Source organism: Ochotona princeps, chromosome 26 (assembly GCF_030435755.1).
Source record: "Ochotona princeps isolate mOchPri1 chromosome 26, mOchPri1.hap1, whole genome shotgun sequence".
Taxonomy (NCBI): Eukaryota; Metazoa; Chordata; class Mammalia; order Lagomorpha; family Ochotonidae; genus Ochotona; species Ochotona princeps.
Genome location: NC_080857.1, coordinates 6,229,982 through 6,295,258, shown reverse-complemented (window position 1 = coordinate 6,295,258; position 65,277 = coordinate 6,229,982). Strand labels below are relative to the sequence as shown.

General features: G+C 57.0%; 3 protein-coding genes across 4 annotated transcripts in view; 2 read left to right on the top strand and 1 right to left on the bottom strand.

The window, feature by feature from the left end:
- The first annotated feature begins 4,708 nt into the window (after positions 1–4,708).
- FAM181A (family with sequence similarity 181 member A) lies at positions 4,709–13,685 on the top strand. The gene is made up of 2 exons (XM_058655317.1): positions 4,709–4,814; positions 12,704–13,685. Exon 2 carries the CDS (start codon positions 12,804–12,806, stop codon positions 13,683–13,685), a length of 882 nt encoding a protein of 293 aa, XP_058511300.1. The 5' UTR covers positions 4,709–4,814; positions 12,704–12,803.
- Positions 13,686–15,895: 2,210 nt separating this feature from the next.
- ASB2 (ankyrin repeat and SOCS box containing 2) lies at positions 15,896–45,435 on the bottom strand. Of its 2 annotated transcripts, XM_004584316.3 has the most exons (10): positions 45,141–45,435; positions 35,818–36,094; positions 30,063–30,167; positions 28,318–28,484; positions 27,513–27,668; positions 26,682–26,927; positions 24,877–25,048; positions 20,251–20,815; positions 19,149–19,302; positions 15,896–16,476 (listed from the first exon to the last, which is right to left on the bottom strand). In XM_004584316.3, exons 2-10 carry the CDS (start codon positions 36,021–36,023, stop codon positions 16,340–16,342), a joined length of 1,908 nt encoding a protein of 635 aa, XP_004584373.2. In that variant the 5' UTR covers positions 36,024–36,094; positions 45,141–45,435; the 3' UTR covers positions 15,896–16,339. The 2 variants fall into 2 exon arrangements, with proteins under 2 accessions (XP_004584373.2, XP_058511308.1); XM_058655325.1 differs by lacking the exons at positions 35,818–36,094; positions 45,141–45,435 and having other exon boundaries at positions 19,153–19,302; positions 30,063–30,314.
- Positions 45,436–61,558: 16,123 nt separating this feature from the next.
- Positions 61,559–65,277, top strand: part of CCDC197 (coiled-coil domain containing 197) — a 7,350-nt gene continuing 3,631 nt past the window's right edge. The window contains exons 1-3 of the mRNA XM_036496360.2: positions 61,559–61,795; positions 63,124–63,206; positions 65,155–65,277. The exon at positions 65,155–65,277 is cut by the window's right edge and continues 56 nt beyond it. Of these exons, the coding sequence (XP_036352253.2) occupies positions 61,713–61,795; positions 63,124–63,206; positions 65,155–65,277 (289 nt within the window). The 5' untranslated portion in view covers positions 61,559–61,712. The remainder of the gene's footprint in view (positions 61,796–63,123; positions 63,207–65,154) is intronic.

The following is a 65,277-nucleotide window of genomic DNA, read 5'->3' as shown; positions in this document are numbered from 1 at the left end:
GGAAATGGATTCCAGCATCGCATGGGGACAGCCTACTGAGTCACAGCCCTGGTCACTTGGACCTAGCTCTTGGCATAGGTTACTCTAACGATACCTCTGAACATTCTAGAAAGCCTGTCTCGTGAGCAAGAATGATGATTGTACAGGAATAACCAGAAGGCTTCTGTCTGAGGGAGCGGGGCCCAGCACCACTGAGTAATTAGCTATGCCCTCTCTCTTACAGCAGAGCCCGAATGAGAGCCAGTCTTCCAGTCGTGGCTGGAAACAGGTGCCTCGCTGTCTCTCTCCAGATTCCTGCGCCCTGCGTGCCCGGCCACCGCTGTCCACACCCCCATTGTCCCCACACCCCACTGCTGTCCCCCCCCCACTGTGCAAAGCACACGTACAAGGTGTGCCAGGGTTGCTTCTGCCCTGCTGTGGATACAGCAGCGGAGGTGCGTAGATGGCTCCAAATCAGGCTCTGAGCATCTCGTGTGCTTTCCTCCTGTCCTTGCTGCCCCAGCTGTCCAACCCCAAGTCCCCACGGGGCTCTGGACCCAGCATTTCCACAGGCTTCACAACCCCTCCCTCCTGGTTCCTGTGCGACTGTCACCTGTTCATGGGTAAGCATGGGGTGGGTGTGTCAGAGGTGTAGGGAGATCTGCTGTCCAAGGCTGCAGTTAAGTTCATGGCATCTAGGAAGACACATACAGGGTTGTTTCTGACCCTGAGCCCCTGGTTACTGCAGGCGAGAGATGGAGAATGAGCGCCCAGTTCTCATTGTACCTTGGAAGGGGAGATTTGCACCATGAAGCCGGAGATGATGCCACGTTCGCCACCTGGTGGCTTTTTTGTGAACTGTAGCAGGTGCCCAGGCGGCTGTAGCAAGTTTGCAGGGCATCCCAACTGGAGCTTGGTGCTGAGGCAAGGCGTATCCATTATTAACCCAGTCGGCTCTGATGAGGCACCGACGCCCGTCTGGGGAGTGGGCGCCTTTGGATCTGGAATTAGACATCTGAAGGCTCTAAGACAGTCCTGGGCAGAGATTTTCTGTCTGCCAGTTCACTCTTCGGATAGTCGTGGCAGCTGGGGCTGGGTCAAGCCCTGAGGTCATCCAAGCCTGAAGAGGAGCAACTCCTGAAGGCAGGCCTTTCTGCTCTCTGACTTTCCCTTCCCCTCCCCGTCCCCAAGGCCTCCGGAGGTCCCGCCCTGACTGCTCCAGGTGTCCTGGGGCCTTTGGAAGGTGTGATCAATACAGGGACACCCTACCAGGAGAACGGCCACATTCTCTTGTGTCTCTGCCCCCCTGGATTGGTGACATTGAATGCTGGGGATCTGGGTGTGTATCATTAGGTGGCCATTCTTGCCTCCACCCTGTTCTTTGTCCTTTAAAAGAAAAGTTACTTTCCTCTTTACTTCTGTTGCACACTCCTGCAGAGAGACCCAGCTTTCAGTACCTGTTCCCATTCCAGAACCCGCTCACACTGGTTCCCAGGTGTTGCAGAGGCGGCAGCGCCCCCTGCTGGCCCTGGCTGGATCTCTGCAGCTCAGCTGAGTGAGGCCAGCCCAAGTGCTCCCTTCCCACCTGTCACCCTTGGCTTTCTGCTGAGGGTCTGTTCTGCGCAAGATCCTCAACTCTGGGACCTGGTGCGATAGAGTAGCAGCTAAAGTCCTCGCCTTGAACGTGCCAGGGATCCCACATAGGCGCCAGTTCTTATCCCAGCAGCCCCGCTTTCCATCCACCTCCCTGCTTGTGGCCTGGGAAAGCAGTCGAGGTTGGCTCAAAGCCTGGGGATCCTGCACCTGCATGGGAGACCCATAAGAAGCTCCTGGCTATGGATTGGCTCATCCATTCTGATTGCTTCTATCAACACACTGAAATCTGTGCTGGTATTTTGTGTTAGAACTATGTCATCTCCCTGCATGGACCATGCATGCCATGAAGGTAGGGGCCAAGTCGGATGGAGGGGTCCTCGACTTCCCTTCCTACTTCCTTCACCTGTTTGGCTCGGCCTCTCCACCCAGCAGGTGCTAAGGAGGAACGAATGGATGAGTGCCAAGGAATGACCAAACCATGCCGCTGTGATCCTGAAGCCAAAAAATTAGGTGCAAGCACTTGCAAACTCATTTTGCAAATGAGACCTACTTGCTTGGCAACAGTGTGGAATTTGTGGGGATGCCAGGTGGACAACAGAGGATCCTGGCATGGGAAAGTAGAGAACAGAGCTGGAGAATGGGCAGGGGCTTGGGACAGAGCTCTCAAAACTTCAGAGTGAGGCCAGCACTTGGCGGGCAGGCAGGAAGTTTCCTTGGCCCAGCAGGACACAGACCCTGAGCAATTCCAAGGGTGCCCTCTTGTGGCCGCGGAGGCTCAGGCTGCGTTCAGAGGAGAACCCTGCCTCTTTTGAGCCAGAAGTGCAGAGGATGTGCTCAGCAGATGGAACACTCGGCGGTCTTGGAGTTGGAGTTCTGGCCTTGACCATGCCGTTAACTCACAGCCTTGCTTTGGGCAAGCTACCGGACCGCTCGGCTTCCTCATCAGATTGGTAAGAGAATCGCGTGGAATGAATGATTGTCACAATTGCAAGTGCTGGCTGTGGGCCAGCCTTGGGTGGAGCACCCTGCACTTGTTACCTGAGAGGGCCTCCTCCCAGGCCGTGCAGCCAGCTGATCCGTCATGGAAACAGCCGCTGAGGCTCAGAGAGGCTGAGTGACTTCTCCGGGGCCACGCAGGGCCTTCACGGATAGGACAGTCACCAGAGCCCTGAGCTCTGGCAGGCAGAGAAGACGGGCCTCAGGAAGACAGAAGCCTCAGGTACAAAATGCTTAGCCTCTGCAGGAGAAGGAATTCTGGCCACAGCTCGGTTAGCCGTGGAAGAAGGTTCTGTGGGTCAGCCATCCAGAAGAAAGAATGACGCAAGCCGTGAGTGTCTGACAACATGCTGACTAGAAACACGGAGATGTTTGTCAACCTTGGACCTGCCCATCCTAAGCTGGCTGCTCCTGAGCAGCTCAGCAGTTCTGGAAAATGTAACCATCCACTCATCCACCCATCCTTACATGCACACATATATACATACATTTATCTATATAAATAGGCATACACAAAGCCATACGTTTAGGTATCCATCCATACATATATATACCCATACATACAGCCACATACCCATATCTATACACATACACTTATCTATACATCCATCCATCCACCCATACATATATCCATACGTTTATCTATCCATCTATGCACACATACCATGCATACATTCATCTATACACATATGCATTTATCTGGGTACATACATTTATTTACATACCTACCCATCCACACACACACATCTATTTATCTATACATCATTCATCCATTTTCCACCTTTTTATTCTCCATAAATCCATCCAAGCGAGACCCACGAGTTCTCACTTCATTACGGTGATCACCACAGCTTATCACAGGGCCAGACATCTTTGAACTTGGAGTTGGCTGAGGTCAAGTCCCTGAGCACTGATTGGAGGCACCCTTGTCCACTTTCACAGCCCTTGGACCAAACTTAGTGGACCCCACTCATTCCTTTAGGGCCATTTTTATGGTCCCAGGAAGCCCAGCAAAGCTGACTAGCATCACCCCAGCTTACAGATGAGAAAACGGGGCTCTGGAAGGTAGAATCACTTGCCAAGGGCAGAGGCAGGAATGGAATGCAGCCATGCTACCCCTAAGAAGTGTGTCTTCCCTTTGTGGGTGACAGGGCTGCCCCAGGGGGACCACTGTGTGCCAGGCACTGGAGCACCATCCACGGGGTCAGGCGAGCCTTAGGCTGAGGCCCCTGGCATTAGGGGTAATTTGTCTTTGTGTGCCCAGCGTACCTGACCAGAACCCTGTCCACCAGCCAAGGGGCAAATGCCCAAGGCAGGCCAGGATGGCCTGTTCACCAGTTACAGAAATGTTCCCTTCCCATAGCAAAATATGAGAGATTGTCAAAAGTGTGTTATGGGCTGGGTTACAGACAGGCTTATAATCGGAGTCTGGGGCCTCAATGTTGTCTGTCAAACAGAAGCCTCCTGCACGTTCCGCAAGAGCTGCAGGTGCTCCCGGCAGTCGGGGCCGGGCGGGGCTGGAGGTGTGAGAACACAGGCTCACCGCCCACTCCCGGCCCACCTGCTCTGAAGGCCGCTGTGGTGTGGGGACAGACTGAGTCCAAACCCCAGTGCCACTGTCACCCGGCTCATCTGGTTGCCACTCCCGGCAAGCCCTGAGGTTGTACCTGCTGTATGCCAACTGTCTGGAGAGAATTCAGGAAACTAAGCCCTTTTACTCCCTATTCTGGTTCATTTGCTCTGTCAGGCATCAAGCATTTATTATGCACCCACTGGGTCTGTCTCTCTTTGCTGCTCCTTCGGAGCCTGTTTCCTCATCTGCCAAGTGGGTCTATCCCAGAGGGTTGTTGTGGGAGGTTAAAAAAAAAAAGGAGATGTGTAAGCCATCTGCTCGAATCTGGCCTGGGGCTTACACTCAATGAGCAATGGCTGCTGAACTGTTCTGTTGAACTTCTCCCATGCAAATTGCAACAATGTAGTTCCCCAAACACCTGGCTTTGCACCTGCAGCCTGCTGTCCTGGCCCACAGCCAGCCTCATTTCCACCCACCTCAGGGCAGACATTACTAGATGATCACAGCACTCTAACTGCTGAGAGCCTTGGAATCTTCCCAGGGAGCACCTGCCAGCCTTCATCAATCAAATACGAGTTGGCAGTTGAGACTAAACGGACTTTTCACTCCCGGCCAGCACTCTCTGCTGGAGTGAAGGGACACCAGGAAGGTGCAGGAGAACTCAGCGAAGGTGATGGACCTGTGTGTGGGGGGCAGGGGAAGATGAGGAACGCAGGGGTGTGCATGAGGGGGAGTGGTCCCTTTGGCAGAAGGGCAGGACGGCTGTACTATTTCTATCCTACCTGCCCCTCATCCTGGGGCGGTGCGCCCAGGCAGCTCACTTGGGTAGCCTTTACGCCCAGCCCTGTGGAGTTAGGGCAGGCACCATGTGTGGAACTGGCAGTGTGCCCATTGCTTTCTCACGGATGGTCTCCAAGCCCCACGTCCACCCTGCTGGAAGGGAGAGAAATTCAGCTCACGGACCACGAGCCCCAGTCAGCTTGGGCCGCCCTCCAGCTTCGCCCCTGCTGGCTGTGGTGTCTTGGCCGGGTCCCTTTCCTAGCTGTGCTCTGCATCCGCATCAGCCGAGGAGGGAGAATAGCCTCCCTCTGGGGCAGGAGTTAGCACAGACCCTCACCTTGGACGTGGGCAGAGGCCGAGACCCTGTGTGTTCCAAGCTGCTAGGGTTTCAGGAGCCCTGGTGCCTGAGAGAAGGTCCTGCACACAGTAGGTGTTTTCAGAGGCTTTGGAACCAAACCGCTGAGCTCTCTGCTTGTCCTGTGGGGCTCAGCAGAGGGGACTGCAGCTCAATGAGGTTGGGTGACCTGGTCCAAGTTGCAAGTTGGCAGGTTTCAGCCGTCCCTGAGGGCACCTGTGCCCTTAGCCGCCTCCTGCTCCCTGCCTCCCTGGGTGGTGGTGGGGTGGCGGGGGCCACGTGTCGCATTTCCTTTACAGTGCCTGGTCTCGAGGGCTTAGCCCCTGAGTGAAGGGTGTGGAGTGCAAACAACAGGAGCTAACTGGAAGGAGACACAGACACACTCAGTCATGGCAGAGGATTCGAGCAGCCACAAGACAGTCTCAGGAAGGATGTGGACCTGGATAGCGCTCACACACTGAGCACGTGCAAACCCCCTGGGCCACGCTTCTGCTTTCCAAAGTGCCCCTGGGTGATAAGACAAACCTCTGCAAGTGTAAGAGAATTTAACTTCTGATGGTAATAAAAACCAGACTAGAGATTGCTATCAGGAAAGTGGCCCAAGAGTTCCCAAGACTTTGAATTTTAATATCACGCAGAGGAAGGCATTTGGTTTGGGAGTTAGGACTCTACTTGGGATGCCATCATCCCACATCCAAATGCCTAAGGTTCACGTTCCGGCTCCGTTTCCATTTCCACCCTCCTGCTAATGTGGTACCTGGGGTGTCTGCTGTCGATGTGAGCCATCTGGATGGGTTCAGCTCCTGCCTTCAGCCTGGCCCAGGCCTGACCATTGCAACCATTCAGATAATGAGCCAAAGGATAAAAGAGCTCTATTTGTATCTCTGCCTTTTAAATAATTTTTTTTTTAATCAGCAACAGATTTTTCAACAGTCTGGGTCAAAGGGCCTGTCTCCAGGCGCATAATAAAGCCATACCAAGCTGAGCGAAAGAGCCAGCGCATCTAATCCAAGCTCACGAGATGCAGCCAAAGCTGTGCTGAAAGGAAATGTCATAGCGTCAGCATGCCACTGTGAAACAGGTTGCAATCAATAATCTAAATTTCTGGCTAAAGAAGTGAGAAAAGTGGAACAGACACAAAGCAAGGAGAGAAAGGCAGTCATAGAGATCAGAATATAAAGCAACGAGACAGAAAGCAGGAAACGCAAGGAAGGGACATCAATGCAAGAAAGGGGCTGATTCTCTGAAAACAGCAATAAAACAGACATGCTTCCAGCAAGACTGACGAAACAGAGGGAGGAGACAGACTTCTCTCTCGGACCTGAGGCGCCTCAGTGCTGTACCCCTGGCACACCAGGAGAACACCATGACTCCACCTGCACACATTTGGCAACAAAGACAAGATGGATGCATTCCCTGAAGACCACCAACTGTCAAAACCCACCCAATGCAAAACAATGTGAGTGGGGATGGGTTGCAGCTAATATTGCTTTTTTCCATTTGATTTTATACTTTGAATCCTCCCAATACAGGAATCCACAGCCCAAGTGGCTCGGTTGGAGGACTCCACCAAACATTGCAAGGAAAGCAGCACCAATTCTGTAACACTTTCTCCCAGGAAAAGAAAAGGAAATGTTTCCCAGTGAGTTTGATGAAGTCAGTATTAGCCCAAGAATAGACAATGATACAAAGCCACCGATTGATATCATCAGAAACACAGCAAAACTCTTCACACAATATTAGTGAACTGGATTTAGAAGTACATGACAAGAGCCAAGTGGAGCTTATTCCAGGAATGCAAGGCTGGATCGTGGAATCAGCTGTGTGAGCAGGCTAAACAGAACTAAACAGCCTGCTGTCCAGATGAGTGGTTACACATGAAATGCTAAATGCGCACAGCGGAATAGTATGCAGCCTTGAAGAAGCAGGGCATCCTCACACAGGCTATGCCATGGATTATCAGGGGACACGATGCTGAGCAAAACAAGCCAGGCACAAAAGACAAACATTGTCCGATGTTGCCCTCGTGGGTGCCTCAGCTGCACTCAGAGGATAGGACGATGCGAGTCAGGGCTGGTAACAGGCACTTGGGCTGTCAGTGTTGCCTGGGCACCAAGTCTGAGTTTGGGAAGGTGGAAATGTCCTGGGGTGGAGAGTGGGGATGGCAGCGAAGGGGTCAGAAATGAACAACACGTGCATCTTGGCACAGGGAGTTATAAATAGGCCCTCCAGGAAACACCACATGAGGCCAGACACTGACTCATGAGGAAATGGTTGTAGGAAATATTCCCAGCAAACCAGGGGGGACCCCCACAAACCCCGCTACAGCTCACATCATGCATGGGGCAGCACACCGAGCACTGAGCACTGCCTTCTTTGATCAGGAATCGGGCAAGGAGGCTGCTCCCCATCCCCACTGGCTTGATATCTGCTCAGGTGACGTGAAATTCCTGCCAAGCCCCTCCCTGTTGAGACCGACCAGCACTGACCCGACTCAATCACAGCCCGCTCCAAGGAAGCCCTGACAGGCCCGGTGGATGGGTTTGCCTGGTGTTGCAATGCTGAACCTGCTGCAGTGCATGCTAGGACCTTCTGGAAAATCACACCAAGATTCGTGATGTGTGTCCCAGCATGCAACGTGGATGCCACGTGCTGCTGGTATAGTCCAACGGGGACATTGAGGCCCAGGGAAAACAAGTGGCCCCAGGCAGGGGTGGAGCTCAAAGCCAACTGCCCAGGGGGACCCGACCATCTGCTCCAGCCAGCAGGGATGGGTGAGTGGGCTGTGACTTCCAGTGGTGAGGGGGGTATCAGGGGACCTCCTGCTTGCTGAGGGCCCAGCTAGTGCTCAGCCTGGCTTGGGTGACCAGTGGCATCTACTTTGAGCCAGTACAACCGATGCCAGCAGGCCAAGGAGCTGACCTGCAGTGAGCCCGGGTGACAGTAAGCCTCAGGCCGTCATGTAAGAGGGTTACATAAAGGTCTCCATGTCCACACAGGCGCTGGTTGGGCTGCTGGGGAATGCCCATCATCCCTAGGGTGCACGAAGCGGGGGGCAGGGGTCAAGACCACCGAGCAGCACTCCTCAATGATCACGACCGGGGGCCTGAACCCAGGAGGCCACGGGCAGGTTTCCCAGTCGATGTCCGCCTTCGTTTCCCGCTCCGTGGGAGAAGAGCCAGTGTGGCCACAGAGACACGCTCTGTTCTCCAGGCGGTGTCAGGGGGCAGTGATCGACAGAGCTCCTGGCTGGGCATGCTTTGCCCCTCTCTGCGATGAGCCAGCACCCCTCTAGGGCTGAGTTCTCTGCATGAATGAGAAGGTCTTACGTTTATGTCTGACTCTTCAAAATCTGGTACCCCATGAGCTGGACTAACACCCCGACCACTCCCTTGGCTACACAGCAGCTGAGCCACACACAAGGTGCCAAGGCAGCTCTTCTGGGGCCAAAGAGGTGAGCTTCCCTAGTTGACTCCCTTCAGGGAGAAAGAAAATAACCATTTCAGCTACTTATCTCTGAAAATCCAGATGTTTCTAAATGTTCTGCTACCAGGGAAAAAAAATAAAAATAAGAAGAGGAAGAAGAGGGAGAAGCGGCTGATGGGGGACTGTGATCTTTTAAACCTTGTTTCGAAGTTTCAGCTCATCTACACAGCCTTGTCTGCAACTACAGTAGAAGGGCTGTGATGGGTTGTGGAAATTCGTACTCAGAGCACACGGTGCCAGTGTTGGACGTCTCTGTGATGTAGACACAGATTGTTTTCATTGGCGAGCCAGAAGGAGAGACAGACTGATCCATAGAGCTCCCACCTGTGGGTTTGCTTCCCAAATGCCCACAGGGACAGGGGCTGGGCCGGAGCCACAGCCAGGCAGTTCTCCTGTGTGGGTGCTGGGGACCCCTGCCTGGGCCCTCGCTGCTGCCTCCCAAGGTCTGCACCCTTCCCAGACAGCGGGCAGTGACCCCTCCAGCTGATGGCTTATGACTGGCATGCCTTGCCCGTTCCTCCAAACAGCACTCTGCCCGGGCCTGCGTGCAACTGCTCTGTCCATCAGCCCCACTCGAGGCAGCTCCTTGAGGGGAACCAGGGCCTGGAACTGCAGCCTAGCCCACAGGCCCAAAGCCAGCCCCACACTGAGCACTTTGGAGGAGGTGTCTCTGCTGCCAAGCAACGTGCCCAGCTGCTGCCTCGGGTGACCTCCTCTGAAGGACCCCAGCCTGGGCCTGAGCTTGCCCTGCCACCGCCCTCTTGGCAATGATGTGTCCAGGCCACACGTACGCTGGGGACTGGGTCTGATGGTGCCCGGAGCATGCAGGGGCTGCTCTTGGGAGAATGTTGGGATACATGTTGGCTTCTGGTCACGGAGACGAGGTAGGGACTGCATTCGACGGGGCTGATAGCCCTGAATAAGCATGACGCCAGGTTAGCACCATGGAAGGGGCCGAGAAGCATACTGATCGATAGCCAGGGAAGTAAGGCCGGAGGCGCCCACTGCAGCGGGGTGGGTGCCCACCGGTGCAGCCCCCTTGGCCTCTAACAGAGTGCACGCACAGCCCTGGCGCAGAGCTCTCCAGCATCACAGCCTGTGGCCGCAGCTTGTCATCTAGCAGAAGCAAGGCAGCCTTGAGTGTCCCTCACAGAGGCCAAGGCCGAGGTAGGCACTGGGCAGGGTCTGAGGCGAATGCCAGCCAGTCAGACAGGGATGCTGCCTGCTTCCCACCCTTCTGTGGAATGGGCATGCTGTCCTGGGCCAGGCCCTGCAGCTGAGCCCGGGATGCCAAGAGCAACAACTTGGCCAAGGCGAAGCTGTGGGAAGCAGGCACCCTCTGAATCCTCACAGAGAAACAGTGCAGGGGCTGGAGAATGGCAGCAGCAGGGTTCCCTGTCTGGAGGGCACATCCTTGCTCGCTTGGCTGGGTCTGGTCCCTCACACAAGCCCGGGGGGAGACTTCCACGCTCCCCTAGTTCATTCTAGGTCAGAAGCCGAATCAGGTTTTGATCCTGGAAAAGCAGGGCTGGACTCAGGACCCAGGAGAAGGCCCGTGCTCGGACAGCTGTGCTCAGCAGTCAGCCCAGTCAGTCCGCGGGCACTGCTGACCCACTCCAGGGCTGCCCTGACAGCAGAAGGGGTAGGGGCCCGGCCGGCCTTATGCAGTGGAGTGATGGCTCGTCTCTCCCCGCCACAACCTCCAAGCACTTCATTTGGGCCGCAGAGACCTTCAAATCAGAAGAGGGAGTGATTTGGAAGCAGGCCACTGTGGGCAGGTGCCCCTTTCCCCACCGCAGCTGTCTTATTGGCTAGAGGAAGGGGTGGGACCATCTCTCCTGATGGGCCCACAGATGTGGGAGACGGGTTGCATGGGGTGCAGGGGCTGTCATCCACCTGGCTGACCAGGCAGAGAATGACCCAACGGGAAGGAGAGGAGGCAGAACAGACAGGGAGCAGGCAGAAGGCGTAAGAGGGGCCCCGGAGCGGGCCTTGCCCCTGAGCGCTGTCCAGGCCATCTCCCTTGAGAACCGGCCTCACCCTCCTGGGCCAGTGTTGGCCCCGGACTCCCTTGCTCGCTCGTAGCAGCCCTGTTTGCAGCCCTGCCGGCGTTGGCACGGTGACAGTAGCCAAGTGTGCAAACTTGTGCCATTGTCCCCAGGCCAGGGGGAGCCATGGAGACTGGCTAATATGACACAGGAAAATGTTTGCTGATGGCAATTCTATGGGCTTTGTCCACCTCTTTCTCCATCATGACGACTCGATTTAAGTCCCTAACTGTTTGACTACAAATGCAAGGGGACCGTGCAACGCCACCCTTTTGTCCAGCCGTGCTGAATGGGCAATTCAGGCTTTGTGCAGCTCAATTGAGGAAGCAAACATAAAGACAAGATTCCTGAGGGCTCCGGCTCCCTTCCCATGGATATCCTGGGACTTTGTCAGGGAGCCCTGCCCCGCTACCTTCCCCGCCATTGGGGAACCTCCCAGGCTCGTGGGCGCTCTGGCACCCCAGCCCTGATGGGATCCCGACAGGTTATGGGGTTGCCAGGGTGGCATGGAGAGAGAGAGAGAGAGACAGGGGCAGAGACAGACACTCAACACTCAAGGACAGCGGGGAGAGCCGCCCGCCTGGCTTACCCCGTCCGATTGTCCCTCTGCAGTGGAGCATGGCAGCTGCAGGCCTGGGGTCTTGTGGGGGAGGCCTGCGGGTCCGTCTGCAGCGAGCCTGGCCCCTCCTCGCTCCTGGACATTTTACACACGCACACACACGCATGCATGCACACACTCTCCTACCCCTTCAAGGAACCAGGAAAGTGAGGTCAAGAGGAGGAGGGGCGTGGGGGCCTGGCAGAGTGAGGCTGAAGGGTAGAACTTTACCGGGGAAATGATTGCATTGGGGAGCTGGCTTTTTTGTGACGGTCCCCATGGTGACAATTTGTGTCGGCAAAGAATGTGGGAACGGGGCACCGCCGCCTGATTGGGATGCTTTGTGTCTGGAGAGGCGCTCCTGATTGGCCTGAGGGGGCCCCCCAGCTCCGGGGAGTCGTCCTCCATTCAACCCACTCCAGGGCCGCACAACTGCCCGCGGCCCCACGGAGCTCCGGCGCCGCCCGCGCCGCCGGGCCGGCCCCAGGTCTGCGGTGGGGAACCTGCCGGGGCACGTTGGCGGGGGCCCGGCGCCCGCACCTCCTGGTCAGTGTGGAGGCCCCCAAGCTGCGGCCCGGCTGGGTTGGGGGGCGGGGAGGAGAGGAGCAGGGTGGGAGCATGGGGCAGGCCGGGGGCGGGAGGGGCGAGGTGCTGCGGGTGGTGGCCGAGGAGGCATGAAATTGCCGCAGATGCTGCAATGGGGGAATCCCTACTGCCCCACAGCCTGCCATCAGCCCGTGAGGCAAGGCTCTCGGTGGAGTGCCAGACAAGGGTCTTGCCTCTGGTCCTGCGTGTTAGAGTTGGGGGTGGAGCGTGGGGACTAGGAAGGGGGGTGGTGGGGTTGGAGGGTGGGCGCTGCTGCTGGCAGGGCTGGGGAGGGGTGTGGTGAGAGAAGGCCACCACCAAGGAAAAGGGGGTTTGGCTTTCTCTACAGCGCAGCCTGTGGGACCTCACACGCAAAAAATGCCTTCCTGGCAGAGCCGTGCACACTGGCAGGGCGGCATGTGGGAGACATGGCAGGCTGGTGGGACCGAGCCCCGGCAATGCCACCTGTGGCTGGGACACCTTGGGCCAGCCGCTCGACCTCTCTGAGCCTCGACCGCCAGAAACATGTGACATGTTTGGGAGGTTGAGCCAGGCCATGAATGCCTGTCCCAACTCGGCTGTTCAGAAATGCTGTTTAGCAGCCGCAGGTGCTGTGGCGACACTGTTTGCTGCCAGGTGGCATGACCTATGGGCAGGGCAAGCTTTGGCTGCTCAGAGGGACCCCAACAGCCTATTGTGTCCCGCAGGTCAGCTCCGTGCCCCTCCCTGGGGCTGCCAGCCGCTGCCCACTGAGCTCCCCTACCCACCCCCGCTTCATGGACAGCCCCATGCAGTGGGCCCCTGGTGATGGCATCCGACAGTGACGTGAAGATGCTGCTCAACTTTGTGAACCTGGCGTCCAGTGACATCAAGGCCGCCCTGGACAAGTCAGCACCTTGCCGCCGCTCCGTGGACCACCGCAAGTACCTGCAGAAGCAACTCAAGCGCTTTTCCCAGAAGTATTCCCGGCTCCCCCGGGGCCTGCCAGGCAGAGCAGCCGCCGAGCCCCACCTGAGAAGGGGGTCAGAAGATCGCCCAGGGAGGCTGCTCCTCGACTCGTGTCCTGACTCCAGCCCCAGCGGAGGTGGGAGCTGCAAGGAGAAGGGCCTGGGGAATGCTGTCCCCCGGGAATGCCTCTTGCAGGAGCAGACCCTGCAGGGGCAGGATCCAGAAGCTGCCAGGCCTGGCCAGGTGCCCATGCGGAAAAGACAGCTGCCTGCCTCCTTCTGGGAAGAGCCGAGGCCCACCCACAGCTACCCCATGGGGCTGGAGGGAGGACTGGGCCCCAGACAGGGACCTCCCTATGAGGGGAAAAAAACTTGCAAGGGCTTGGAACCCTTGGGACCCGAGACTACCCTGGGACCCCTGTCCCCAAGGGTTTTGGCTGAAAAGGAGTTGCTCAAGATGCCCGGGGTGCCCCTGGTGGGCCGGGTCAATGCCTGGAGCTGCTGCCCCTTCCAGTACCATGGACAGCCCATCTACCCAGGCCCTCCAGGCCTCTTGCCCCTGGGCCCTGTTCCCAGCCTGGGTCTGTGGCAGAAGAGCCCAGCCTGTCCCGGGGAGCTAAGCCACTTCTGCAAAGATGTGGACGGCCTGGGCCAGAAGGTATACAGGCCCGTGGTCCTCAAGCCCATCCCCACCAAGCCAGCCATGCCCCCGCCCATCTTTAACGTCTTTGGCTACCTCTAGCCGGGTGAAGGTTGGAATGGAGGGGAGGCAGGGCTCAGCCTCCCCACCTGTAGGAGCGTGGGGGTCCTCGAGGATGGGCGAGATCATATGTCAGTGGAGGTGGAGGTTCCTGGGCATTCCAAATTCCCCCTCCTTTCATGGGGAGGAAGTGTGGCTGGGGAGGACAGGGTTGGGGTGGGAGGCTTCTCAGGCAGTCGCTGGTTCAGCCAATCCCTCCCCAGCCAAACCCAGAGCCCAAGAGATCACTTCACCATCCCTAGCTGGACTGCAAGCAGTGTGACTCAGTCTTCTCCATGCCAGTTACACATCTGTTCAGCCGCCACCCATGGTGGGAGCCAATCCCAGTTGCTGTTGTTGTCGTTTGTTGTAAATATTAAGACAGTTCAAGGAATAAAGACACTTCTTTTGCAGTTTCCACAGCTTGGGTGTGAGGAGCTTGCATGGTCCCTGGACCCAACAAGGCCCAGGCTGGGCCCAGGCTGAGGGCTGTTGGTGGCTGAGCCTGGCTGGGGGAAGCTGGGAGTGGCCTGGAGCCTCTCAGGGGTCTGGAAAGAGGTGTTGGGAGCCCAGAGTTCAACTGGCAGGAAAGGGGTTGGGGCAGGGCAGGGAGGAACCCCCAGGGAAGGTCCTGGGCGCACCTGTCAGGTGACAGGCTTTGACCTACCCCTCTGGCACTGGGGGGAGGTGGAGCAGTCCCACTGTCGGGGTTCCCTCTTGCCGGATGCCGGCTGAGTACTGCCTCTCTGCCGTGACCTTGGCTGTGCTCACGGCCGTGTTCTAGCAGAGGCAGGGTCAACCAGGTCAAATAAGGGTCCATAGGAGTTGGGTGTCTTGTGGACAAAGCAGGTGGGCCCATCTGATTGCTTCCCTGTGAACGTGGTTACCGCAAGAACATTCCAAGAGCAATCAGTCGTCATGCTCCATAACAGGCACAAACTACCACCCCACAGACAGGGAACTACAGTGACAGCCCCACCCTTCCTGGTTCCCCAACCCCCGTGCACCCCCAGATAACTCATGAACCAACCCTGTCAGCCTTAACCCATCCTCACCGTCCCCCCTTTCAATCACTTCTGACCCACAGTCACAGAGAGGAAAAGGCCGGTCCCTGGCTCCAGCCCAGCAGGGATGTCTCAGACCGTCCCCTTCCCCGGCCCCATCACCATAGTTGAACTTGAACTTGGCAGCCTTCCCCTAGACCCTCAGGCTTGAACAGCTCCAGTGAGGGTGATTCAGGGTTTTTTGCAGGGAGATTTCTTCAGCATCCCAACGGCTGCCTGGTAGACATGAGGGCAGCCCAGGGCCCAGGCCAGCACCATGGAGCTGCAGGTCTGGGGAGCCTCCCCAACAGGGTGCTGATTCCCATCTTAGCTCCTTTCACTTGCAACTGCCAAGTCCTGCTTGAAGTCCTCCCTCCCCATGTAGGGGCTAGGATCTACCATTTCCCCAGAAGTCAGCATAGCCACCATGGCCACTGCACAGAGGAGCAAGCCAACGCAGTGCCATTCAGCCCTCACTTGACCCCCCGAAGACCCCAAACTACCTTAATACTCTATCAGACATGAGGACAGAGCCCAGGGTAGTCTTCTGACCTGGCTACCTTGCCATTACAGCCACAAAACAGCCAGAACCCCCAGTCATTTTAACAGCAGGTGCAGGGGACCCTGAGGAGTGGTTGCAACTTCATGGAATCAGAGCAGGCCAGGGGTTCAGCCCAGGGGCCCGGATACCTTCTGCACACTCAGCTGAACTGCCTGAACCGGGGTGACCAAGGCTCCCCACTCACCCCACATGAGTCCCAGAGGAGGAGATTGGGCTTGGGGCCCAATCAAGTTTGATGCTTCTGTGAGGGCTGGCCACGGCCACATCTCTGGCACTGTGGTTCACAGTGACGGTGTTTGGAGTCTCCCCAGCACTACCCTGCCTAGTCACTCAGTCTTTGTGGCAGCTGAGCAGGAGGCAAAAGACAGCAGGTCAGGAATACAGGTGCCAGACACACCTAGGAGTTGGAAAGCTGGGACGGCACCAACTAACCCCTTTCTTGTGCTGAAACTCGTTTCCATGGTGACTAAGGCAGGAGGATCAACAAGCAGTTCCCAGGGTCTCTCTCCGGACCACAGCAAGGTGTTGTGCCCCGTGGCTGTGTGCCGAGGGGCGGGCCAAGGACCTGCAGCTCAGGAAGTCAGGCGGGAGAATCGGCTGAGCAGGAAGATGTGTGTGCACATTTATTGTATTTTACAAAGTCCCCCCGGCCCAGACCCAGAGATCTCCCTTTCCCAGCCTTGGGCCACCAACTTGGTGAAAGGCTTTGGAAGTCAAGCGTCACACAGGGCAGGGAGCAGGGATGCTGGGAAGGCTGGGACGTGAGTTCCTCCGGTCCCTCAAGGTCATCTGCATCCGCCGCAGCCCAGGGGCCCTGATGGCCTTGCCTTCTCCAGGCAGGACCACCACCAGTGCTGCCCCAGGCTCAAAGACAGGCAAGGGCCATGGCGAACTCAGTGGCTGGAAAGGCACACTTGATATGTCATGTTCTCTGTTCTGGGAGGAGCTCCGGCCCCGAGTCCTGGTGAGAGCACTGTGGCTGCCTCCTGCCACCAGCTGGCACCCCGTGAGTCTAGGGGCCACACCACGAGAGACGCCGTGGAAAGCCCTGGTCACTGAGTGTTCTCATATTTGAGGTACCGGATCAGCCTGCCCGGGAGAGGCAGAGTGTCCAGGAGTTTGATGCGGTATTTCCCGATGGCCTTCCGAACCCGCAGCCGGCAGAGGTGCGCCAGGGGCCTGGGAGGCTCTGCAAATGGGAGTGAAAGACAGATGCTGACCCGCCGCTTGCAGCTGGCACAAGATAAATACCTATGATCTGGGGACTATGGGAGGTAAGAGGGGGGTACTGCAATTGGCAAGCCCTATCTCTGCCAACCAGAGGGGGTAGGAAACCGTACCCATTTATCAGGCAAGATAGAGTGGAGCTTAGTGGGTTCTGGGGATTTGCCCAGGATGCTTCTGGGAGCTAGCATGTCTCCCCTGTTTTAGTCTGGAACCCCAAATACAGCCCCAGCAAATGACCTCCCATGTGCACCCCCCACATACACACATGGGACTCAGCTCTGGGCTTCCGCTGCAATCCACAGGCCAGGCCAAGGGGTCAGGGCCTGGGCGGCAACCTAAAGTCGCAGAATCCCCATTGGCTGCCTTTCCTGGCACGGGGAAGCAGGGATAGAGTGCCCAAAGGCAGAGCAGGCACTGACACATTGAATAACGGGGTCATTTCAGCCTGGGCATAGCACGGGCACAGGGATGATGCTTGCCCCACCAAAGTGCCACCACCACCACCCCTCTCTACTCAGCAGATACCAGGCCCCTCTGCGTTGGACAAAGCTATGGAGGTGTCACCTGCACTGGGCCTGCGACAGCCAAGCAGGGTCTCCCAGGGTGGACAATTCTATGGCAGGTAAGGAAGGCAGGCAAGGACACACCGATGAGCGAAACAGCAGGTATCGAGCCAGGGGCACGCAGGGGCTGTGAGGCAGGGCCAAGGGCCGGGCAGCTGAAACCCTGACCAGCCAGGGTGCCCATGCCCAGCGCTGTGGGGCAGAGCCTCCCTGCTGCCCTGGTAAGGCTCAGCATCTTTCCTCTGGTGAGCAGAGGACCCGGGGCTGTGAGGGCCAGGCTGACCAACCGTCAAAGTCAAGGTCACAACATTCAAGGAGAAAGCAGGTGGAGTGCACTTTGCACGTGGCAGGTGTTCCCAGAAGGTAAGCGAAATGGCTATTGGTGAAGAACTACCTGTTCTTCCTGTTAATAAACACTGACAGGACATGAAAGGCCTCCGCCTATTCCCTCTGGGCAGTGGCTTAGCAGGGAGGGACTACCCTGGCTCAGGGAAGACAGAACAGGTAGAACTGACATCCTGGCATGGATCACTGCTCCCTCTAGTGGCCATGGCGGGTGGCGACAACATCCACTGGGTGACAGCTCACCCAAGCATCCACATCAACCCAGGGCAGCAGGCAGCCCCAGCTACTTTATCAAAGCCCTCCATTCAAATGTTTCCCAGGCGGTGATGCAAAGAAAAATCCCTGCAGTAGCTCCAGGTCCAAAGAGGGGTAGGGATGAAGCCGGCGAGTCGGAGCCAGAGCACAAGGGAGCAGAGCCTCGCTGCACACAGGAGCAAGGAGCAGCAACTACTCCTGTCTGGGCTGGGACTCCTCTGCAAAGATGCCCATTACTGTCACCTGCAATTTCCACAGCACCCGCTTGTGAAGCTGCACAAGAAACCCTGGCTGCCTCGGTTGCCTCGGCCAGGCTGCATCCCCTCCACTGCAGAGAGCAGCTGCAGAGCGGCCAGCTGAGTGGGGCTGGGCAGCAATCCTTGTTACCCAGGTGGGGAGGATCTCACTCGAGCTACCCTGAACTTCCTGGCAAGGCGGGCTCTGGGCTGCTGCCAGGGTGGGCTGAGGACCAGCGTAGTGGTGCCACCCAGCCTGCCAAATCCAGGGAGCTAGCTGCATTTTCATTTATTTTGAAAAATATTTATTTATTTGAAAGGCAGAGTGACAGAAACATGGATCTTCTGTCTGCTGGTTCATTCTCCCTCAAATGGTCATGAGTCAAGGCTTGGCCTAGGCCAAAAGCAGAAGCCTGGAACTCCACCCAGGTCTTGCCCATGTGGGCGTCAGGGGCCCAGCCACTTGGACCAACTTCTGCTGCCTTCCCACGTGCTTTAGCTGGGAGCTGGATCAGAAGTGGAGCAGTGGGGACGCCAACTGGCACTCTCACAAGACGCTAGTGTCAAAGGCAGAAGCTCCGCCTCCTGAGCCACAGCACGGGACTCCAGGAAGCTACATTTAAAAGGAGAGAAACCCTGGGCAGTTTGAAGTGCCCTACACCGCCATGCCTTCCCCGACCCCACCATAGTGCCTCACTGTGATCAAACACACAGGGATCGGGATGGGTGTCTGGCACAGCAGTTACAAGGCCACTCAGGACACCTGCACCTGCTATCAGAGGGTTCGAGTCCCAGCTCTGCTCCTGATTCCTGCTTCCTGCTGATGTGCACCCTGGGAGGTAGCAGGTGATGGCTCCGGTGTACCTGGGTCACTGCTGGCTGCGTGCAAGATCCAGATTGAGTATCCAGTTCCTGGCTTCAACTTGGCCCAACTCCAGCTGTTGTTGGCACCTAACTGGAGGAATGCCCCAGCAGGTGGAAACTCTGTGTGTGTGTGTGTGTGTGTGTGTGTGTGTGTGTGTCTCACTTGCTCTCTCCCTGCCTTGCAAATAAATAAATAAACACAACAACAAGATCTAGTGGAGGGCCTTGGGCAGGGAGATTTGAATCCCAGCTCCACCACACAAAGCAGAGGATACAGCCCAAGAAGAAATTGTCCGCAAGGGTCAGTCTCCCTTTGGACTGTCCAAGGAGTAACAGCCGGCCGGGGCCAGCAGCAGCAGCACAGCCCCTACCTGCCTTCTCCTTGATGACGGCCCAGTCCTCGTAGCTGTCAATGTGCTCCTTGAGCCGCGAGCACAGCTGCACATTGCCCACGTAGTCCAGCAGCACGTCAATGATGGGCCCCGCCCAGCGGCTCACCTCGGGGGCAGACAGGAACTCGCAGAACTGGAAAGTGGGCATGTATTAGCTGATCCCAGCAAACACAGCCCCCCGTAGGGGACCCTGGACCCCAGACGGAGTGACCACAGGACAAGTGTGGCTAGGTCAGGACCCACTTATGCAAAAACCTGTGCCGTTCAATACAGGCTGGCTCCTGGAGCCTCCACTTCCCTGTTCTGTGAAGTGGGCACATGAGCCCAGCCACAGGAATTTTAAAATGACAAGGGCACAGGAGTCCAGGAGGGGTCCCACAGACAGCCCCTGGTCACTCTGACCTCCAAGTCGAGGGCCTTTCTGACTTTCTTTTCATGGAAAGCACTGCCCATTATACCAACAGCAGGGGTGGGTCCGGCCTCTGGGTCTCTGGCTTTGCTCCCCCCCCCCAGCTCCTCCCCAATTCACTTACACGCCTCTCAGCAGGGGAAGCCACTGCACTGCAACAGTCCTGGAGGGGGGGGTCCTTAAACTCCCCCACGTCATGAACTAAACTAAGGAGCTCCCTGTTGAGGCACTACAGCTAAGCCCCCCACCTAGCAGGGCCGGGGGAACCTTTTTTCTGCCAAGGGCCAGTTGGATATTTGCAACATCATTCGCGGGCCATACATAGGGGTCAGCTCAAAAAATGAGCCTGCTATGTAGATCGCCGGGACTTTGAGTCCCACCAGCAGTTACCGTAACAGGTAATTTCATGGACCTGATGCAGTCTGGTGGCACCCCACTCCCATACTGTACTAGCAGGCTCCGCCGTGGGCTCCAAAGTGGCTTAACACAAAATGTGTCACCACTATTGCACAGCATGCTCACAGCCAGCTCATCCTGCTTCAGGAGGCATCACACCACTCCCTCTACCCCCACTCCACTCCAAAGTTGCACACGCTTCCTCTGATGGTGTGTCCTAAACACTAGACCACACTGCCTGGAGCCAACAGGCTCGGCAGTAACCACTCGGCCCACCTGGACCACGCTGGGTGCCTTGTCGGTGGCGGGCGCGTCGTTGAACCTGCTGGAGGGCAGCGGGGCGGGCGGGTGCGGGCCATTGCCATATAGGCACGAGAAGCAGGGCTCGCCATCACAGCCCAGGTCCATGAGGAACTTGAGCAACGACAGGCACTTCATGGCGAACATGATGGTGGCGGGGAAGGCGGTGGGGTGCGTGGCGATGTAAGCGTCGATGTTGGCGCCGTGGTCCAGCAGCAGCTGCATGGTGCGCAGGCAACCGTGGCGGATGGCCACGAGCAGCGGGCTGATCACGTCACGGTTGGGGTCGGCGCCGGCGAGCAGCAGCAGCTCAGTGGCGTACACGTTGTTGTTGACCACAGCGAAGTAGAGCGCCGATGTGCGTCGGTCCTCATAGAGGCGGGCGCGCTCGGGCGCCAGCGGCGCGTTCACGTCGAAGCGCGCGGCCAGCAGCGCCTCCAGCACCGCGTCGTGGTTGCGCTCCGCCGCCAGGTGCAGCGGGCTGATACCGCTGCGGCGCACGCGGGTGCGGCTGGTTACCGGCAGCAGTCTCTGCACGATCCTGTGGAATCAGGACAGGGCGGAGAGCGCGTGAGCCAGCGTGTGGCAGAGGGGCACTGCCGGGCCAGACCCAGCTGCTGGCTGAGTCCTCGGGGTGCGGGCACGGGTCCCACTAGGAGAGCTTTCCAAGGGACGCTCCCTACCGCCCACCATGCTCGCAAGGATCATTTCTGTCCTCACTAAGGGTCCTGAGCGCTTCAGCCAAAGTCCCAGAGCAGAGCAGGGATGGAGTTGGACTGTAAATCCACTACCCAGCTACAGTCTTTGCTGGATTTCATCTTTGCAACAACCCAGGGACCCAGTCTCATTGGCTTCACCTTGCAGATGTGCCAAATCAAGCCTCAGCGAGTCTGAGGGACTTGCCCGAATCAGACAAACCTGAATCTGCTTGGGACCCTTCTGACACCATGGGTGGGGGCCCTGGGGGAGTTGGGGTTCTGGGTGGTCAGGTGATAAAATGCCTGGCCCGGAGAAGCTCTGTCAGCACCTCACACCACATCAGCCATCTATGCTTGCTCACCCTTTCCTGAGACTGGGTGCTGCCAGCCTCTCCCAGCCTCTCCAAGGCAGGTGTCCTGAGCCCCGCGAGCACGCTCAGCTGAGGCTGGAGCCACTGCAGCCCAGGCCCCTGTCACACCTCCGGTAATGATCTCAACTGGCTACCAAGGTTAATCTACTGAGTCCTTCCAGCAGCCCTGAAGATGGCTTAGAGAGAGCCCAGAGAAGGTGTGGGACTTCCCCAAGGACACACAGCTCTGAGCCATGGAGCCAGGATGATTTGAATGCTGGCAGCCTGGCCTCCAAGGCCTGACCATTCTGGGTAGCCCCAAGGGCAGCTTGCTTGTCCCACTTTGCCATCCTGGAAGGTCCGCGGGGTAGCTAGGGCTTCTTCCCTGAGGAACCGGAGAACGGAGAGATCAAAGGGCATGGTGCAGGTGCAGGGGCTGGACCTTAAGTGACTGAATCCTTTGTTTTGCCTTTTAACACTTCAACCCCTACTCTGGCCACACACTCCCAACCCCTTAATCCCCCCAATCCCTGCTGACAGGTGACTTCCCAGCCCTCAGTGGGATGCTGAGGAGGTTGCTATGCAGAAGGGAGCAGGTGCCAGCAGGCCTGTTCCCACGCTGCTCCCCCTCCTGGCACCAGGCTTCCTGGAGGTCAGGTGCCAGCAACCTCCCACTGTGGTCTCAGTGGAAAGTATTATTATTGTTAGTGACACCATGTTTGGCTGAATTCTGCCTCTAAAACCTCAAAAGGAAATCCATCCACGCAGGGGGGCTAATTGCCTCCTAATTTCTATTTGTGCAGGCGCTGGAGGCCTGACCTCGCTCTGCAGAAGTGCTGGCCAAAGGCAGGCCTGGGGCCTCCCCCTGGACCCTGGCCACAGCCAACAAATGCTCTGGAACTGCTATGACATGCCCAGGCACGGGAAAGAACAGGGAGAAGGATGTTCCAACCATTCCTTGCCCAGCCCAGGAAAAGCAGCAAGCATGTGGGAACTCGACTGATGGGAGGTTACGACGGGTTCCAGAAGTGTTGATTAAAGAGTCACGCTTCTCCAGGATCCTCCCCAGGAGACAGCAAGTGTGCAATCCTGGGTAGGGTCTGGGCATTTCTCTATCCAGCCCTCTTGTTTTACAGAGGGTGGAACTGAGGCCCACAGGTGGTACTGGGAGGACTGTGGGGTGGGACAGAAAGCACATGGCAAGTGAGGACCGCGGGCAGTGTCTGCAGGCCCAGGTCCAGTCTTTCTAGATGCCTAACTCCCAGCTGACACTGGTGGGTGGCCCAACTGTGTGCCTTACTCTTTTCCTCAGCTTGCTTTGTGGAACTGAGGGCAGAGGACCAGGGGGTGATACCCCCAATTAGGCTAGGGCCATCCCACTTCCCCCAACAGCGGCCCTGGCATGAGAGTGCTATGGTTCAGAGTATACTAGAGAGGGGAGAAGAGTGGCCCCCACCCCCTAGAGCCCTGGATGTCCCCTCCCCATGCCAGGACCATGCCTGTGCCCAGCCTAGCCTGGCCAAGGCAGAGAGATCAGTGGAATAACCCAGCAGATACAGTGGGGTACTTTGCAGGGACCCCGTCCCCAATGACTGACCCCTTCCCCTTCCTGGTGTCCTAACCAGGGTCCTGGGTTGTAATTTGCCCTGCTGCCTGTCCCTGGATCTGGCATCCTGCTCACATCCTGCCCGGCACTGCAGAACATGCTGACAGCTTCGTCCACAGCAGACTGAACTCAGTAGCCCAGCAGTGAGGACATATAGGCCCTCCACTGCAGCCAGCCCTGGGCACCACAGCCAGCTCTGCCTCTCAACCCCAGGCTTTCCTAGCACACGTGTGCCTCTCCAAACCATATCCACAACCCAGGGTGCTTGATCTAGCAATGGGGATGGCCCTGTGGGGCACTGTGGGCATATTACCCACTCTAAATGACCATGGCCATGCCCGCTGAGCACTTACTCCATGCCAAGCCCCACTTGAAGAGCTTTGCAAGGCCATACATTTCCTATTGGCATGCTCGGGTTGGAGGCTCAGCTCTGGCTCCTGACCCCAGCTTCCTGCTAATGCTCCACCCCGACTGCTCAAGCAATTGGGTCCCTGCCCACCGCCAGAGGAGACCTGCTTTATGTTTATAACAGGCCAAAGCTTTGGGCTGCTGTAACCTTGGCTGTTGCAAGCATTTGGGGGAACGAACCTGCAGGTGGTCTCTCTCTCTCTCTCTCTTTTCTCTCTGTTACACTTTAATTTAAATAGATAAGCCAATCTTTGACAATCCCCCAGAGTGATGCCAGTGTGCAGGTAAGCATTGCAGGGGGTGCCCAGGGTCAAGGATATGTCCAGCTCTCAGACCCTTCCTGAGCTTGCTTTTGGCCTTCTCTGGTGCCAAGCTCAAGGCAAGTCGTGTCGGCTGAGCTCTGACAGATACTGAACACTTAATAAAGAGAATGGCGCCGTCTTTCCCATGGCCACTGCCTGAGTGTGTGGCTCTCTTCCCTGTGTTGCCGAGGCTGAGGAGTGATGGCCCGCACTCTCGCTCCGTGAGATGGGAAGCATGGAGGCCCTGAGCACACACGATGCACTTCATTTCCAGTTCCTCTCCACGTCCATCCCCATCACCCATCCTCACGATGGCCCCCAGAGGCAGGTGTCATTATTTTCCATTTCACAGGAGGGGAGACGGAGTTTCAGAAAAGTTAGGCAGAGATTCGAGCCCAGGTCTGTCTGCCCTGCAGCCAGTTATGTGGCCTAGGGAAGGCTGGGTCTCCCTTGGGTATGTCTTGGGGGTCTGGGTGGGAGCACCCTGGCTGGCCCTGTGCTGGCTTCCTGCAGAGAATGGCCTGGGGCTCAGAGTCAGCTCTGGCTCTGGGGTTTTCGCTGCCTCCTCTGGGGTGATTCCTTAAGAAAGTAAACACCCCTACTCATGAGCACGTTGGGTGGCAGCAGGCGATGGCATGGTATTTGGGTCCCTGCCACCCACTGGTGAGGCCCTGGTTGAACTCTTGGCTTCTGGCTTCAACCTCCCCGCGCCCCACAAGAAAAGCAGATGGGAGCTCTGTTTGTCTCTGTGTTTTAGGTGGATCGACTCATGAACGTGAAAGTGCCTTTGAAACAGCACCTCACAGGGAATGCTCAGTGTGTGCAGCTACCCTGTCGAGGGCATTCCCTGCACACCGGCCAGTTGTCTGCAGGGCTCCCTTCGTAACCTCCAAGTAGCGTCCACTTGGCCCCTGAATGAGTTCCTGCAGACAGGACACTGGGAACAGTGTCACTCCTGCCCCTCCAAACTGAGTGAATTTGGGCAAGTCACTCAGCCCCTCTGGGCCTCCTCACCTGCTAAGGAGAGATGGCAGCAGTGTCCACCCCCGGGGTGACAAAAAGAATGGTTACGTGTACAATGTGTGGCCCCAGCACAGGCTGGGGAAGCACTTGGTATCATGCTTACAGGTGTCCCGTCCTGCTCATCCTGTGGGTGGGACACTGGAGCAGGCCCCGCCCCCACCCCGCCCCTCCCTGCGAGTCCCTGGGGTGGCGACTGTTCAGGCTCCTGTGCTCACCTGTAGTTGCCCTTTTTGGAGGCCACGTGCAGCGGGAGGAAGCCGTCCTTGTTGGCCCTGTTGGCATCGGCGCCCTGCGCCAGCAGGAACTCCACCACGTCCTCATGCTCATTCTTGCAGGCCTCATAGAGGGCTGACGCGCTGTCGCTGGCCTGCGTGTTGATGTCAGCACCTGGGGAAGGAGAAGAAGCAGGGGGTGTGATGGGGGCTGCTGCCACCACTGTGGCACTTGGCGTCCTTTATCGCCCTCCAATTAGAAAGGACAGGACTGTCCTGGGCTATGCACAGAGAGCTGCTCCCCAGAGCTGAGGCCGCTGAGAGGCCAGCAGCTGGGCACTGTGCTGTGTGTCCTTGTTACCTCCTTGCTAAGACAGCTGTGACACCTCAGGGCCGCCAGTCAAGGCTTGTATCAACCACACACCTCTCTGGATCTCAGGGCTCCTGGGGGTTTTATTTTCAATGATGGTGGGACCAGGCTGTTTTGTCTTTTAAAAAAGATTTATTCATTGTATTTATTTGAAAGGCAAAGAAAGAGAAAATTTTCCATCTGCAGGTTCACTCCCCAAATAGCTACTGTGACCAGAGTTGGGCCAGGTTGAAGCCAGGAGCCAAGAACTCCATCTGGCTGTCCCACTTGGGTGGCAGGGGACCAAACGCTTGGACCATCTTTGGGTGCTTGCCTGGCATATTAGTAGGGAGCTGAATTGGAAGCAGAGCAGCCAGGACTCACACCAGCACTCTGATCTGGGATGCCAGCGGCATCACAGGCAGTGACTTCGCTTGATCTGACGGGAAAGTAGGCTTAGGGGATGGAGAGACTCGGGTTGATGTTTTGTTTGCTGCATTCCAAGCTCTGTGGCTTGGGTCTCTCGCATGAAGACCTCAAATGACAGGCCCTAAGCCTCCAGATTGCTGCACTCAAGGTCCCATGAGCAAGCATGTGCCCAGGGACTGGCATGGGGAAGGGCACAGCCAGTGCCCATAGGGGGTTGTGTTCTCCTCCCCTGGCAGGGTGGGGAGTGGGGGCCGCTCTGACCCCACTGAACTATCAAAGCCAGGCCTCCTGGAAGGCCCGGTCTCCACCTGCTGCTTCCCACACTCGAGAAATGTTTGGATTGAAAGCCAGCCCCCGCCCTGAAGGCCACAGCCCCTGGCTCAGAGTGCGGGTGGGAGGCGAGGCAGCTGTCCCCACTTAGCGGCCCATCCTAGCCTGCTGAGCCTCCAACCCTCAGCCCAGCCTCCTGGCCTGGGCTCCCAGGCCCCTGCCCAGGCCCCTTTGTTCTCACACCAATCTGGGTCCCGGGTCGGTGCAGATTTGTCCCTAGCCACAGGGAAGGGCCTCGCCTCTGTTTTTCCAACCGCTCAGCCACATGCTGAGTCTCACGCTTCTCTGGACACAGCCCCACGCTGGTTGCCCTTATGGGCCAAAGTGCTGGGGTCAAGTGCAATGAGAACACAGCCTGCAGTCAGACAAACGTGTTCAGAATCCAGATCTGAATGCACCCAGGGGTTCAGCCTTCCTCAGCCTCAGTCTGTTCATCGATAAAATGGGATGAAGACATCAGCTACCTCATTTGGCTCCGGAAACATATCAGGGCTCCTCTAACTTATCACAAGCTACAGCAGTTCTGGAAACTTCCTTTTCCCTGACAGAAAAGAAGCCAGCAAGCCTCCAGGGAGAGGGCATATCCCAGGGATGACACACATCCTTCACGCCTTAGCCCTGAGTTCTGATGTCCTTCCTAGTCGTGCCACCTAGAGGATTCCATGCTCTTCACCCCAGCCCCCGACTCTTGGCCACTCACCATGCTTGGCTAGGAACCTCAGGGCGTCCAGCTGCCCGCTCTGGGCAGCCACAAACAAGGGGGTGATGCCGTAGGCGTTCTTGGCTTCCACCTTGGCCCCTCCGTCCACCAGGATCTCCATCACCTCCAGGTCATTGCGCGAGACAGACTCGTGCAGAGCGGTCCAGCCGCGGTTGCAGCGGTGGTTGGCATCCGCATTGTGCTGTACCAGGATCCTCACTGCCTCCGCGTTCTTCCGCTCACAGGCTGGGGGCCGGGGCGGAAGTGACGTGGTCAGCAGGCCCTGGCTTCCCCGGGTTTGTCCGTCTGCTGCTGAGCAACCAGCCAGTCACTCTGCAGACACCCACTGGTTCTGCACTATGTCCAAGACCCTGCCCTGAACCCAGGGCCCAGGGTACGACCAGGCACTCAGCTTGTGTGATTAACACCTGTGCTCCTCCCACACCTCTGTTTCAGGGAGGTAGGGCTAGTGGCCCCTTTCACAGATGAGGAAGGTGAGGTACAGAAAGAGTGAGTGACTTGCCCAAGGCTTATAATACATAAGATATTAAGCAACAGAACTTCACACCTACCATTGACAGTGGGGAAGTACAGCACCCACACCTCTCCAGCTGCCTGGTCCTCCCCTTAAGCCTTCTCTCTCTCTAGACTCTTGGCCAGTCACCAGGGAGCTGCACCTGGTCCCTGTCTATTGCAAACTTTGTGGTGTCCATCCTGGGACAAAGAAGGTTCTGGCACAGAACCTGTTGTTCCCTGCTCCACTGCCTCTCCAGTCCTAGCATTTGGACTTTTCCTCCAGGCAGCCCACCCTGGTGGGTGGTCGGGGCTTACCTTTGTAGAGTGGAGTCTCTCGGGACTTGTTGGAGATGTCAGGCTCCGCGCCCGCCTTGAGCAACTCGAGCAGACAGTCCAGGTGGCCTCTGCATGTTGCCAGGTAAAGGGCTGTCTCCTCCTGCAGCGTGCGCTGGTCAATGGTCCCGGGATATGCTGGGAGGAGCAAGGGAACAGTTCAGAAAGGAAGCCAGCACCTGCCTCTCCCCACCCCATCAACAAGGCCACTCCTGCTTCCTCCTGGTCCTTTGTGTTAGCTTTGTAGTTCTGCAAGCCGGCCTCAGAGGCCACCTCCTCTGGGAAGCCTCCCCTGGTTGGGCTCTGCACTGCAGGGCTGGGGTGTTGTTGGCCTGCAGGGGTTCCCATCAGCCCCTGGCTCAGCAGAGAGCTGGGGTTCTGAGGGAAGCATGACTGGCCCAGGGTCCCCCAGCTGCTATGGGCAGCCTTGGCAGGGTCCATGCACAGCTGCAACATTCTTCACACCAAATCAGCCCCTGGAACATTCTGGAACAAGCTGGCTGTGGCTCTTTCAAAAGTCAAGCCTCTCAATCCTTTTCTAGGAATTAGCCTGACCTGCCCTTGGAAGCCTGAAGAGGCAACAGCAGAAGCAGGGAAGCAGGGTTTGTGTGTTTTGGTGGTGGTGATGGGGGGGGGACTCTAGGGAGGGCATGGAGGGAGGACATGTCGCTTCAGCTCTTCCAACCTGGTGACATCAATGGCCAAGCAGTGGGGGATCACTTGCCCTTCCCACCAGGGACAGAGCCTCCCCCAGCAGCTCTCCCCCAGCCCTGGCCAGCTTGCTCACCCCGCTGCAGCAGCTTCAGGCAGCCCAGCTGGCCATAGTAAGCGGCCTCGTGCAGTGGCAGCCAGCCCTCCTTGTTGGGTTCCGCCAGGCTTCTCCCTTCCTTGATCATGGCTCTCAAGGCCTCGTCATCACCGTCCTTGATGGCCTTCAGCACGGGGTCCACGGCCCTGGAGAGTAAGCAACAATCATGCCCCAGGGCTGGTGCAACCCAGAGAGAGGCTGTGGGGTCTAAGAGGGGGGCTCCGGTGTCCACAGGAGCTCAGAGGGCTAACCCCGTCCAGTGGCTTCCTGCGGCATTCCTGCCAGACCATCTCTAGGGGGTTGCACAGGGAGGTGATTGAGCCTTAGCCAGCTGTGCTCACCCAGCCCATCCACCTACCCGGCCTGGAAGGCAGGCAGGGGTCCTCAGAGGGGATCAGACCTCTCTTAGGGGCCATCCAGCTCCCTTCTCTGGGTCCTCACTCCCACAACCCCTGACTGTTGAAAAATGCAAACACCTCAACGAAGTGTAACTTGGAAGCCGGCAGTTCTGAATGTCAGTCAGAAAGATGTCCTTGCTTGGCAACTTCAGGTACTTGGCTCATTCATTCATCCACTTATTCATTCAGTGTTGTTTCCTGAGTCTTAGAGAGTCAGGGAGGACCATGGTGGCTGTGACTCCCAGACCCACTTCTGGGGAGGGGGCCCCATTGTCCAGACAGAGCCGTGAGGTCGTAGGCTGGTCCCTGGGTCTCCGGGGCCAGTGCCTGCCCCGCCATCCCTCCCCCACTAGTGTGAGCTGCACTTCCTCCTAACGCTGAACTTTGGTTATTAATAGCAGAGAGCACAGAAGTCACTCAGGCCCCAGCCCCGGCAAGGACAGTGGGAAACCAACCAGAAGTGTCCTGCAGGCCCCATCCACACCATCACCACTCCGCCCACCGAGAGGCACCCCCAAAGAGCGGCCAGCGCCCCCCGTCGATAGGTGCCCCCTTCCCTGGTGGAGCCCCGCTGAAGGACCAGCCTCTGACAAGGGGCCACAGTTTCGGTGTCACACCCCAGGGGGGCATCCTGGAGGCCACCTGGTCCCTGCAGTGACTCTGGGCTGAGACCAGCACCAGGACCCTTTGTCCCAGTGGCTGGCCCCACACGTATGTGGCACCAGGGAGCGGGGGCAGCGAGGCCCAAGGGCTGGCCAGTTGCCCCTCTGCACAGCAAGGAGCCAGGAATAGCTGTTGGGTGGGAGAGAGCTTCAATTTTTACTCTCTCTAGGGTCCCAGGGATGCCGAGAAGGGAGGCAGACAGCGACAGCGTGACTATCCAGGCAGTCGAGAAGCCCAGATGTTCGCACCTGACACTTAACAAAGAAAAGCCACATAGCGAAACAAAAGTCAAAGGTGTGGGTGTGTGCAGTGTCTGGGCTGCCCCCAGGGAGCCAGGAAGCAGACAGGCAAGACAGCAGAATCCCTGCTCCAGGGTCAGGAGCCATGCCTCCCCTCCCTCCTGCTGAGTCCTGCCCCCTCCCGCAGCACCCCTTTCTGGGGGCATCCAGCTCTTGGAGCCCCACATCAGCCTGGCCGCAGAGCCCAATGCAGCAGGGAGCAGCTGGGTCACAGGGAGGTGGGGCACCTGGAAGAGATTTGCTATGAGGTGCCCCCCGCCCTCCTGGGGGTGCTGCCTCCCGCCCCACCCTCCCGGCCACCCCACCTGGGGGCATGCACACCAGACCTGACAGTGTCCAGGGCTGGGGGACGCGGGTCACTTACGCCGGCTGCGAAGTCTTGAACAAGCTGCTGCTGTATTTCTGCAGGACCCCTTGGAACAAGCCCATGGGGGCCGGGGCTGGGGGACTCTCGGGGGGCACGGCAGACCTGGAAGGTGCAGGGTGGGAGTGAAACAGGGCGAAGTATTCTGCGTAGGAGAAGCAGGTCATGACTGCAGGCAGAAGCGAGGATGGAGGGAGAGAAAGGAGCTGAGTGACAGCAGACAGGGGCGCCGAGCCAGAGCAGATGGCCCGGTCCTCTCTGGGTGCTGGACACAGCTGCTGTGGCTCCAGATTATTTTTGGCCCTTGGAGAAAGCCCTGGGAGATTTAAATGACCATATAAGACAACAATGAGGTTAACCTCACCCCCGGCCTGACCGGCCCCCTCCCCAGCCAACCACAAGAGAGCAGGGAGGAAGCAAGGTGACATTCGTTCCTTGGCAGGTCACAGGACCCAAAGAGCTCAGGCTCTGGCAGCTGCCCAGGCACATCCTACACGGGCTGCATGAGAGGTGTGTAGGGCCAGGCAGGGAGACAGGGCAGCTGAGCTGAGACCCTAGGGCTGGGCATAGACAGTCTGCAGGTTACAGCCAGGGAGGCCTTAAGGAGGACAGTGGGGCCAGGGCTTAGAGTCCAGCAGAGAGACACAGCCTTAAGCCCAGGCTTGGGTACTTCTGGCTATGGGACCTGGCACAGGCTGACCCTGTCTGGCCCTAGTGCTTGCACTTGTTGGAGAGCAGGGGAGGTCTGGCTTGGAAATGGGGTACAGGGCATTCTGGGAGCCAGGGACAGAGGAAGGCTGGGCACAGGACGACCTTTGCTTTCTTGCTAGCCCCAGTGTGGGTGCTGGCTTGGCCACTCCCATCAGGCAGCTGTGAGGGTGACCTGGAGGCTGGCAGGCCCTCCACGCCTCTGGGCTGGCCTGAAGTAGGGGCGAGAAGGAGACAGGAGCACCCCACTGGCCCTCTCCTAGAGGTCAGCCCAAATCCATCACCTGCGTTGGGGCAGGGTCGGATGGGGGCGGCTAGCTGTGTGTAGGATTAAGGAGGGCATGGTCCTTGGTGACCAGCATCCCGTGCTGCAGAGGAGAGAGCAAGGAGACGGAGGCCACTGAGCCTCACGCGAGCTGTCTGCAGGCCTCAACCTTGCCACCCCCCTGCCGCTGTCAGCACCTCTGCCCTCTCCTTTTGACTCATCCTGGGCTGAGCAAGACTTCTCTGTCTGTGCTCACACACGAATCCTGGCTCATTCGCCCTGGGGTGGGGGGACACCCGGAGAGGGCCACCTGCCTGCAGGCAACAGGTGTGTGAGCCGAGCTCAGACCCTCGCGTGCGCCGTCTGTCAGCACCACTCCTCCAAACGCCTGCTCCTTCTGCCACCCACTCCACTGCCTCCACGTTGGCAGGTCCCCTAGCTTCCCACAAGCCCCATCACTCCTTTGTGCCTCATTTTCCTCATTTACAAAATGGAGGGCAGCATGGGATTGGGGGATTTCTCACCATTCATGTAGCTGTGGAAAAGCTCTGTGCGCCCAACAGATCCAACAGCCCTGTCTGAGAAGAAATGTGCAAAGCCCGGCCAGCCAGGGTCAAGGTCTGCAGGCCCTGCAAAGCTGCTGGGCCCCTGGCAGCGGGAGGGGCTGGGCAGGTGGAAGGCGGCGGGGGTCAAAGCACCTCGGCTGGCTGTCTCGACACAAGCCCTGGGCTTCTCTCTCTGCAATCCTCAGCTGTGTCTGCCACCGTCACCCAGGGGGTGTGTGGCTTCCACCCCTCTCTGTGCCGGATGTTTTTAGATAAAAAGCATCATTTGTAGCTGCAGCAGCCAAGCACCACCTCCCCAGGTCCTACCCTGAATGCAGGGTCTTCCTCTGCATGGTAGCCATGGTGGCAGGGGCAGCGAGGCTGGTGGGGCAGGAGTGAGGCGTTGACAGGGATGTTCCCTCACACGTGAGAACGCAGGACAAACATTCCCAGAGCCAGGTCAGGCTCCTCCTGAGGGAAGCAGAGGCTTGTTGCTCCCATCATGTGGATGAGGAGACAGACAGACTGAGTATCAATCAGCATGGGTTTCCTGGCTCTGTGCCAGGGACAGGGGAACACAGGCTCTAGGCCTTCACGGGATAGGAGAGTAGACGAGGACACAGCCATGACCACAGAGCCATGGCAAGTCAACCAACGTGCAGCCGGAGGGCCATGGAGCTCTGGATTTGGGGTGCCATTACTTGGGGTCACTGTGACTTGTCTCAGAGCCGGGGGAGGGGAGCAGGAAGCAGCGGGGAGGAAGCTGGGCTCCGGCTCTGTTCTGCTCTGGTGCTGATCGAGGCTGGAGGCCCCACTTCCCCACCGACAGGGCCCCAGGGCCGGGTAATTCCCAGCACAGCAACCACAGGGCTGAGTCAGCAGAGGTGAGAGAGGAACCTGGCCCAGGGAGGATGCGAGTGCAGGTCATGACATTGAAGGCTGCCTGTGGTTCAGGTAGGGTCAGGCCTGGAGGGCCCAGCTGCAGACAAGGTCATGCGGTGAGGACCTGCCTGTCCAGGAAGGGAGCTACGCTGAGGCTTGTCGTAGGTGCCAGTGAGAAGGCTCCCATGCCTGCCACTGTGTGTCATTGCATCAGATCCTTATGCATCAAGAGGACAAGGCCAGGCACACAGTAGGTACTTTATGGATGCAAACGCATGAATCGGAATCAGGACAATTAAACTAGAGCCTTTGGAGGGGGTGAAGAGCTCAAACCCCAGGGTAGCAAGGCCCAGCCTCCTGGGAGGAGTGGGCAGGGCCTCTGGCACTGCTCCACACCCATTCCTGCAGAGTCTCTGCAGCCAGCCTCCCTCAGGCAGATCTGCGCTTCCTGGGTCAGCCAGGACAGAGCCACGAGTGGAGAAGGTCGTGGGCTCCACCAGCAGCAGCTCTGCTGCGTGTTACCACACCAAGCTCCTAGGCAGCCCCTGTAACCCCTGGCCCCTACCCCTGGGAGACCGAGAGAATCCTTTCCCTGCCTTGTCTCTACCTGCCCCGTTCCCCACACCCCTACCGGCCTTTCTGCTCACTTAATTGTGAGTTCAGGGGAGGCACCACCCTAGGGCATATGGCAAGTGCACAGCAGGTGTGGGCGGGTGGATTTGAACTGTGTGCAGTTGTGTGGGCAGCAGCCCACCCAAGTTCCCACTTCCCATTTCTCCCCTTTGCCTTTTAGAAACATCTTAGATAAAATGTGGAAGTCTAAAGAGGTGCGTATCCACTGTGGCTGGCCCATCCATCTGCGGTAACCTTTGGCACCCACTTCACAGAAGCGCAGCCCGCGCCCTCTCCCCAGGGCCGGATGCCAGAGCTGCCTCTCAGGACACCCCTGGGGGCCAACACCCGGTCAGCGACCCGCATGGGTGTATCAGAATTATAACAGCTCTGAACAGCAACACTTCCATTTCCTTTGGGCACTGAGCCAGCTCTCCTACCTGGGACCCCGAAGGCTCAGTGACTGTCATTTGGGTCATGAGAAGATAACGACCCATTGCATTCCTACGGTAAGAGACAGAGAGCTGGTCCACCTGTCCATTCGTCCCCTGAATGCCCAGATGAGGCGGGTCTGGGCCAGGCCGAAGCAGGAACCCGTGTACTTGAGCCATCACGTGCTGTCTCCGGGAGCACGCAGTTAGCCAGTAGGCTGGAGCCAGAACTAGAGCCGGGATTGACGCCAGGTGCTCTGGTGTGAGACTCGGGTAATGCCAACTGCTCAGAAGCATGCCTGGCCCACTCCGTTGGCTTTGAAGTTCATGCGTTTGTCAAATATATAGAGATACGTTAGTCACACAGGCTCTTAGCTGTGGACACAGCAGCTGCTCCTTGTCTCCACAGACAGACATACAGGCCACCGTGTAGATGGAGACACCTCAGGAGGCCTTCACAGGGTGACGTGGAAGCTGATGTGTGAGACAGACCTGGCCACAGGACGGCTGGTCAGTGTCCTCGGGCAAGCTCAGGGCACCGGGACATTCCCACACCTGCCTCCTCAACTCTGCCCTTTGGAAGACAGCCACAAGGTGAACGGGGCAAGCTTTTGCTTTTCTGTTGGAGGAACGAAGTCAGGGGGGCTCCAGAAGGGACAGCCACTGGCCCAAGGCTGCACAGCCAGTGAGTGGCCGAGGAAGGGGGCGAGCCTCCAGTGCTACTCATCCCGTTCCTTTATGCACTCAGTTATCAGCTCACAGCTGCAGGTGCTTGTCCTGGGTCAGACCCTGGCAGACAGACAGGAGGCCCCTGGACTGCAGGAATTTAGGTTAGGGACTGAATCAGACAACTAGGAAGTGTAAGTCACGGTCAAGGCCGAGCAGGAACCAGGCCAGAAGGAGGTCTTGTGAGCATACTCAGGGCAGCGCCTGAAACTAAGCAATGGAAAAGAGCTGGAAGAGACGCCTGGAGCCCCTGGGGACTGGTGTGGCACCACCCTTCAAAGGCACTCCAGGTCTGTTTCATGGGTGACAAGCTCTTTCAGGCTTGGGTGTGTGAGCTGGAATGTGCCTGAATTGTGGATCTGGGGACCTGGAGCCTCCGTGGCCAGAACCCTACTTCAGGGTGGGGGCTGGAGAGGAAGCAGAAAGCAGCCCTGGCAGTGTCAACAAAATAGGCCAACCGTGCTCCGCTTCCTGGCCCTGCAGGGCACGTGTTTGGTATGATCCTTGTAGCAGCCACAGGACCACCATCAACCTGTGCGGCTTCCGAAAGCATTGAGTGATTTCTCGTGTGCCCGGAACTGTGTGCATGGGGGAAGGAGGAGGATTGCATTCGGCATGACCTTTTGATAGGTGGTCCCAGGTTCCACCTGGAGAGGGGGGTGACTTGTGCCAGGTCTTAGCAGAGAGTGTGACCGTGGGGAAGGGGTTTCACTTCCCCGTGAGACTTCTGTCAGGCTGCAGCCCATACTGGTCCCCACTTTCTCACCTCCAGTTGGAGAAGGGCTAAGGTTCCTGAGTGCCTCCTGGGAGTCCTGGGAGGGGCTCCCCATGGGCAGAGGCCATGCTGCAGCTGTCCCAGGACCCTGGTGCAGCCTCTGCTCTCTCTATCTGATCCTAGCTGAGAAGCAGGAAGCTGTGGTCTGCCTCCAGTCAGAACAGGAACCAGCGCCTCCTCCAGCAGGGGCCACAAGGAGTTAACCCCCCAGATTCTGGGTTTGTGTCTTTCAAATTGGGTCTCAAACAGCCACCAGATATTAAGTGCAAGGCCAGACCCATGCAAGCCTTGGAAGCAGACAGCCCCGTGTCTGCAGCAGCGCCCCCTAGCCGCGGGTCCTGGACTGGTTTCTCAGCCTGGGGCTCCACTTTTCTCATCTGTAGAATGGGACGTGGACTCTGTCTAGGGCTAAATTACGCGAGGGTATGCAGTTGTCCCCTGCTTCTTCATGTTCTGCATCCATGGAGTAAGCCAACCAGAAATATTTGGGGAGAGGGACTGTCTTTTTTTCTGAGCACATTATAAACGATCTAGAGATGGCAAAGTCCCTGGCAGGTTGGGCCTAGATCATATACAAACCCTAAGCCATTTTATATAAGGGGGATTGGCATCTGAAAGTCTCTAAGGGCTTCTGACACCCATGCCCCTTGGGTAGGAAGGGCCAGCTGGACAGCAGTTTGCAAAGTACTTGGCACCATCTCCGTGTGCTCAGATGATAGACACAAGTCCTTAAGGCACTGGAAGGTGTTGGGGGAGGCCAGCACGCCTCAACTGCTGCCCACTTCTCAGATGCCAGCCCCTTCTCGCTCACCTGGTGCTGGGGGAGCAGCGTGCCAGCTGGTGGTGGGTGCGGGTGCAGCTGGTGGCCTCGGGGGCGGCTGGGCCCCGTGTCTTGTCAGCCAGGCTCTGCTCGATGGCCATCTGGACCAGCTCCTCCTCGCTCAGGCTGCTGTAGAGGCTGTACTCCTCCTGCCCGATGGCGCGCTGCCTGCCCCGGGCACTGATCTCTGTCGCCATCCTCCTCTGCTCTCCCTGGCCCTCCAGAAGAGCCACTCAATGAAGAGGAGCCAACGGCAAGTCAGAAAACCCTGTGAAGAGACCGTCACCATCCTGGTCACCAACCATCGGGCAAGACGGCCGTGCTCGCCCACAGCAAGGCTGCACTTTCCTCTGTCAGCCACAGTCACCGGCCACTCACCCATCCGTCCACCCACTTGCCCACCCTTCCTGCACCCTGCCATCTACCCACCCACCTACTGGGGGTACTTTCGAAGGTTCCTGGAGAGAGGCATTTAAAAAAATAAATACGTTTTAGTACCAAAAAAAAAAAAACCACTTTTGAATATCATTGCCTAGTTTTTTCATAGTACACATTTTCTATGGATTTTTTTGATGATCCGATATCCATCCACCCATGCACCAATCCGCCCATCTATGCGACCATCGTCAGCCGCGTGCTACTGTTGCTGCCCTCTTAGCTGAGCAAGCTGAGGTGAAGCAGACACGGCTCCTAACCTGAGACCCCGTGCCTTAGCTAAAACTCCACCAGCCACACGATTGGCCCTGGTGTTACTAGAGACTCCGCCCTTGCCAGGCGGCTGCTCTCAGGGAATGAAGTGAATGCCTGACAGGGACCACCCCAAACACCTGTGGCCATCTTGGCTTTTTGTTTTGTTTTGTTTTGTTTGTTTTTAAGCAGGGATCCCTTCCCAGTCTCTTGGAGGCCAGCCACAAAAGGAAATGCAGGTCACTTTGAGGAGATTGAGGTGAGAACCGTAACACAACTCACCCACCAGAAGGGCAACAATGAAAACATCCAGCATGGGGCGAGGTGGGGCACAGTCGGAACCCTGCCCTGCCCTGCTAGAGAGAGCAGCCGCAGGGCCACTTGAGAACCTGATGTGCTGGCCACAGCTGGGCACACACCTGTCCTACAACTTAAAAACCCCCTTCCTGGCCTTGTGCCCTGAAGAATCACGCCCACACGTTTACCCAAAGGCAAGGCTTTCAATGGGTCAGTGGAGTGTGTTCACAATGAGCCCAGCTGGGCACTCCCCAAGGATGTATTCGTATTGTCATGGGTTAACACACGCTGGTGCGTTTGTGTGAGGGTGGCAGGCACGACGCACATGGAAGAAGGCCACCCACAGCGGCCAAATCAGCTGGCCAGGCGAGACCACTTTCCCATGACTCAACTTATACCAAGTCCAAAGGCAGGAAGCATCCATCTAAGGAGAGGCGAGGCAACTTCTGGGAGGTTAGTAACTGGGAGGAGGTACAGGGAGACTATTGGGAGCCTGTGGGGTCCTGGTTCCCATGTGGGTGACACCTCTGAGGTTCCGTTTGTGCGCCTCCTGTGCCCCTCAAGGTGCTGCTTAAGCACAGAGAGCTGTCCAGAGCAGGTGGGGAGGTTAGCAATGCAGAGTGCTTCTATGAATAGGCAGATGCTGGCGGATCACCATGTGACACCCCATGTGGCCTCCGGGGCAGGTACAGGTGGACATTCCTTGCAGCATCGGGGCAGGTGCAGACGGACACTCCATATGGCCTCTCACTGTCATCAAGACACAGGAACCCACAGCTGTTGTGGGCTAAGGAGTTAATTAGCGCTCATTTAGCTGAGCAGTAACAGGAAATGGGCTTGCGGCTAAAAGCACCTGGACTAATCGGACTCAGCAGCATCCTATTGTTTGGCTAAAGGACTTGGGGGAAAGAGTATAAAAGGAGTACTAAAGGGCAGCTTCGGAGAGATTTCTACCATCACCGGTATCCTGTCGTTGCTTCATCCCCAGACCCTCTCCGTGTCCACGTTACTGGCTCCGCTGGCTGGAGCACACAACCCTGGGAGGCTCCTGCAGGCATCACACCCAGACTGTAGGCAGTGAGCGCTTCTGCCTACAGAAGCGCTCTCTACAACACAGATTGCGACTACAATACAGGCAGTAGCAAGAAAGGCCTTGATTATTACTTCTGAGAAGCAGGGACTTCACTTCATCGCATGTGCTGTGCTCTGCACAGCCAGCATGGTCACACGTGTGTGAGGTGCCACCACCTGCAATGTGCCAGCATCCCATTTGGCCACCAGTTCAAATACTGGCTGCTACCCTTTCAACCTAGCTCCCTGCTAATGCCCTTGGGAAAGCAGTGGAAGATGGCCCAGGTGGAGGCCATCTAGGAGACTGGGATGGAGTTCCAGGCTCCTGGCTCAGTCCAAGCTGCTGTGAACCAGCAGGTGGAAAATCTCTCCCCCAAGACTTGCACATCAGTTTTTAAAAAGTTTTTTTAATTGTTGTTTTGTTTTCATTTTTAAAGGCAGCCAAAATGGGTTTCAGAAGGTATCAGTGCTTGACCCCATTCACCCCAAGAGTGTGGCCCTATTGTTACATTGATTGGAAAAGTTGTCCAGGTGACGGGGAGCCACCAGTGGGGGAACTGCCAGCCAGGGAAGACAGGCAGAAACTCACTGGGGATGGCAGTGTGAGTGGCACACACGGGCAGGGGAAGGGAGACCAGGGGTGAGAGGCTTACCCCAGGCCCCGTGTTGAGCCTTTCTAGAAGCCCCCTTTTGGGCCTGTGCCGCCCTCAGACAGCACAAAGCCAGCCAATGGGAGGCGTCACTATGCTGGCTGAGGGCCGGAGCAGACTGCCGAGGCTCCTGGCCTCCACAGTGGGCCCTCCCGTGCTAGCCCCTCCTGGCGGCCTCTCCCCATCTGCTTTCCCTGACCGAGGCCTTGGTTTCCTGCTGCCAGCCCTGGAGGAGGCCTCGGGGTGGTCCTCCAGCCCCAGGCCTACCCCTCCCACCCACACATGACACCCCAGACGCAGGGCTCAGCCAGCCTGCCTCTCTTCTTGTTGTTGTTTTGTTTTAATTTATTTGTTTTTATGGAAAAGACAGATCAGATTTATGGAGAAAAGGAGAAATAGAGAGAAAGATCTTCCATCTGCTGGTTTACTTCCCAGGTGGCCACAATGACTGGAAAACTAAGCCGATGTGAAGCCAGGAGCCTCTTCTGCATGTGGGTGCAGGGTCCATTCGGTGACTTGGGCCATCCGCTGTTGCTTTCCCAGGCCACAAGCAGGGAGCTGGATGGGAAGCAGAAAATCCAGGACACGAACCTGCGCCCGTATGGGATCCTGGTGCTTGTGAGGTGAGGATTTAGTCATTGAGCCATCTTGCCAGGCCCAAAGCTTGCCCTGGCTCTCCAGTTCTTCCAAGTCTGTTCTCTGCACCACTTCCCCCACCACCCTGACCGCTTGCTCAGCCTGAGCCTGACCTCCTCTCCCTCTCCTAGAACTGCTCCTCCATCTCAAATTGGAGCAAATTCCCTGAGAGAGGAACTTCCTCCTGCTCTGGGCTGTGGTCAGCAGCTCACCAATGCACTTGGCCCATGACCTTCTTTCTGAGGCCAGCACCCTACAGAGGGAGGTTAAGGGCGACCACATGGCTGTTATCCCATGAGGTGGCTGATTCAGTGGCTTGCCCACCCAGTAAGTGGCCCCTCATGAGCTCTGCAAACATTGTAGGCAATGTGTGCCCTGATTTGTGATGAATCGTGATTGTTCCAAGCCAGCTGGGACATTCCCACCCTCCTGGCCAGTGAGCTTGGTTTTGTCCAAAGAGATCTCACACAGCTCCTGCTAGGTCATGCTTAGCCTTTCTTCCCCAGTAAGAGAGAGAGTAAGGAAGACAGGGACTCCTTGCCCTGACCTCCACTTTGTAGTTATTAACATTTGGAGCAGTGGCAGCCATCTTGTGACCACGAGGGGGAACAGTGTGTGTGTGTGTGTGTGTGTGTGTGTGTGTGTGTGTGTGTTTGAGTCAATGAGATTGACAGAATGAGTAATGTGCCTTCTGGGTTTTTCATGGTATCACTTTCAGCTGACTACCCCAACCTGCTTGATAGGAAAAGGCAGGAGATCTTTGTAGGTTAAGCCAAAATGAGTTGCATTTTCTATTACATGTAATCAAAATTAGCCTGATGGTCCTTGGGCTTGGCTGAGAACCTTGAAAACCCACCCAGGCTCTGACAGCCCCCTTCACCCCAAGACTGGAGCCTGGAGCACGCAGTGTCCACAGCCTGTCATGCTCCAGCGAGGCCATGGCTCTGAGAGCCACTCCCTGGCCTGGGGATCACAGCTGGTTCAGCAGCCACTGCGCTCCGTGCCAGTGGAGGAGGAGCAATTTTGAGATCCTAGAAACACTGCTAACTGCCATTCAAGGCATAACTTGGGCAGCAGTGCTGGCATCTGTCTTGTTATCATTGGAAAGAGCCTGGGACTGGGGGCCCAGAGGCTTAGGTTTGTGCCCCAAACCAGCAATGAGCTCCAACCCCCTTCCTTCCCTGGGTGCCCAGTTCCTTCCTCTGTTGTGAACAACAGTCTGTCCTCTGCCCTCTGGCCTTGCAGAGGACACCTGTGCGGCCACCTGCATCTCAATCCACAGCTGGCCTGGGAAAGCAGCAGAGGATGGCACAAGTCCTCGGGACCCTGCATCCACATAGGAGACTCAGAAGAAGCTCCTGGCTTCAAACCAGCTCCGCTCTGACCACTGCGGCCATTTGGGGAGTGAACCAGTACATGGAAGATCTCTCTCTGTCTTGCCCTGTCTCACTCTGTCTCTCCTTTCTCTCTCTGTAACTCCATCTTTCTAGTAAAAATAGATAAATTAAAAACAAAAGCTTTCTCCATGCTGTGCTTGGGTGCTGTGTGGCCCTGGCCAAGTGCCTGCCCTCTCTGGTTTTCCCGTGGTGAAAAGAGGATTTTCAGTCAGATTTCCAAGAGCTTTTCTGGTTCTGAAGAGCCAGGGATTTAACCCCCTCCCCAATCCCTGGAGACCCTCATGACCACTTCAATAGGTTCTGTATATGCAAAAGACATTAACTCCCCAGCGGAGTGCCTGCTCTCAGAGCCTGGAGCCAGGAGCTCTGGGTCTAATCTCAACCCTGCCAAGTCCAAACTTCATGGCCTGGGGTAAGGTGCCTCTCCTTGCTGGGCCTCTGCTCCTGGATCAGGAAGAATGGGAACAAGACAGGCACCTCCCCGTGCTGTGGGGCAGCACACCGGTCAGCTGCGGTGGGCAGGAGTAAAGAGTGGTGGAACCAGGCTTCTGCCATGCTCGTGCCGCACAACCTGCAGTGCCTCTTCCCTGGGAGGCAAAGCCAGCCAGATCACAGGCCCCTGGAACCACCCACCCTGCAGCTCATCCTGCCCAAGCCTTTCCTCGGTGGGTGGGACACAAGAGCCCTGCTGCACCCGGTACCCGCCTGGCTTGCTGTCCTGGGCCCCGAAGCAGGCTCTTGGCCCTGAGAGAGAAAGGAACATGCAGAAGAGGGAGGAGACAGCCTTGATCTGGGCAGGACCTTGAGGCAGCGGGGGAGCCGTCTTCATCAGAGCAGGTACATGACCCTGGCCACTACTCCTCCCTCTTGGGTTCTTGGGTGATGCCTGCCTTCAGTTCCTGGTGGTGCATCCGTAGTGATTCTTACGGGGCTGCAGGTGGCACCGTAAGGGCTTCAGGGGTGCCCAGGCTTAGCCGTGGAGCCGACCATCACAGACCCTGCCTGGGGGTCCTCAGGGCTGCTCTCCAGGGGCCCAGAAGTTACACAGCTGCTATGGAGCCGGCCTGAGTTCGAATCCCAGCTTCCCTGGCTGTTAGCTGTGTGACCTACTCAAATCTCAGCTTCTCCCTCCATGCCATGGGTCTCCTAAGAGCAGATCTTTCTTGGCAGGAGGGAGGAAGGTGATCCTGGGCTTGGCTTCAAGTTCCTCCTCATCTTCCCCTTGCCTGGTTCAATTTCTGTGGCTCCATCTGGGGACGGGGCTGCCTTCCAGGCTGAGTCTTGGTAGGAGGCCAGCAGCTCCGAGAGACCCTTGGGGAGGCCCCGCCCAGGGAAAGCAGGAGCGCAGGGGGCATGTGTGCCCGCGAGAGGGTGCTCAAGGGAAGGCAGTGTGCGGCCTGCTAGCAGCAGGTCCCAGAATACCCTGGAAATCCTGACACAGGCTGTGACATGAAAGGGTCTTCCCACACACAACAAGCTGGTGCCGAAGGTCCCGGGGTGGTTTCATCAAGCTTCCCACAGCTGCACAGCCTGACTTTCTCAGTGCTGGGGGATGGGGGTCCCCCCATTATGCAGAGGGGAAGACCTAGTCCCCTGTGTACTGTTTGTGTGACCCTGAGCCCTGAGGGCAGGGTGCTGACACTGCATCCCTACCCCTCTGTCTCAGTGTCTCTGCTCTGGCCTAGGAGGGAAGCCAATCAGCTGCAGTCTCAGCCCCCAGGCAGAGGTCCGGGGTGGGCCTCCGGCTTTGCTCAGGCCTTGTGTCTAGGGCCTCACGCCTGCTGAGGGTTTAAGCCAGACTCTGAGGGCTGAAAGGCCCAGCCAATCTCAGAACCTTCCGTGCTGTTCCAATCCAGTGCCTAACTTCCAAGCGCCAGGGCCTTGGGTTTGTGGGGCTGGGCCAGGGTTATCGGGGCGACTGAGGGGGTTTGTTCAGCCAATGCCACAAGGGAAGAGAAAAGTGGAGGCTCGGGGAGGGACAGCAGTGCGAGGTGAAAACAAGGGCCTTAAAACTGTCCGAAGTTGGCTCTGCTCCCAGTTCACAGCATGTGCAATCCATGCCCATTACACAGAAGGGAAGACCGAGGCCCCAGCAGCAGCAGCCCCTGCCGACCCATTTCTGGGTAAATCCCTCCCAAGTGTAACTGGGACCCTAGAATAAGTCCCAGTTCTCCATGTATCGTGATACACTGAGGAAGCCATATAAAAAGTGAGGGAGAAAGGCAGAGAGGGCCAAAGGAAAGTGCTCCAGTCCAGGGCACAGAGTAAATTCTACCCAGGCCCAAGGCCCACAGTCCAAGGCGGTGCCCACGGGCACCAGCCGAGGCCACGTCTCCATCTGTCTGTGGGCACCCCGGGGCTAGCTGCAGGCCCGTGGAGCCCTTTGACATGACTGGTTTATCCACCTGCCAGTCTCCCACAGCTGCTGCCCAGCCCCACTCTGGCCCAGGTGCAGCCCTGCCCAGCTCTGCTGTGGTCCATGGGCCTGAGAAACCGCGCACTCTAACCGGACTCTAGCCCTACTCCCTGGAGCACAGCCACAGGGTGCGGGTCATGTCTCCCCTGCTGCCTTCGTGTCAAGCCTTGTCTACTGTTCTCTCAATCTCCCTGTCTGTCTCCTCTCTCCATTCTCTCTCTCTCCCCCTTTTCTTAAAAAACAAAATCCAGGCAGATTAGGAGTGGGGTGAGATTGTTTCCACCATTGCCTCCCCAAACCTCCTTAGGGTCCCCAAAGTGCTCAACTTCCTCTCTGCTTCTGGGCCGTGATGAGCCCCTGGCACCAGCAGCACTCGGGACATGCGGCTGGATGCAAACCCTCTGGGGCCACTGACAGAGATATTTTGGGGCATTCTTTGGGAAACCTGCCCAAGCCACAGTATACGGGCACCTTATGACGCCTGCACTGTGCCAGGGACATGGCTCCTGGGTACACTCAGGAGCTCTTTGCCTCTGCCCCAATCCCCAGGGAGCTTGCAAGAGCCCGTGACATTGCATGTGGGCCTGGAGGAAGCCAGGATATGATGCCTGACCCCAAGACGTTGGAGTGCTTTAGGTTTTTCTGCACCTCAGTCTCCACATCTGATAAATGGGAGTGATGGCCATAGCTTGCACGCAGAAACCCTGAGGAGTTAGGGGGCAGGGGAGTGCTCTGCCAGGCCACATAGCCAGTGCCTGGCTCGCCTTTGGGGCTCAGCAAATACTCCCCAGCATTGCCTGTGTGATGATTCATGATGAGTGACATGGAGCCGCAACCCTGCCATCATGAGGTGCTTGGGACCTGGCCCATGTGTGAGAACGGATGATGCAAGCAGGAACAGCTCCAGGAGGCACTGCCAGCCCTAGTCCCACGAGGGGAATCATCCGTGTTTTGGAAGTGATGTGCACTTTGCTCACCAGTACCTTCCCGCAATCCAGGCCTGGACTGTGAGGGCCAGGGCATGGCTACGCTGGGGAGCTGGCCCTCGTGTGTTCTGCCCAGGTGCTGTGTGTGCTCTGGAGCCCTTGCTTTGCCCAGGGAATGTGTCCTGCAGTGGGAGGGCTCGTGTACCCTGCTCCGGGACTTAGGCCTGCCCTGCTCCAGCTGCTACTCTACCCCTGCCCTGCTGGGTGGCAGCCTCCTGCCCCTCATGCTGCCCATTGACTTGGCTTGCCAAGGAACTGCCTACAGTCACATCCACCTGCCCTCCCTTTAGTCAAAACTCTCAGAAAATGCCCATCTCCCACCCTCCTGAACTGCTATCCCAGGCCCAGGCTGCCAGACCCATCGGCCTGTCCTTTTGAAAGCCATCCTGTCCTTGACCGTGTATGCATGTGAGGGCCCCTCCCCTACGTATACATCCACACACATACAGACATTCATGCGTATATATACACATACATGTACTCTCACACATACTTAGACATGCTCACACATTCATACGTACACACACTCGCACCTACGTACCTACACACTCTTCACACAGATACATGCACATTTCACACATCTATCTATACACTCAGTCACATATATACACACTCATCCACATACAGTCACACACACATGGGTTCTTGCATGTCTATATTCCCATAGTTGCTCCATTTTTCGTGGGCAACACTTACCCTCCAAGGTCCTGCCTACACTCTAGCTCTAGCCCCTGGCACCTGGATGCCTCTGCTGCCCCACAATCCTGGACACCCATCAGCACTCCTGGCAATGCCATGCTTAACAAGTTCCCTAGGCATGAAAATGTCCCAGTGTTTGGCTGGCCTGAGAGCACTTCAGAAAGTCGTTTCTCTGACAGTGGCTGTCCGCAGCCTAGGGACCCAACAATAGCCCTTTTGCATTTCCATTTTTAGAAGTACCCAGTGCCCGGAGCAAGAACTCTCCAGAAGAGGGATGTCTGTGGAAATGCTGAGTCTTAGTTCCCTAAATCAAAACGAAAGCCACGGGCGCCCTGCAGAACCTGGGAGAAAGCAAACAAGGAAAGTGATAGCGACAGTGCAGCGTGACACCCAGAGGAGGCAACCCTGTGTCCCGGCCGGCCAGGGCATGGTCTTTTTGCAAAGTCTGGAGGAGAAAGTTGAAAGCATGCATTACCTGCTGGGCTTGGATGCAGGGGCACAGTTCAGGGAACTTGCAGAGGGTTCTCTGGTGGGTGTCTGGATTCAGAGCATGCTCCCGGAGTTTGCCTCTGCCCTGGCCCCGGGCTGCTGGCCGGCTGCTGTGCCAGGCCACTCCAAAACACTGTGCTTTGAAGCAAGGAGTTTATTTCAAGCCCATCGCATGACCAGTGATGACCAGCCAAACTATAAGATACTGTGACTCTCAGATTTCCTGTTTGCGGATTGCACTGAGGACGCCGTCTGCTGGTCTGGGTGCATCAAACACAGATTCTCGCTTGGGAGAGCATCTCAGGGCTTCGGCTCCCACGTGATGTCATCATTTGTGATCCTTGACATAGAGGCCATATATGGGTATGTTTCTGGAACTGCCCAGGAGGGAGCGAGAGAGGAGAAAGATGCAGAGAGCAAGACACAGAGAGACAGGAGAGAACTGGGAGACCCAGAGGCAGGAAGAAATGGAGCTGGGGTTGGGGAAGAAGTAAACAGGGCACAAAGAGGAGGCGGGCCAGAAGGCAGGATGGACGAGGAAGACGGGGAGGCAGGGAGGCAGGAGGCAGTCCACATAAAGGCCTTCGGGGGTGTCAGGGCTGGGAGCTCAGCACGCAACAGGCGGCAGAGCCTGGTATTTGGAGGCACCGGGTGTCTACCTGCGAGGTGCTGTGGGGGTGAGCCTGGGGGATCCAGAGGCAGGGAGACAAGGCAAACTGCAAATGAATGCTTACAAGAGCATTAGCAAATCCTGGGCAGAGACACACAGCATAAGGGTACCCTTCCTCCAGGTCCCGTTCCTGGCACGGGTCGGGGGACAGCAAAGGTGAAGTGCACATAGCCACATCTGTTGAGGTGCCAGGAGGTGCCAGGCACTTTCACACTCACAGGTGGGCTCCCACTTCCGGCTCAGAGTAGGGGCCAGACATGAACGTTACTTCATCTATCCCTCCCAAGAGAAAATGATTTCCGTCCTAAAGGCCGATCCCCCTGGCAGGACAGTGCAATTTCTCATCAACTCCAGCTTGGGAGAATATCACATGGCAAAAACAGGATGCCCCGGTCTGCGGCAAGGAGCTGGATGGTGCATCCTTTTTTTAAACCAGAAGACTAGGAGGAGTTAAGGAGTGGGGAGAAAGCAGGTCCTCACCATTGACCTCCCAATCCTCCCCTGCACGCATGCTGCGCCCTAACACCATCTGGGGCACAGTCTCCCCACTTCCCTCCTCTTGAATCTGGGCTGACCCCATGCTTCGCCTGACCATGGCCAGGCCGAGGCAGCCTGAGCGAGCCACCCCCTCTCTCAGGACCCTGATAGTGGGGGAGAGAGGCTGCAGCCTGGTAGGGAGGACGTGGTCATGAAAGCGGCTTCTCCATGGGCAGTTGTGCTGGCTAAGACCACATGAACGAGAACAGACTGGCCGAGCCTCCACCTGTTTCTGACTTGGCAATCCTGGGCTGTAATACAAGGGTTGTTTCATGGCCCTGAGGCCAAAGTACTTGAATAGAGACCCTAGAAGCCAGCCAGAGTACGCTGCATCCAGGGAGGGCACGCACAGTGCCAGCCCCACGGTCCTTGCCCTCAACTTGCACTTGTCTCTGTGAAAGAATAGTCCTAACGGTTCCCGGGTTTATCAGCCACTAAGCTCCTTTAGACTGAGGCTCGTGGAGCCTCCTGGAGCCTCCTGGAGCCTCATGGAGCCGCATGGAGCTGCATGGAGCTGCATGGAGCTGCATGGAGCTGCATGATGCCCTCCACGGGACATGCCTGGGCTGCCATTGCTCATCAGCGCTCTGGTTTCTCTGATGGAGTCCAGAGAGGTGCTGTGACTTCTCTAAGGTCACACAGCACATTGGGGAAAGAATAACTCACACATTCCAGTGCAGATGGGAATTATGGTCCATGGGACCAGACACGATGGTCTGAGGAGGAAAGACCATGTTGACACAGGTAGGGAGCACTTTGGGGTATCTGACTCAGGGCAAGGCAGGCAGTGTGGCCCGGGAGAGAGCTGGGCTGAGCTGGGCCCTGCCTCTGCTCCGCCCTGCTGTCCCCACCCCGACTTCCTGGACCTTTGCTGCTGTCCTCCACGTGAGCAGGTGGTGGTGACCCAGTGGGTCTCAGCTCTGGGTGCATATTAGCATCCTGACACATCCCCTCACATGATCAGACTGAATTTATCTGTGTCAAGATCCATGGAGTCTTAGAATCTGAATTCAGGCCTACCTAACACCCCCATGGAAGTGTTCGGCTTTGCTGTGTGCACAGCTCCACACGCTCTCCCAAACCAGCCCCAGTGAGGCTTGGACCCAAAAGGAGGGGATTACAGCCATAGCTTCGCTCTCCCCGTACCCCAAGTCTCTCTGTCACTGTCCACTCCTGCCAAAGGTAACTTCTCTCCTGATACCCACATGAGTTGTTTGAACTTACCTGGATGGAGCTATTGTGACTTGTTTCATGCTGCGGTGTATCTGTGACATTTTGGTTCATTTTAGTGCTGTATAATTCCACCCCACTGACCATGACACAATTATTTCATTCCACTGCCGGTGGCTGTTTGGTAATTTGTACTTTTGGAGGGTAATGATGACTATTCAAGCATGTGTCTCTTGTGAACATCTGTGCCCATTGTTCCTGGGCGTGCCCCTAGGGTGGGGAATGCCGGGTCAGAGCTTCGGCGTGTGTGCAGCTTTCATAAGACCACCGAACAGGGCTCCAACATGTGCCAACTTCCCTCCTGCCAGCTGTGTGGAAGTTCCAGGGTCTCAGCGCCTGGCCCACACTTGGCGTTTCCCGTGGTTTCCCAGCATCCACTGATAGGCCTGGCTGGCATCTTGGTACAGATGGAATTTGCCCGAGTTGGTGATAAGTCGCCATGAACACCTGAGAAGCCGAGGCCTGTCATCCCTGGAAACTGCCCAGGGTCCATCTTGGCACGGGGTTCAGAGGTGATCCTGGGGAGCAACCCAGCTTCTTCTGGGAACAGAATGGGGGAAGATGGGGGTGGATACCGAGACAGAAGCCATACAACTGGTCAAGCCTGAGGGGTGCAGGAGGAAGGAACACCCCCAGGGCCACAGGCTCTCCGGGTGCTAAGCAGAACCCGCCCTCTGTCACTCCTGAACCCTAGGCCAGCTCTCTCTCCCCTCACCACTCCCCAGGTCCCCATCACTGCAGTGCCTCTGGTGCACCGCTTTGTTTACTGCCCGTTCTATTGGGCAGAACGTTTTGTGCTTCTGTGCACTGCTGTGTGTCCATGCCTACAGCCGGGCCTAGACGTAGCAGGTGCTCATATAACAGCTGCTGTGTGTGCCCCCGTCACACCAGACATTAGGGGCAGAATTAGGAGGGGCCTTCGTGCTTCCTGCCTGCCTGAGACTGAGACACACACACACACACACACCGCTGTTCCCTTTAGACCTCTGCCAGGTTTCTTTCCACCAAAATTCTCATGAGTATGTATGTGGGGGCAGGGAGGTGAGCTACACCTCAGAAATCCCCACACCAAAGAGGGTCTCAGGTGGCAACAAGGGCCAGAGCATATCCCCATGACAGTGACAAATCTCCAGGAAGGAGCGGAGGAAGAGCCAGTGGGGGTGTCCAGGGACGGGCCAGAGCCACGTCCATCCAGGGACGCCTAACAACAGCACCACTAAAATAAACAGCCCGCCCCCGCCCCGCCCAGCGCCCTGGCCCCCAGCCCTGGCTGCCTCCTGGTATCAGCTTGTTTGGGTTTCAAATAACCAAGACCAAAAGGAACAGAGCCCAGGCAGCCCCAGTCTGGGCAGCCCTGGAGGGTGGGGCAGGCAGTGGGGGGCAGGGATAGGGCAGACAGAAGCCTTGAGTTCCTGGAGGGAGGGAGGAGCACCCCTGGAAGCCCAGAGAAGTTATAGTCTCCTCCGGTCTCCCAGGCATGCCTTACCCTGGTGTATTCTAGAGAAGGGCGCATCTTTTGCTGCTACAGAAGATGATCACTATGGGGTGAGGCATCCGGAGACAGGCCTGCACCCTACTGGCCCTACAGGTGCTCAGGTTAAGCCCCAGGATGGGCTCTCGCCACCCAGCATACCTGGGTCCACTCACCAGGCTAGTAGTCCCAGGCAGCACCACCCACTCCTGCGTGCAGCAAGGGTCTGCAGTCGGCTTGTCCTTACTTCAGGTCCCAGCTCCAGCTCCTGGATTCAGTTTTGTTTCTGAGAGTAGCAGAGACCTCAGAGATAGAACAGCCCCTCATTGTGGAGGAAAGAGGAGACCAGCAGGAGACATGCCCCCATCATCCCTTCTCCTCCTATGCACCTGCCACAGCAGGAGGGGAGGGCACTGTCCATTGACCAGAGCTCCAGGGGTGCTCTGTGACTGGGAACCTAGGGTCAGCTTGTCCGAAAGGCTGCTGCACGCTCCAGAGAGGCCGCTGCCACCCATCTGGTTCCTCTGCAGAAGCCACCAGCTAAAGGGCCACAGATCTCAGACCCCTGCATCCAAACCTGGCACCCGGAGCGTCAGATGCTCTTGGCATGGAACGGGCAGAGACCAGGGGTGCCATTAAGCCCCCAGCCTTGCCCCCCAATAGCATGTCAGGGCCCAAACGTGTGAACCGAGGTGGGTGGGAGAGGGTCTGAACCCAGCTGGGGAGGGCAGTGCCCAGGCTTCCTGCATCGCGGAGGGCGGCTCTGGGGTTGGCAGCGGCCGCACTCCAAGGGCTGGGTGTGTGGATCTGGTGTGCCTTGTAACTGTTACATAATGGGATGGCTCATTCCAAGGCTTGCGAAGGTCACGAGCAGAGGGAAAGGCAGCCGTGGTTTGAACACCTCAGGATTGACCATGGTGGCTACTGGGAGGGTCTTTCGTTGGAGCAGGACCTAGAGGTGCCGTGTGGACCCCTCAGCGGACAGATGGTATGCTCAGACATGTGTCCGACAAGCCCCATACGCATGCACAGTTTGCATTCCTTGAGTGCAGGAGAGGGGTGGATTTAATCCTGCAGCTGGCAGGACGGTGGACAAGTGGATTACTCTCATCACACATGTCACAGTCACTAGTGGTGAAGCCTCCTGCTTCTTGGTGCATGTGTTTGCCTGTATGGCACGGAACAACCGCACAGGCAAAAAAAGCACCAGACACAAGGGAAAAGGTTCGGGCCTGTAGGCTGCTATTGGCACTTCTAGAAAGTTCTATGAGACCCTGTACTGCTGACTGCTCAGGAGCTTGTGAGGAGTGAGCCCCTCAAAGAGGAGAGCCCCCAGGAGCAGCCAATGGCCACCATAACTACATGACTTTGCACTCAGAAAATGAAGATCCTAATTGGAAATGAGCTGATGTTCAAATGATGCCTATCTACGTATTTTCTATTTTTATGTGTCATTATATTTATTTACTTGAAAGGGAGAGAGACGGAAAGACAGAGGGAGAAACTCCAGTGTGCTAGTTGACTCCACAAATGGCTGCAAGGCCTGGGCTGGGCTGGGGCTGGGCTGCGGTGCCAAACTCCGGGAGCTGGAGCTCAGTCGTGTCCCGCATGGGCAGCACGGCCCACTGACTCGAGCCTTCTCTGCTGTTCTAGGGTCCGCATGAGCAGGGAATTGGACTCTGAAGCCAGAGTGTCTGGCTGCCGTCCTGACGCATTCTGGTAGGTCAGGTGCTTGGGCCTCTGCCACTAATGTAGGAGACCTGTATGGAGCGACCAGTTTCTGACTTCAGCCTGGTCAAGCCCTGGCTCTGCAAGCATCTGGGATATGAAGCGGCAAATAGAAAATCAAATCTCTCTGTCTTTCACACACACACACACACACACACACACACACACTTTTTCTTTCTGCCTTTCAAGTAAATAAAAAATAAATAAGTAAAATAAGGGCCCGGCTCAATAGTCTAACAGCTAAATCCTCGCCTTGCATGCACTGGGATCCCATATGGGCACCAGTTCATATCCTAGCTGCTCCACTTCCCATTCAGCTCCCTGCCTGTGGCCTGGGAAAGCATTGGAGGAGGGTCCAAAGCCTTGGGAGACCCGGAAGAGGCTCCTGACCCCTCACTTCAGATTGGCTCAGATCTGGCCATTGTGGCCACTTGGGGAGTGAGACAGTGGGCGGAAGTTCTTTGTCTCTGTATATCTGCCTTTCCAACAAAAATAAATAAAATATTTTTAAAATAGGTAGATAAATAGATAAAATACATTTTTAAAAAATCCCAGACAAACATCAGGATATGGGATGTGGGAATGTTTAATGGCATCTGAATTTCTGGGCCAAATGCCTATCCCCACCCCTCAAGACATCTTAAAATAGAAATTAAAAGATGAGATGTGTATTTATTTTTATAGATTTATTATTTTTATTGCAAAGTTTTATATATATATATTTTAAAGATTTATTTTTATTACAAAGTCAGATATACAGAGAGGAGGAGAGACAGAGAGGAAGATCTTCGGTCTGATGATTCACTTCCCAAGTGACCGCAACAGCTGGTGCTACACTGATCCAAAGCCAGGAGCCAGGAACCTCTTCCAGGTTTCCCACGTGGGTGCAGGGTCCCAAGGCTTTGGGCTGTCCTCGACTGCTTTTCCAGGCCACAAGCAGGGAGCTGGATGGGAAGCAGGGCTGCCAGGATTAGAACCAGTGCCCATATGGGATCCTGTGGTTCAAGGCAAGGACTTTAGCCACTAGACTACTGTGCTGCCGGGCCCGAGATGTTTATTTTAAAAGAGACTGTTGTTGGCCTTCATTCCACATGATTTCAGAGAACTGGTCTTGGACAGGGTTCAGTTAGCACGTGTGTTTGTTGCTGAGTTGTGTGCCCATGGGAGCTTGGACACACATGCACATGTGAGATCTTGCATGTGCCCGGGGAAGCTGGCGTCCCGGTGTGAGCTAGTGCTGGCTGAGGAAGGATGAGTGCTGCTGTCATGTGCCACCTCAGGCGGATGTGGCCATGAGCACCTCTCACTGAGGACAAGGTGATGAGGAGACTCGAAAATGTATTTCCAAGCTCACTCACCCAGCACAGGGCCCACACTGTGCCACTCTCTCCCCTTTCCCCCCTCCCCGCCTCCCTGGTTCTCCAGTGCCACCAAAGCCAGGCAGCATCTTCCCCAAACTGCACTGTCATAGTTTCTGGCCTGGCGCCCGCCAGCAAACAACCTGGGCACACAGACCTGGCACTTGCCCAGGCTCAGGATGTGTTCTGCGACAGCAGCGCCTAAAGGCATGTGCAGGAGAGGGGGTTGCTGCAAGCCTGGGCTAGAGGCAACAGTGATCCGTGTGCATGGGGGCGGGGGCCCTTCCAGCCTCTACCCTGCCCCCAGGCTCTGTATCCACCATCAAAGTCCTGACCAACAGGATCCGCTGTCTGTTGTACTGCTTGTTCCAGGAGACTCCAGGCTGCAGGCCCCAGGGGCATAATTTTCTTTCTTTTTTCTTTCTTTCTTTCTTTCTTTCCTTCTTCTTTCTTTCTCTCTCTTTCCTTCGTTTGTTCCTTCATTCCTCCCTTCCTTTCCTTCCCTCTCTTTCTTTCCTTTTTCGAGATGTATTTATTTTTATTGGAAAGGCAGATTTGCAGAGAGAGAAGTTCTTCCATCTGTTGACTCACTCTAAATGACCACAATGGTCAGAGCCGATCCAAAGCCAGGAGCTTCTTCCAGGTCTCCCATGTGGGTGCAGGGTCCCAAGGCTTTGGGCCGTCCTCGACTGCTTTCCCAGACCATAAGCAGGGAGCTGGATGGGAAGTAGAACAGCCAGGACACGAACCAGTGCCCATATGGGATCCTGGCACCACAAGGTGGAACATCAACCTGTAGAAGTCTTGGCGCCAGCCCCATTGATCTAGTTTACAGCCCAGGTGCCTGTCAGGCCCAGGGCCTGCTGCTTTCCCTTCAAGTCGCCCTAAAAGGAGGAAGGGCTGATCTTGGGAGAAGGAACACAGACTCTGATCCTTCACATGTGTGGAGCCCTGGTAGAGTCACCAGCTCTCTGTCCCAGCAGCCATGCCCACCTGTCAACCCGTGTTGCCCCTGTCAGCCTCCTGGCCCATCCTGATGTGGGGTTGTCCTGGCTACAGGCCCTGGCCCCTGCTGTCTTCTCTCCGTGTGAGGGGAGATGGTGGCAGACTCCCCAGCAAAACACAGTTGTGATCATAGCACCTTGCCCACAGCTGACAGGAAGTGATACTGGGGCTCAAACTCTCCAGCGTGCCGACAGCTCCAGGCACGGGCCCAGCGAGTGCGACTGTGATTATTTTTACCCTTGGGATCGACATAAAGGCCATGACCCTCAAAGAGGCAGAGGTGGTGTCAGCTGCAGGGACGCACAGTCTCTACCCATGCGGGCACAGCCTCCCTGGGCTGCAGGCCCATGGGCGGGGGAGATGTGAAGTGGAAGGGACTGGGTGTGGCCTGGGCACTGGGGAGGTTCAGAGCTGCCCTGCGTCCTGGCAGAAAACTGTGACAGGTGTACGTGTGGATCATACGCCAGGCCAAGGACAGGGCACAAACCAGGGCCTGCCACCACTGCTGCAGGGGTCCCACGGAGGGCTGGGCATGGCCAGACAGAGGGAAGCAGCAGGGTGTGGCAGAGCTGCGTCCCAGGAACCTGGTGGTGAGCTAAGGGCTTGGGCTGTCTCCCAGATACGCAAGGGGTAGGGGCAGGATGGGGTGAAGTGGGGTGGGTGGGACGGGGTGGGATGGGGTGCGGTGGTCTTAGAGGGTTCAAAGTGAGTGACATCATGTCTTTCATTTCTGCAGCCCAGGGCAGAGGTCAGGGCAGGGCCAGGAAGACTCCTCAGGTGACAATTTGGATCCTATGTCTTCTGCCTTTGTCTTGGCCTTAGTGGAGAGGGTGGCAACATTGCCTCCTAGAGAGGGAGGCGTGTGCCCCCAGAAGGAGAGGGTACTGAAAGAGCAGCCCCACCCTAGTCTGCAGCTCCCAGGAAGGTGGGTGGGAGCCCTGAGTGGGGGCAATTGTGGACAACCAGCCTGGGGCCAGGTCATAGCCAGGAGCCTGGAACTCCATCCAGGTCTCCCATGTGGTGGCAGCGTGGGCCATTGTCTGCTACTTTCTCAGAGGTGCATTAGCTGGGAGGTGGCTTATCAATGCAGCAGCTGGGACACAAGCCAAGGCCCAGATGGGATGTGGGCAGTGCAGGTGTCTGCTTAACCCACGGCAGCACAATGGCAGCCCCCACACATGGGATCAACCTGTGGGAAACAGTGACCCCCATTTATCTGAAAGCTTTCAGGCATTTTCTTTCCAAACCTGGCAGTCCTGCTTTCAGGGCCCCTGGACTGATACATCAATGTGTCCCTTTGGACACACGGGTCATTGACAGCCACCCACGGCCATAGGAATGGGTGGGCTAGGGACTCCAGGCAGTGAGGGGCTGCTGCTTTCTCATCCCTGGGGACCAAGCCTAAGGGTGAAGAGATAGCTACACTGAACAGCAACCCCTAAAATGTCCCTGGGGCCATGGAGACAGGCATTCCAGACCCCTGCTCCCACAGGCAGGTCCTGACCATTGGTGGTGGCACAGCAGGGCCCCGAGGGGACTGGGATACAGGATGGGAACAAATGGAGAGGAAATTAGAAAGATCTAGAACCCTCCTGTGAGCAGCAAGCCAGCAGGTACATTCCTTCTTTATCTGCTGCAAGCCATGGGACTCTGGGCCTCAGTTTTGTCATCCACAGAATGGGGATAGTGATGTTCCAGGCTTGCTCAGAGCACTCAGCTACTAACAGAGCCAGGATTGAAGGAAGTTCAGCTTACCTCTAAGGCCCAGCCCAGGTCCTCACAATTAGCTAAGCTCTGCAGGCCTCTGCTGGCTCAAACACACACAAGGACGGTTTGTTCCCCTCTCTCCTGAAAACTCCACACACAGCCAGTGTTTGGTTTCTCTTTTAAGTTTTGTTTATTTGAAAGGCAAAAAGAGAGAGAGATGTTCTGTTCCATGGCTTGCTGTTCAAATGCTTGCAACACTTGGGGCTGGGCTAGACTGGGCCAGGCTGGGCAGGGAGCCAGGAACTCCATCCAGGTCTCCCATGTGGATGGCAGGGACCAAGGGCTCGAGTCACCACCTGCAGCTGCCCAAGATGTGCCCAAGCAGGAAGCTGGAGGCTGGAGTGGGGCCGAGACCCAGACTCAGGCACTCTGATAAGGAATGGAGACGCATGAACCTCTAGGTCATTGCTACACTCCCCACATCCCAGCCAGTGATCTTGGTAGGCATGTGACGCCTCTCCAGGCTGCTTCTGCGGTGGCTGTGCAGCCCTAGTAATGTGCTGTGTCCAAGATGGCACTCAGCACGAGGGGGAGGCAGCGTGGGGGACAGCTGTCAGCCAGGGCTGGAAGGGGCTACCACAGCCACCTGCCACGTTCAGGGTCAGGCTGGGAAGACTGGCTAGTTCTGTTCCCAGGTGGAAGGAGAAATGGCATCAGCCCCACTCCCTTGTCTCCGACACCCTGACCACAGTCAGGAATACAGACAAGGGGGCCCCTGAAGAAGGAGAAAGCCTCCGGGGGTCCCCAAGAGACGAGGTCACGACGGTGAAGCATCAGCCAGCATCTTGGCGTGGGTTCCCCAAGAACAGACCTCAAGACGAGGCCTTGCCTTCTCGCATCTGAGAGGAGATCCCACACATCCCATGGAGGGGTCAGAGGGGAGATGGGAGGAAGTCCATCAGTGAAGGTGTATTCTCCAGCCAGTTATGCCTGGGGCGGCTGAAGTGTTCACGTGCTAGCAAAGCCTGGATGTCCCATAAAGGGGGAGAGAGGGGCTGAGGCTGCTTCTGGCACTCCCTGGAACTCATGGCCTCTGCCTGAAGCAAGGCAGGTTCAGTGCAGACAGACAGGTGGGTGGAGCCTGGAGGTGGCCGCCCAGTGCTCCGTGTGGGCCACACATGCAGGGGACACGCAGTTCCCTCCCTGGATGGCTCTGGTGATGACACAGAGGGAAGGTCAATTCACAACCTGCGGCTGTGCCTGTGCGGGAAGCCAGAGAGCTTAAAGCCGGCAGCATGGTCAGGAGTGAGCACTGGACTCAGAGCCCACTCACTGAGTCAGCACCCAGGCCTCTGCTGACAGGCTTGAGCCTCGGCTGGCTGAGCTCATCTCCCTTCCCCAGACTTGGTCTGTTCTCTGTTCCCTTTGTGGTCCTCACTGAGCAGCCACTCAATCCGCAGCTCTGCACGAGCTGGTGCCGGGGAGAGTATGAAGAGGGTTACTGCTCAGGTCTCCGGGGCCTGCAGCCTGATCAGGACATAGGTAAAAGGCGGCCCGGGGCCATTGCTGCTGTGCACCACACGTGTTGGGCATGCGTACAAGCTGAGGGGAGGCCCCTCTGTCAGTCCTGTAAGGTTGATGGGGTTCTGTGGAAGGAAGCTTCGTGGTAGACCTTGTGCCTGGTGACAGAGGTGCCATAGGATCCCATCTGCAAAGCAGATATAACTGAGGAAGGGTGTTGTGGCACGGGAGGTTCAACCACTACCTGTAGCGCTGGCATTCCATATGGGCTCTGGTTTGAGTTCCACTTCCCATCCAACTCCCTGCTCATGGCTGGGGAAGCAGCAGAGGATGGCTCAAATCCTTGGGCCCCTGAACTCACGTGGGAGACCTGGAAGAAACTCCTGGCTCTTGGCTTCAGCCTGGCCCAGCACTAGCCATGCAACCATCTGGAGAGTGACCCATGGATGGAAGATCTCTCTCTCTGTTTCTCCTCTCTCTCTCTCTCTGCAACTCTGCCTTTCAAATACATTAAAAGTAAATAACAGACTGACAGAATTATAACTGCTTATGAAGGACTGTACTATTGTAACAATGTGGGGAAAATGGAATTGTATCATAAAATTCAAAATCAAAATTTTAAAAAGTAAATAAACAAATGGATACAATTATAACCATTACCCCCCTCGTGCTAAGACAGTGCTGAGGAAAGGAGGTCAGATTTGCAAACTGAGGCTGATGTGGACCAGAAATGCAAGCTCCTGTTAGCAGGAGCAGGGCACCGAACCCGGGCATCAGTGCCCAGGCATCCAGGATTTGCCTGCGGTGTTCAGGGCCCAGGTGAGAGGTGACAGTGAACGAAGTGCCAGTGGGAGGCCAGGTGCATTTGTGAGTGAACACCGCCCACCTGGTGGGAACCTGGCTCTCTCCAGCCAGGGTCTGCAGCAGAGGCTTAGCAGCTGCTGTGGCCTCCGGCCAGCTGGACAGACTGTCCTGGAAGGCCCCACTGGCCCCTGACCTTGGCGGAGGCCCAGACACCCCGCCCAGAGGTCAGACCGCACAGGCACCATCGGTTGCTTGCTGACACAACACAGGGTGGCACACATGGGAACGCTCAGATGCTGTCCAGAGGTGGGGGCATTGCATCCCAGATCTGTGTGCCAGCTAGCTCACTGGGCACCTTGCGGCCCTCCTCCTCCAGGTCTCCCCCAGGGAAGACCCTCAGAACTTCACCCAACACAAGTATTGTCCTAGCCCTTGGGTATCTGGCATTGGGACAGGCCCAACAATGACCTTGACACTCCAGGGTCTCAAGCTCCCATGGCACGCATTCATAGGTGCAGCTGCTCACTGTAGCCACGCCCCAGGGGCCGGGGGTGGGGCCGGGGCTATTGACTCCCCCTGTTCTCCACCGGCTCCAGCTCTTCCCCAAGCCCCACCCCGTCGCTGGCCCTCTATGTACTAGCCTGCCTCCCGTCAGCTTTTTTAAGAACATCGGAACTCCCTCAACCATGATAAGAAACAGAAGAAATGGGGCCAGGTTCAGGCCACCCAGGGAGCTGGCAGAAGCCACCCCAGCTGGGGACTGTCAGGATGGAGTGCTCTCCCTGCCGGCTCTGGCTTAAGACAACTGGGCTAGCGTGGGTCTCAGATTGTCTCAGGCTGGTTTGGGTGACTGACTGGCCCCAGGAACTGGAGCCTTCCCTGGTGTGGACCCTCTAAGGAGGTTCCCTCTAAGGAGGGGCGCAGTCCAGCTTCCTGGGACCCCGGATGACTGGCTGGTGCCTGCTGTTGTTCCAGGGCCGGGGGATGCCTGTAGCTGAGGTCCTATCTCCATGAGCAAGAGGTCTACAAGTAGCAGACCTTAGCAGAAGCCATGCAGAATCAATCTGCTTTGTGGGCCTTGCACCTGCCCGCCAACCCCTCCCACCTCCGCTCTCCCCCAGGTTTCACATTCCCTCTCCTCTCTAGTCACCTGGGCAGGTGACCAGGGCCACTGCAGGTGCTTTGGCTCCTCCCTCCATCAAAGACGGAATGCAATCACCCCATTGGATGCATGGGTGCTGAATACAGGATATTCCCCTGTGCTTCCAAACATGAGCAAATACTGCATGTTAGCAAGACCTTGAAAATCAGAAGCAAGATACTAAAATCTGTGTTGAGGACTCTGGACATTGTGACAAGCCAGGGGAGGGGCAGGAGACAGCGCAGACTCCACTGAGTACAACATGGACACTTAGTGAGCATGCCCTCCTCCCTTCCCCCCGGGGGGCAGGCTGCTCCGGGTACTGAGGTCATCTCCTACAGAGCGACGATTATCTACAAGCTCCCCTCCAATTCGGATCCGAGTGTGCACACACCCTGTTCTCTCTTAGAAAATGAGGTAGCCCTGAGATCTGCACATGAATGGGCTCATTCAGTCCTAGAGGGTGTGTTCGTGGGGGTCGGGAGGGGGCTCAGGGAGGCAGAGGGGCTGAGGACTACCAGCCCCCGAGTTACACACACACCCTAATCTGGCACCTCCCAAGCATGGCAGGAGCCTGGGCACACTTGCCCCTCCTCCTGCAACGAAGTTTCCTTTTCTGTCAGTCACGGGGCGCCGGGACCCTTCTCTGAGCCCATCTCACACACTGCAGCCCACCCATGCCCTGTATCAGGAACCTCCCCCCCAGCCTAGCAGGGGCCAACCACCATGCTCAAGTGTGTTCTATCCTCTGCCTTTCTGCTCACCTCTATCTGCAGGTCCTGGTTACATTCCTACACCCGGGGACACAAGTGCCTAGGGTCTGCTCTCCATTGCAACATCATTCAGGGGAGGTCCCCACCTCGCAACATAAGTGTCCACAGAGAGGTGTATGCTGGTCCTAGGGGCACACGGCCACCTGCCCTTCACCCTGGGGGGTAAGGGCTGGCCTGGTCCCTGGGGAAGTCCAGTTGGGGTGGTCTGTCCTGGCTGTTCCTCTGGCCTCCACGCATACCTTGAGGCCGACTCCAGCCCATGAGTCCTTATCCAGGCTTTGAGACCAGGCCTAGACTGCAGCTCCATGTTGGTGTCTCTCAGCCGAGGCCCAGGGACCCTCAGTTTTCTATTCTGTGCTGTATTGTGGAATTCTTCACAACTGGAGCACCAGTGCTTGTTCTTCATATTTATTTGACGGACTGAGAACCAGAACAAGACAGCGTCCCTTTCCAGCTGGTTTACCCTCCAGCTGGCAGCAATGGCCAGGGCTGAGCTGGGCGAGCATTGTACTTCAGGTCTGCAAGGTGAATGGCAGAGACCCCTCACCATGGGCTGTCACCAATGCCTCCCAGGACTGGCACTGGTGGAAGCTGATGTCAGAAGCCAAGGTGAGGATCAAGTGCAGACCTTCTGATGCAGGACGTGGCTTGTCCTACCAGGGGCAAACACCCGTTCTTTTCCTAGTTCTTGAACGCAAGTCACAGCCATTTCGTGTTGCGCTGGGGCTTATACGTAGCCAGCCTTGCTAAGGCGGGCAGTCCCTGGATGTCCTCCAGCAAGTTTCCTGTGCTCACAGCCCTCCAGTTTTCTCATCTGTAAAATGGAGCAATGCTGCCACCACGTGGTGTTAGTGGTGTGGTGGGCGAGGGGTCATTCTGAGAATTTAATGGGAGATTCTAGAGTAAGAGCCAGACAGTGTCAAGTCCACTCTCAGGGACAAGCCCTAGTGACCCTGATAGGAGACCCTGAGTAGCCGCAGGGGCCCTCCCAGCCCGTCTGCCTGCTCACCTGGGCTATGATGGGGCACAGGGGGACTGAAATAAGGCCTTCACTGGGGAAGCGAGTCATTCACCTTCCCCCCCCCCCCCCATTCCCCATCTGTGGCTTTCAGAGGTCAGGTGGTTTAGGGCTGTAAATTTCTGAGATGAGATTCTGGGAGCTTAAAGCCTGGGAAGGGGGAGGTTGGTAAGCCTGCTCCAGAGTCGGCCAGGGTCCCAGGAAGGTCAGAGCTCAGCCCCTCCTCCGGGGGAGGCCGATGCCCCCAGGGCTGGTGGGGTCTCCTCCCGTGCTCCAGCACAGCCTGTAGTGCCCACACCCACCCGCTTCCGCCACACAACACTCTGGGTCCTCACCACAGTGCCAGCTCCCCATCTGAGAATCACCTAATTCGGAGAATTACAGTAACCCCTGTGTGGAAGGTGCTGCCCAACAACCACTCTTCCTGTTCTCCACCCTAAGCCTTGGCAGGTGCACGCATGGCCCGCCTGGCCCCACCCTCCCGCCACTGCCCCTGTCCTGGGTTCTGAGCCCCAGGCAGACCCCAGGCTTCAGAGTTGCTGCAGGACAAACGTCTGAGCTGTAGCCACCGAAGTCAGGTGGAACAGGAATAGAAGGAGGACCTCAAGACAGCCCAGTGGGAGGTAGCCAGCCACCCAGAACCCTGCTTTGTGACTGCAGATGACCCCAGCCTACTCCTCCACCTCTGAATGACCACCCCCCTTCTGCTCTTCAGCTTGGGTGGGAAGAGTCGCAGGAACACAGAAATTCTGGCCCTCTGCCCTCCACGCTGAGTTCCCTCAAGCAGGATCCAGGATGAGGACAAGCGGCAGCATTGTGACATCGCTGCCCAGCCACAGCGCTGCATTCCAGTGGCTGCAGTTGAGTCCCCTGGGCCCTTCCTTCTTCAAGTCCACAGGTGCCCGTGTCAGCTCTCAGGATTGGAAAACCCAAGGCCACAGCCCTCGCCCCTTTGCTGGCTCACCCCATGCCCTGGTGGCCAAGGAAGGCTGTGCTAGCCGCAGCCAGAGCCAGCCTGGACGAGCGAGCCATGAACTGTGTTGAAGCTGCCTGTCCCAGCCTCCCAGCTTGACCTTGGGTTTGTTCAGAGGGCGCCTGTTGCAGTACCTCCTGGATGGGTGAATACATACTTGTGCAGGGGGGAGAGGGGCAGAGATGGACAACAGGCTGTCCTCCACATGCGGGCTCCAGCTCCGACCTGTGGCTCCTCCCCAGTGCCCAGCGCCTGGTGCCCGGGACATGAGCCTTGGTGGGGATGGGGCCACAGCAGTTAGGGGACCACAAGGCATATTCAGTCCATTCAGAGCCAGAGGAGCAGCTCAAGAGACCCCAGACTTCAGATTTTGTGAGCCCCAAGTTCAAGTCCAGTTCTACCACATGATCTTGCCACATGACCTTGAGTTGGCCACAGCCTCAGACTGTTTTTCTTTTTCCTTGAAGTGGGAACGTGAACCCTGGCTTCAGAGGACTGTCGGGAAGACTTGAAGAGGAAGCTGCCGTGACTGGCCCGGGGGCTGCGGTCCCACCTGCCGGGCCTAGGGAGCCCTGCTGTCCTCCAGCCAGGCCTGGGACAGCGAGGGGCAGAGCCGGTGGTCATGGACGCAGGCCGAAACCACCCCAGCAGTGAAGATGGGGACCTACAGGCACTGGTGCAGGAGCTCTGCCAGCTGCGGGCTAGGTACGAGCTGTTGCAGACCCTGCTGTGTCCCTGCCCCAACATTACCCCAGTGCCAGCCCAGGTGGTGGAGTAGCCGAGGCTGAGCAAAAATTCCCCAAAGGGCATGGACAGGGAGAGGAACTGTGGCAGGGTGGGCAGGAGGACCGGGCTCTTTGACCTCAGCTCCTCCTTGACCTTGAACTATTGCAAGCTGAGTCTACCTAAGGACAGGTGGGAGTGGCTTCCCTCGTACCCCTCCTGAAGCCAGCCTGTGAGCCACACACACACACACACACACAGCGTGACAGAGGAGAGATCTTCCAAGTGCTGACTCACTCCCCAGGTACCCACAACTGCCAAGGCTGGGCCCGGTTAAAGCCGGGAGCCCGGAACTCCAACCAGGCACCCCACGTAGGTGGCAGGGGCCTAAGCAGCTAGGTCACATTCCACTGTTTCCCTGGGGACATCAGCAGGGAGTTGGATCAGAAGTGGAGCAGTGGGGCCTTGAACTGGCTCTCCAATACAGGGTGTGGGTGCTGCGAGCAGTGACATAACCACAGCCACAATGCCAGCCCCAGTGTCCTGGTTCCGATGGAGACCTTTGGTTCATATCCCACCCAAGGTGTGCCTTAGATTTCAGGCCACCCCCTGCCCAGCCCTGTGTGAATGCAAAGGCTGTGAGTGGGAGCAGAGTTACAAAAGGAGGACCCGGCGCTCCCATCACGGCTTCGAAAGACTTGGGAGCCCAAGGAGGCTTCGCACCAGTGGGTCACCCCACGAGGGCCCCACATGCAGATTTTTCCTGCATTTTCCAGAACTGTGCAGATGAGAAACAGTGCTTCAGAGTCCCCTAGGGGTCTCCCTGCAGCCACTGTTGGCACAGTGGATGGAAAGCCAGGTGGCTAGCCCACGCCCTGCTCCTCACACTCACCTGACTGGGTAAGAGTAGGCAGCTGGCTGGCAATTGTGTCACCTGTGGATCCCCCAACAACTAAGTGTGAGGGCACTAAGAGCCTGAGCGCAAGGCACCCCACGCGCAGTCCCTGCCTGACAGTGGGGAGGGGCTTTCTTGGCCCCAGGGGATGATGGAGAACCGAGCACTGTGAGGTACAGCCCCCCCAGCCAAGGTCACCCCACTTGCAGGAGGAGGATCTGTCCCCTGGGAGGGGCCTTGGGGCACCAGACAGACCCGGCCTTCACTCCCCCATGCCCCTTCTCCTGCCTCGGGTTGGTCTGCTTTCCCACACGCAGCCAGCGGGTCAGAGGGTAGATGCCCAGCCAGGTGACCCACAGAGGGTGGGCTGACAATGCGGGGGTCTCCATGCCCTGCTCTACCGTCTGCCCTGCAGGCAGAGGAAGCTGACAAGAGAGGTGGAGAAGCACAAGGTGTTTGAAGACTACCTGCTTCAGGTGCTTGAGAAAATCCCCAAGGGTACGTATGCACCCAGCTGCGCCAGGCCAGCCTCCCTCTCTGGGGCCTCCTCCCAGCCCTGGGGCCTCGAGCTGCTCACCCACAGAGTGGGTGGGTGTCAGGTCAGGCTGCTTGGTTTCGAACCCACCCAGGGCCTGGCCCCTGGCAAGCATCCAGGTCTTGATTTTGTGACCTGTACAATGGGAACATGATCGCTTCCCATGGACTAGAGGAACGTGTCCTTGACAAGCATGGAGTGCAGTACTGGCACTTAGCTGGCACCTAGCAGATGCCAGCCCTTCTTACTATGATGACTATGGCCTCACTGGGTCTGTGGGTTCCACCAGCAGGTCAAACATGGCTGTGAAGGAACTGCAGCTGTGCAAACTGTGGGCAGATCTATCCCGGGCATTCCCCAAACAGCCCAGGACGTCACCACTGCAATGCCAAGCCCACCCTTCCCTCGCAGCAGGACCTGGGAGTTGTCCTGGAGCCACGAGTCACACTGTGGGAGGATGTGTGTGGCTTCCCTGTGGCTTTGGCATTCAAGGGGGCCGTGGGACCCCTCCCCTGTGCGTCCCAAACGACGGCTGCATTTTGTTCTTAGCTTTCCTAGCATTATCCAAGAATACTGCAACATCTAAATTGTGTTTTTATATCTTACAGAATTTTTAAAATTGGGTTTAACGTTTCATATCTTTTTAGTCTACTGTTATACATACTGGAAAATAAATAGAAAAGTCAAGGGGCTACAAAAATATCACATCATTTCAGCTTTATCAAAGATAAAACAATAATTCTTAAAGACTTATTTATTTTTATTGGAAAGTCAGATTTACAGAGAGAAGCAGAGACAGAGAGAAAGAACTTCCGTCTGCTGATTCACTGCCCAAGTGGCTGTAATGGCCAGAGCTGTGCCAATTTGAAGCTAGATGCCAAAAGCTGCTTTCTGGTTTCCCATGCAGGTACAGGGTCCCAAGGCTTTGGGCTGTGCTTCACTGCTTTCCCAGGCCACAAGCAGAGAGCTGGATGGGAAGTGGAACCGGTGCCCATATGGGATCCCGGCAGATGCAAGGCCAGGATTTAGCTGCTAGGCTATTGCACCAGGACCTGATATATATATGTATATATGATATATAGCATATATTTATTTTTTCATTTGAAAGGCTGTTTGAGAGAGTCAGAAAGAGTCTTCCATCTGCTGGTTCATGCTCTAAATGGCTGCCATGGCCAGGGCTATGCCAGGCTGAAGCAAGGAGCCAGGGACTCCATCTTGCTCTCTCATTTGCTTGGCAGAGGCCAACCTGGACCATGAGCTGGAGCCTGTCCAGGGACATGGCCAGGGAGCCAGTTTAGAAGTGGAGCTGCTGAGACTTGAACCAGTGTTCTGACAAGGGATGCCAGCATTGCAAGTGATGGCTTAACCCGTTGTGCCACCAAGTTGTCCCTGGGCTAAGCTCTTGAGGAGATCTTTCTTGCCACTCCTCACCAGCCTTGGGGTGCTGTTACCCAGGGTCAGAGAGGGTGAGCAACCTGCCCCAGGTTGCCCAGCTGGGAAGAGGCAAAGCTGGGGCTCCAAGACTTTGGCATACCCAGCTTCATCCCTGCTGTGCTCAGGGCTATGGGGTGGTACTGAAACCTCTGCCCTGGAGGTCGGGAGGGCTTCCCAGAGAGGTCGACCTACAAAGGGGAAAGGCTTGGCAGGCAGAGGGAAGGCCACAGACAAAGCTGGAACAATTCCTGGCCCCCTCTCGGGCATCAGCTGCTGTCAGAGCTGGAACCTTGCTCACGGCTTTGGGGTAGGGGTTTGTGGTGTCGGGCAGGAACCCAGCGCTGCTGTTGTGCCCCCAGCCCACAGGCACTGTCTGGCCCCTCTGGACTTTGGCACTCCAGTCAAGGATACTGTGTTATCCACCCCACACCCCACCACGGAGCCGCCTACTCCCACTGTGTCTTCCTGTCTCCTCAGGCTGCAAGGACCCAGAGGAGCCCAAAGTGGCCCCGTTGAAGGCCATGGTGGAGCACTACGGCCAGCTCCTGTCGGCCAGGCAGGACATCCAGGCGCACCTGCAGGCCTTCTCCCAGATGAACC

Bases quoted from the DNA above. Each gene is read 5' to 3' on its own strand.
- FAM181A (XM_058655317.1), top strand. From the start codon at position 12,804: ATGGCATCCGACAGTGACGTGAAGATGCTGCTCAACTTTGTGAACCTG.
- ASB2 (XM_004584316.3), bottom strand. From the start codon at position 36,023: ATGGCGACAGAGATCAGTGCCCGGGGCAGGCAGCGCGCCATCGGGCAG. The intron at 26,928-27,512 runs GTAAGCCCCGAC...CCCGGCCCCCAG, and splicing joins AGAGACTCCACTCTACAAAG to CCTGTGAGCGGAAGAACGCG. The intron at 25,049-26,681 runs GTGAGTGGCCAA...CTCCTTCCCCAG, and splicing joins GAGGTTCCTAGCCAAGCATG to GTGCTGACATCAACACGCAG.